Source organism: Urtica dioica, chromosome 4, assembly GCF_054948205.1.
Source record: "Urtica dioica subsp. dioica isolate 48M chromosome 4, U.dioica_male_clone48M_v1_H2, whole genome shotgun sequence".
Classification (NCBI taxonomy): Eukaryota; Viridiplantae; Streptophyta; class Magnoliopsida; order Rosales; family Urticaceae; genus Urtica; species Urtica dioica.
The window spans coordinates 25,509,362-25,576,310 of record NC_142759.1 but is presented as its reverse complement, the minus strand read 5'-3'; the positions used below and the strand labels follow the sequence as shown (position 1 = coordinate 25,576,310).

The 66,949-nt window shown below is 40.7% G+C and overlaps 5 protein-coding genes across 5 annotated transcripts; 3 read left to right on the top strand and 2 right to left on the bottom strand.

The window, feature by feature from the left end:
- The first annotated feature begins 9,757 nt into the window (after positions 1 to 9,757).
- Positions 9,758 to 12,137, top strand: LOC149401370 (uncharacterized). The gene is made up of 5 exons (XM_089610691.1): positions 9,758 to 10,367; positions 10,463 to 10,990; positions 11,131 to 11,510; positions 11,748 to 11,837; positions 11,943 to 12,137. Exons 1-5 carry the CDS (start codon positions 9,758 to 9,760, stop codon positions 12,135 to 12,137), a joined length of 1,803 nt encoding a protein of 600 aa, XP_089466817.1.
- A 7,929-nt stretch (positions 12,138 to 20,066) lies between these two features.
- Positions 20,067 to 23,557, top strand: LOC149401369 (trifunctional UDP-glucose 4,6-dehydratase/UDP-4-keto-6-deoxy-D-glucose 3,5-epimerase/UDP-4-keto-L-rhamnose-reductase RHM1). The gene is made up of 3 exons (XM_089611787.1): positions 20,067 to 20,225; positions 21,102 to 22,686; positions 22,777 to 23,557. Exons 2-3 carry the CDS (start codon positions 21,112 to 21,114, stop codon positions 23,224 to 23,226), a joined length of 2,025 nt encoding a protein of 674 aa, XP_089467913.1. The 5' UTR covers positions 20,067 to 20,225; positions 21,102 to 21,111; the 3' UTR covers positions 23,227 to 23,557.
- Positions 23,558 to 23,771: 214 nt separating this feature from the next.
- On the bottom strand, positions 23,772 to 36,075 carry LOC149401368 (alpha,alpha-trehalose-phosphate synthase [UDP-forming] 1-like). Its single transcript, XM_089611786.1, has 19 exons — positions 35,942 to 36,075; positions 29,185 to 29,383; positions 28,199 to 28,698; positions 28,025 to 28,122; positions 27,570 to 27,958; positions 27,380 to 27,494; positions 27,197 to 27,298; positions 26,968 to 27,118; positions 26,779 to 26,867; positions 26,645 to 26,693; positions 26,452 to 26,552; positions 26,153 to 26,340; positions 25,933 to 26,050; positions 25,614 to 25,790; positions 25,414 to 25,536; positions 25,238 to 25,325; positions 25,010 to 25,140; positions 24,832 to 24,930; positions 23,772 to 24,746 (listed from the first exon to the last, which is right to left on the bottom strand). Exons 3-19 carry the CDS (start codon positions 28,662 to 28,664, stop codon positions 24,363 to 24,365), a joined length of 2,868 nt encoding a protein of 955 aa, XP_089467912.1. The 5' UTR covers positions 28,665 to 28,698; positions 29,185 to 29,383; positions 35,942 to 36,075; the 3' UTR covers positions 23,772 to 24,362.
- Positions 36,076 to 42,715: 6,640 nt separating this feature from the next.
- On the top strand, positions 42,716 to 43,645 carry LOC149401367 (uncharacterized). Its single transcript, XM_089610690.1, has 3 exons — positions 42,716 to 42,920; positions 43,017 to 43,175; positions 43,335 to 43,645. Exons 1-3 carry the CDS (start codon positions 42,716 to 42,718, stop codon positions 43,643 to 43,645), a joined length of 675 nt encoding a protein of 224 aa, XP_089466816.1.
- A 3,592-nt stretch (positions 43,646 to 47,237) lies between these two features.
- LOC149401366 (uncharacterized) lies at positions 47,238 to 49,599 on the bottom strand. Its single transcript, XM_089610688.1, has 5 exons — positions 49,234 to 49,599; positions 48,656 to 48,828; positions 48,123 to 48,436; positions 47,358 to 47,932; positions 47,238 to 47,309 (listed from the first exon to the last, which is right to left on the bottom strand). The coding sequence occupies exons 1-5, from the start codon at positions 49,597 to 49,599 to the stop codon at positions 47,238 to 47,240; spliced, it is 1,500 nt and encodes a 499-aa protein (XP_089466814.1).
- Between the last annotated feature and the right edge of the window lie 17,350 nt (positions 49,600 to 66,949).

Sequence of the window (66,949 nt, the reverse complement as noted above, 5' to 3'; positions counted from 1 at the left end):
TGCAATATAAAACAGGGGTTAACGAGTTTATCCGCGTTGCAAGCAGACTCCCGAACGAAAACGGTCATTATCGTTGTCCTTGTAAGTCTTGCAATAACGTGAGATGTCTGGACATCGGGGTCGTAAAGAATCACCTTTTGAACAAGGGGTTTACTCCGGGATACACCGAATGGTATCATCACGGCGAACGTCAAATGGTAGAAGTTGCCAGCGAGACTAACCAAAGAGGAGTCGGTGGATTGCACGATGCTCTCCATGATATAATGGATCACGAGGACTTCGACGATTTTACGGATCCGACTCCGAGTGAAGTGCGTGCAGATGAGCAAGTGGAAGATTTGTTCGCTGAGTTGGAAGCAGAATTGTACCCTGGGTGCAAAGAGTTTTCGTCTTTGTCGTTCTTGGTTTCGTTGATGCACATCAAAGTCACGAACCATTGGACGAACAAGTCGTTTACAGAATTGTTGCAGCTCTTGAGGAAGTCTCACCCAATTGGTAATCGAATTCCGGAAAAACACTACGAGGCAAAGGCGAAGCTGAAGCGTTTCGGCATGGGATACGATATGATCGACGCGTGCATCAACAATTGTGTGTTATTTCGAAAAGATCTCGAGAAAGCTGAAGTGTGCCCAATTTGCAATGAGAGCAGATGGAAGCCAACCGGGAAGAATGTATCACAAAAGATATTACGATACTTTCCCTTGAAAGATCGATTGAAGCGATTGTACGCTTCTCGACACACGTCGCTTGAGATGCAGTGGCATGAACGAGATCGCGTCAAAGAAGAAGGCGTTTTGCGACATCCTGCAGATGGTTCGACGTGGAAGAATCTAGATGAGAGACACCCAAATTTCGCTGCAGAGCCTCGTAACGTACGTCTGGGACTAGCTTCTGATGGGTTCAACCCGTTTGGGGAAATGAGTCTAGCGTATAGTATGTGGCCCGTGGTACTAACTGCGTACAACTTGCCAACTTGGTTGTGCATGAATAAAGAGTACTTGATGCTAACGCTTTTGATACCTTGACCGAGCTCACCTGGAAAAGACATGGACGTGTTTTTAGAACCACTAGTTGAAGAGCTGAAAGAATTGTGGGATAATGGATTCCAAGTGCGAGACGGGGCGAACGATGAAGTGTTTCGGTTGCGTGCCGCGCTTCTATGGACGATAAATGACTTTCCGGCTCGATCGTATTTGTCGGGATGGAGTGGCCAAGGGTATCTTGCTTGCCCCACGTGCAACATTGAGACGCCATCTATGAAAATTAGAAACAGGATTGTCTACTATGACCATCGTCAATTCTTGCATACGCCTCACCGATTGAGGAAAAGCAGTGATCACTACGTAAATCGTCACGAGAAGCGCCTGAAACCTGTCAAGTTGACTGCGCAAGACATACTCGATCAGTTGACTAGTGTGTCTTCCACGACAACCGGCAAGCATATCGGTAAACGAAAACGTGCTGAGTGCGAATTGAATTGGACCAAAAAGAGCATCTTTTATAAGTTGTCTTACTGGTCAGAATTGGAGTTGAAGCACAACATGGACGTCATGCATATAGAGAAGAACGTGTGCGAGAATCTTCTCGGGACGATGCTCAGCTTGGAAAAGAAGAACTACGATACGGAGAAGTCGAGATTTGACTTGATGGACTTGAAAATCAAGTCTTCTCTGCACTTGAGACAACAAAGGAATGGGTGGTACAAACCGCCAGCAGCGTACACGTTAACGCTTGAGCAGAGACATCGGTTTACCGAGTTCCTCCAATCTGTTAAATTCCCAGACGGGCTTGCTAGAAATTTGAAGAAAAATGTAACTGCTGACGGGAAGCTCACAGGTTTGAAGTCACACGATTGTCAGGTGATCATGCAGAGGCTGTTGGCTGATGGTATTCGCCCTTTTGTGCCAAAACCGATACAAGAGACGATCTCAGAGCTCTGCAACTTTTTCAAGTTGATCAGTTCTAGAACCCTGAGAGTGGACGATCTCGAAAAAGCGCAAGATTCAATCATTGAGATATTGTGTAAGCTTGAGATGATATTTCTGCCAGCTTTTTTCACGATCATGGTTCACATGACAATTCATCTACCAGATGAAGCGTTGTGTGGCGGTCTGGTGCATATGCGATGGATGTACCCAATTGAGAGATACCTTGGAACATTAAAACAATTTGTCAGAAATAGAGCTAGACCCGAAGGCTCCATTGCGGAAGCGTACGTTGTAGAAGAGGCATTAACATTTGTTGCAAGGTATCTCGAAGATAAGAAAACTGTCGATGAAGTTCAAGTGCGGGAACTTAGTGTTTTTCTATCTAAAAACTGTGTGCCTTACGGGATGATGAAGCCGATAGTTTTAGACGACGACCAAAAAGAGAAGGCGGAGTGGTACATTTTTACCAATTGTCCAGAAATCGATCCGTATTTGATGTAAGGGAATCTTTCATTTAAATATGTACATAATCTAGCTCATTGATTTACATCTAATTACGTAATGTTAACAGTGAGCATTTGGAACTTATACAAAATAACTCTGAAGCGGGAACTGCAGATTCTGATCTCGAAGCAATGCACAGAAAAGAATTCAAAATTTGGTTTGCGAAAAAGGTAAACCGAAAGGATTCATTTGCTGAAAGCATACTAAAATTGCTACTAAAATTGCTAATGACATCATCTTAATTTGTATATTCCAGATTTATGACATGAAAGTTAGTGGTTCCGACGTGTCTGAAGAACTTTACGCATTGTCTACGAGATCTATTCAAATTGCTCATCAGTATCCGAGTTGCTTTGTGAATGGCGTGAAGTTCATCACTCGTCATCGTGATAACCAACGAATCACCCAGAATAGCGGTGTTTGTGTGCCCCTGAACGACTTCAACTTTTACGGTCGAATGGAAGACGTAATCGTGCTGAACTATACACATAACTGTCGTGTCGTACTGTTCAAATGCATATGGTATGGTGACAAGTACAATGCAGGACGTATAGTGCACGTTGATAAGACCACCGGAGCAACGAGTTCGTATACCGCCAAAGAGTGGTTTACAGAAGAGCCGTTTATACTCGCGACTCAAGCGAAACAAGTGTTTTACATCCAAGATCTCGTTAAGGGTCGCGAATGCGAAATCGTTCAGGAATGCAATCAACGTGGGATATGGGACATTCCTGAAGTTGATCCGACCACTTCAGCATCGATTCCATTGACAATAGAATTGTCAAATATCGACCGTCTTAATCATCGACACGAAACTGCTACGGCCGAGCTTGTTAATGTCGTTGAAGATGATGAAGAAGTGGATGAAGAAGATGAGGCGCTTGCCGTTTTTTAGGGAGACGATGTTGATGTCGATACTAACATTACATCGAGTGACAACGATGAATGACTAACACCATGTAATAATCGTAGTCGTCGAATAGTAATTACATAGTAATTAAAAATACTAACTACAATTCATTTTGCAGGATGTCTACTTCAGGTCAGGACCCATCAGGAGGAGAGCGTGACCCCCCGCAGATGCCGAGGAAGAAGCGGGGACCAACGACTGGCATCGTTTCTGCGAGAGCTCGTGTTGGGACCCCTGGAGCGAACACAGTTCGCTACGATCAGAATGCGCAGGCGTTCTACCCAAAATCCGTTGATCGGGACGTTCCAAAACCGATTAAGAAACATGATCAAGAGTACCATTCCAGTCGACCTCCCAGACTGGAACCATGTGCCTGCGCAGAGTGTGGCGGCTCTTATGAACTCGATTCATAACGAGTATCACTTCGTTTATGAACATCCCGAGAGTGGCGAGCTTGTGCCTGCAGATCCTATTCGCAACGAGATTGATATGGCTATCATTCGCGATGCGAAGAGGATGCGCCGTGGCCAGAAGTCGAGGTTGTCGCAGCTCTTCTTCAAGACATTTTGCGGGAGTAAGGATCTCGCTAAAAACGAAACTCCCGAAGGCTATAACCATGAAGCCTGGTTGAAAGCAATAGAGACGTTCGACTCGCCGGAGCATAAGGTATGAGTTGAACTTCCGATGATTATTCAAATTTCTTAAAATTAAACTTCACGTATTTATGTCTTGCAGGCGAAATCTCTCCACAACCGGGAAAATTCGAAGATGAAGAAGACAAAGGCGAGGCAAGGCTCGCTTAGTTTTTTTGGTCATCGCTCGAGGAACGTAAGTCTCTTAAAATTAATATGCAATATATATGTGATTCATATTTTAATGTTGAAAAATTACAGCGAAGAGAAGATGGGAGTATAGGCTCGGCTTTAGCGATATGGTTAGAAAAACACCAGGACGCTAAGGGATCGTGGACGACGGACTTCGCGAAGACGCAATACGTAAGTTAATTTTTTTTATTTACTATATTTAATTACTTTATTTCTTCTTATCTGATAAGTTTTTTGTGGTTTTATTTTGAAGGATCAAGTCACCGCTCAGACGATAGATATTTTGCGGCAAGCGGAGGAGCAAAACATCGTGATCTCCCAAGAAGATGCGGAGATGTACGCGATGCGCGATGTTTCGGGAGTGCGCAGAGACTGGGAAGTCGGTTTAGGGCCTTCGATCCCAAGGTCATCGTTGGGTGTTGCCCAAACGCTAGATGGAGGCTTGTCAAGTTCGTCATCTCAGACCGATCCATTGGTTTCCGAGATGCGAGCTCAGATGGATGCCCAACAAGCCGAGCTGCAAGTGATGCGGCAACAGATCGCCTTCCTCAGCCAGCAGCACAACCAGCCTCCCACGACTCCTCAACCTCCGCCTGCATCGCAACCAGGTGGGACGGATCAGCAGACGCCAGGTTCCACGCCGGGTTCTACGCCTGGTTCTATGGATTACTTGCGAGACCGTCCTTACGGAAGCGGCGGAACGAGCGGCAGCGCGTCAGGCAGCGGTGGACGAGGACGCGGAAGCGGTTCTCGAAGTTCTGGCAACTTATTCGGTAGAGGAAATTCTACTATCGATAAGTTTTATAAGAAAAAAAAATAGGAATTCATTTTTTTCGCTTTTTTTGGAAAGAATTTGTATTTTTAATTAAGAATTCTATTTTCAGAATATTATTTCTAATTCATTTAGAATTTTGTTAATTAATTTTTATTTAATTAATATTATTTGAATTTTTATTTCTAATTCATTTAGAATTTTGTAATTCATTTTTATTTTGTTAATTTACTATTTTAATTTTGTATTTTTTTTTTAATTTAACAAACATATTCGGTGCGACATTGTCGCACCGAATACCATGGTGCGAACATATTCGGTGCGACCATGTCGCACCCGATATGTATTTACCCGCCAATTCTATAAAATTTGGTAGGAAAATAACTTGGGCATTAGGTGCGACATGTCGCACCTGAAAGTGTCGCACCTAAAGGGGGACTTATTAGGTGCGACATGTCGCACCCAATACCTTCTGCGACGGGTTATCCGGTGCGACGTTGTCGCACCTAATGTTGCACCTAATAAACTTTTAGGTGCGACATTTGAAGCATTGGGTGCGACATTCGTTGCACCGGATAACGTATTTTGTCCTAGTGTCATGAATGGTGATCAAATAGAAGAATAAAAACAACCACACAGAATAGAAAATCAATCACCGTCTACGCCAATTTCGTTATTTCATGTCACGGGTTTGAAATCACCCTCAACCGTTTAAAATTTACCTAGGCATAATTAAATCAAATCAATAAAAAAATAGAGACAAAGAAAACAAATCAAACAAATTTTGGAGACGGAACAATTGCTGTGCGGCAATGTTAGGAATATTGCCCACTAGAAGATGATGATTACTAAATAAGATAAGAAGTTACTTTATTAGTATAATATAGGGTTGAGGTCTGATAAAATTCAGAATCAATAACAACTATCATCCGTAGTCTCCGTATCAAAATGAGTCGCACGCTGGGCATCCGAGTTCGGACGATAAACTAAAACAAGGTCGATGACTGATATGCGCCTGGAAAGCCTTATCTAAAGTCATATATGTAGAACATGAGTGAATTTTGATCACTCAGTGGGAGAATTCTACATTTTTGGTAAGTGTACGACCCAGACAGACTTTGATTTAGTTAGATGTGTCGTTTAAGGACCGTTACGACGCACTAGCCGAGGTCGCTTATGAAGGTCACAATGACGTTTGATCTAAATCCTGAAGTAATCATGGACTTCTAGGTCATATTACCGGGTCCTTTGATTCACCAAGTTAAAGGCTAATGAAACGCTGACTAAATAGGTGTTTTGGGAAGTCGGGACATGATCATAGAAAAAGTGATTTACAAATACGGAATCCAGCCTTCTCGAAAGAAGGTAAATGTTCTCTCACCTAAGGATTGATTCCAGAACCGATAGATTGCTAGAACTTCCAAAGTTGGCTTACATTATGAAGAATCTTTCGCTGGGGAAACAACTGTGCTTAGGGTATATATGGAACGAGAAATGTATAACGGAACAAATTGACCTATCTCGATACGGGTTGAACCTGGAGGATCATGATCACATACTGACTAAATTAGTGGACACTCGCCACGATGAGTAAATATAATTCTAGTATTATGGGAGAGTTCAGTCTTGGCTTACACGGTGGAGTACTGACCAAGATTAGACAAAACGATACGTAAAAGAGAAATGACTGTTTCGTCTTTTGATCGAGTTTGTTAAGCTTCAAATACTAGGTCCATAGTCCCCGATTCGGCTTCGATAAAGGTGGATAAGAACGTTCATATAATAATGGTTTCATTGTTATAGTCTCACTTGCTATAATTGTGATTGACAACATTGATTCTGAAAAACGGGTATTTGCAAAGTTAAATAACTATTTATAGTAGAATTGTTTACTTATTGTTGGATAAAGTAAATAATCAATTAATAAGTTATTTATTTATTGTTGGATCAAGTAAATAAATAATTTTGGATTTTTTGGGCCGAGCCTTGCGCTGAAGAAAAAATTCGCCACCTCCCTACCAGGAGGTGGGCGATTTTTAAAACTGGTTTTATACCAGTTTATTCTCTTTATTTGTTCATAAAATAAAAGAGAGAAAATATAGGAAATTAATTATCGTCCTATATTCTCTCCTTATATTTAGGAGAATATTTAGGAGAAATATTTTCCTATATTCTCTCAACAAATAAAATATTTTATATTTTGATATAAAATAAAATCCTAGATACTGATCTGATGGATGAGAGAAAAAGTAGTATTCATGAGATGAGATTCAATGGCTGAGATTAAATCCACTAGTGTGAACACAATAAAAGAGAATAATATATTCTAAAATATTCTATAATATCTCTCCTTTAACTGCTATAAATAGGGGGTTCATGAGAAGCAAAAAATAAAGAGAATGACATGAGTTTTCTGACCTAATTTTGCTACAGAAAGAATCAGCCAACCCTCCCCTCTTTGTGCAGCCGATCCTCTTCCTTCATCTTCCCTTTGGAATTGCTTCAATTTCATTCTTAGAAATAAGAGAGAAAGATCTGAAACACCTCGTTTCAAATCTAAGTGAGATCAAGAATCGTTTCCCACTCATTAGTCTTATCTTCCTCGAAGATTACGTTTCAAAAGACTACGGTGTCATCAACACGACGAGAAGGAATCCGAGAGTTTCAGAGTCATCCCAAAGGTCTGATTATGAGGAGTCTTTTATAGATTGAAGACGGATTGTGAAACCTTGAAGGTTCGGTTCGTGAGCCTAAATTTGTAAGTTTTCCGAACTTGTCATTAAATTTATCGGTTGCTTGACATATTGCGTTTGCTCTCATTAATTAAAGTAAATCTAAATCTTATTTAATTAATAACCATGTATTAATTAACTTATGATAGCGTAATTAATATTTTCCGCATTTAAATGGTTGTTTGAAGTGCAATAATCATAACAGGCAGTTGCTCTCACTCCAATCATCTCCAGATTATCTTTTCTCTCATGTTCGTCCAAGTCTCTGATATCGTATGTCTGTTGCGGCGTATGATGATATGCTCTCTTGAAGTTAAAAGCTTTTAATTCTACATATCAAGCTCTGATTCGCCATAAACACTCTAAACTATGTGACACAAATAAAATATGAAAATATTACTACACACACAAATTAAGTGATTAAGATGCAAATAAATAGTGAAAACTATAATAAAATAATAATAAATAAAGCTCTTATTGAATTCCCCCCGCACTATCTTTTTGTGCGTTCTCGAACAAACTTATTTCTAAAAATCCTACAAACTAACAAAAAGCAAAATAAAAGCAATAAAGAAAAATAAAAAGAAGTTAATTATAAATCAAATCCGAAATACTAAAATCTCAACCTCAATCTCAACAAATGAATGCAATGAAAGAATGTACCAAACACGATCCAACGCCTCCCAAATCTGAAATGCCTAAAGTGTTTGACATGTAAATCGAAGTTGCTCGGATGAAAAAAATAAATAAAACATTTACATGGTAATTATCTATTTGTGAAATGCACAAGTCAACTCACTTAACCTCCAAATTCCGATTCCGATATTGTATTTTGGGTAGGGTCAACTGAGATAGTAACTGTGCAAAGTCTTTGCTCGAAGTTATGAGGTAAATTTTTTGTTGTTTTACGTTGCATGTGACTTATACACAAATGACTTTTCTTGTTCAATTCATGTGGTAGTCCTCCCCACAAATTTAAATACCATGTGAATAGTATAATTACCTAATTCATCCCCCGAACTAAGTATGATCGCATGTTACTCTCGAATGACCCTAAATTTCAAAAAATTGAACCGAAAGTAGAAGCACTCGTGTCTCTTTGTTCATAACATGGATTGAAATCCCGGGGGAACCGGACCGGTTCCCCCTTTTTTGAACTCCCCAGCACCGGAACCTTCAAAACCGGAGTTTTCCGGTGATTCCGGGAGAACCGGACCGGGAACCAGTGAGGAACCCGGTTCCCACTTCCCGGTCCGGTTCAGTTAAAAAAAACAAAAAAAACCGGGGATAAATACCCGGTTTCCCACAAAAATAAATCTTTTGCGTCGGTTTAGGGTGTCCAAAATTCCGCCGCGACCAAGCTCATTTCTTCCGGGATCCCGCCCGGATCCCGCCGTGCCTCCAGCTTCCCGACGCGACGAAGGTGATTTCTTCCCAGATCCCGCCGATTTCAGCCTTTGCCGGTGAGCTTCCTGACATTTATATGTTTTTTTTTTTTTTTTTTATGATTTTGAGTTTAATTTTTGAAATTTCTTGATAATTCTTGAAGATTAAGTATAAATTGATAGTTGTGAACATGAATATAGTGTTTATTTAGAGTTTGTGTTCATGTTTCTAATTTTTTTGTAATTAATCCTAATTATGTTGTAATTTTTTTTATTAGTTAGTGATGATTAAAGTTATGTTGAACTTGTTTATTGATTTATGACGAAATTGTTATGACTTGTTTTTAATTTTAGTGTTTGTGTTCATGTTTCTAATTTTATTGTAATTAATCTGAATTATTTTGTAATTTTTTGATTACTTAGTAATGATTAAGGTTATGTTGAACTTGTTTATTGATTTATGACGAAATTGTTATCAATTGTTTTTAATTTTAGAGTTTGTGTTCATGTCTATAATTTTTTTGTAATTAATCCGAATCATTTTGTAATTTTTTATTAGTTAGTGATGATTATGGTTATGTTGAACTTTGTTATGAATTATTTTAAATTTTCATTTAGATCTTGTGAATATGATTCATGATTGTAAGTTTAATTTAATTTACTAAAGATGATTTGTTAATTTGTAGGTTACAACTTACAAGAATGTCGGCCCCCGATCTAGCTAGGAGGTATTGTACACCCGTTCCCGGAAAAAGTAGCGCCTACCAGTGTATATTTTGCGATCACATTATGGGAGGCAGCGGCATCACGAGAGTGAAAAACCACCTAGCCCATGTAGACCCAACCAAGAGTGTCAAATTTTGTGAAAAAGTCCCTCCTGAAGTGAAAGCAGAGATGCAATGTTTACTTCAAGGCAATGTCGTAAAAAAGAAGAAGAAACAGTCGTTGGATTCTACGCTTTGCAAGACTTTGAATAAAAATGTTGGCGTGGAAGAATCAGACGAAGAAAACTACGAAGCTCAATTACGAGCAGTGATGAAGAGGTTAAGACAAGAGGCGGCTCAGACAGAATGGGAGGCTCGGATGATGTCGGGGCCCGGGAGTGGTTCTACGGAAAAATCTCCACCAGATGCTCCGTCATTATATAAGTCATCGAGTGCTAAGCAAAAAAAAATTGATGAGATGGTGGAGCCGAAGAAGAGAACGTGGCTCGGAAGATCTATAACAAAATTCTTTGCTCACCATCATGTGCCGACGAGTAAGGCGGACTCGCATGATTTAAAAAACATGATAGCGACCGCTCAAGATCTAGGTAATCCTCAATTCATGATCACTAATTGTATTTCCATATTGTCGCATCGCATGTGTTCTTGAAACGTTAACATGATGTGTATTGGCATATTGCAGGTCCTAATGTTCCTATACCATCTCCGCATGAAATTCATAACAAGTACCTCGATATGGAGGTTGCAGACGCGGAGAACTACATTGAAGAACAAAAGAAGCGATGGGTAAAATACGGATGCACCATACTCACTGATGGTTGGACGGGGCCGACCAGACTGAGTATCATCAACATTATGGTTTATTGTGCTGGTGCAACGGTGTTCGTAAAGTCCGTTGATGCATCCAAGCATACGAATACAGGGGAGTACATCTACGGAATATTGAGATCAGTGGTCAAAGAAATCGGAAAACACAATGTCGTCCAAGTTGTGACCGACAACGGTTCGAACTACAGGAGTGCCAGGTTGAAATTACAACGCAAGTACCATGTGTACTGGACACCTTGCGCCGCACATTGTCTAGATCTGATGTTTGAAGATATTGGGAAGAGAGGTAGTGTTAAGCAGACTATCAAAGCAGCGAGGGATGCAACTAAGTTCATTTACAACCACAGCACTGTGCTGTCCAAGCTACAGGACACATCCCCAGGTGAAATCATCTGTCCCGGCGAACAAGATTTGCCACGAACTATCTAGCTCCCAGAAGTCTCCGAGAGAAGAGAGCTACGTTGAGGACGATGTTCAGTAATCAATGGTGGGATGATTCCAAATTGAGTGCAACACCTACAGGTAGATCCATATCCGAGACTTGTTTAAACCCCAGGTTTTGGCATTCGGTGGACGAAGTGTGTGCCATATTCGACCCGATGTACACCACTCTTCGATTAGTGGACACTGAGGTGCATCCCACGATGGGATTACTATACTACGTCTTCCACGAGATGAAAAAGAATTTGGAAGCGATGAGTGGGAAGAAATGGGTCGTCGACATCGTGAACCACATATGGATTACTCAAATGGAACATCCACTACACATTGCAACTTTCTTCCTAAATCCAAAGTTGCTGTTTAACCCGGATATAACCATGAACAATACTCACATGGCCGCTGTTACAAAGGTGTTCGACTTCTTGCATTCGGATCTTGATGGGTCAACTCTTGGGAGAGAGGTATAAAACTATAAATTGTTACAAGCTATATCACATTATGAATATATGAGTCTTATTTGATTTTTTAACTACAGTTAATCGCATTTCGAGACGCTCGAGGGGACTTCTCACAAAGAAGTGCAATTTCGGCACGAGGCACCCTTTGTGCCAGTAAGCTTGTGAGATGAATTGTATGCATTAACTATGTCATGGAATGGTATGAAATGACATGATATGATTTATGTCACATGATTGCAGGTGAATGGTGGGAGCTTTACGAAAATTGGACCCCGACTTTACAGACGTTGGCCATTCAAATTTTATGACAAACTTCATCCGCCTCCGCTAGTGAGAGGAATTGGAGTATATTTGCCCTCGTCCACACAAAACAAAGGTATCGTCTAGCGTACAGCAGACTCGAGAAGCTTGTTTTTCTGCTCATATAACATGAAGTTGCAGCTTCGAGAAGTAACTCGGATTCACGACAACAACCTCACCCCGATGGATCCTTTGGATATCATCGAACGAGCTTTTGAATGCTCGATGAATGACAATGAGGGAGACGATGAAATGCTCCGCTGGATTGACGAAGTTCACATGGACGACGTCAACCAGAACCCGAATCCGACAGTAGCTGATGCGACTTGAGAACATGGAGTTGATCCGGAGCGAGTGCTGAACGAGGACGTCTAACCTCAACGCGGATCCGGAGACAGTTCGGATTCCGATGGCGGAGGTTCAAGTCGTACATCAAGCGGAGGAGGTGAAGGTGAAGGTGGATCAGGGGGAGGTGGTGGAGGTTCATATTGGGCTGGAGGTTCCTTTAGTGCTGGAGGTTCATATGGTGATGTCGGCAGTGCTCAAGTTGGATACACACCATCGGAAGAAGATTATGATCGTCTTCATCACCCTGCCTTTTTTTTATTTATGTTACGGGCGCAGAGGTCAGGGCGGAGGTATGAATGACGCCATGTCATTTAAGTCTAGCAATGACGTTGATGACTTGTCCTACAACTTCGGATTGGTATCAATTGGTCATCAAGGCACAGAGTCCTCTTATGATGACGGATCTTCCAGTTACAACCAGGACTACTATGCACCAAGTCAAGCTCCCGAAACGATGCGATCAGTTCCAGGTTATCCCCTCCACTCCATGTCTGTTACTTCATCTCAGTATGAGTACAGCTATCACTTGGACAGGTACTTTTGTGCATGTGCTCATTACATGAGTTGGTATGATTACTGTATGACTGCTGCATACGGTCGCTATGAGTAGTCATTTATATTCCTTCTATGTTGAATTTGTTGAACTATAGTATTTGGTGGATTGTGTTGAACTTTATCATTTTGATTTGTACTATTGAACTTACTTTTTGTTGTGTTTGTAATTTGGTATTGTGTTGAAACATTGTACACTATTCTTAATTTTATGAATTTTATCATACGTACTTTGTATGTTTTCTGTATATTTCTTTTCTGAATTCCCCTCGGTAAATACGGTATTTGACGGTATTCATCTACGGTAACGATAAGTTCAATGGTACCAGTTTCCTTTTTTTTCCTACTTTCCCTGGTATTCTTTTACGGTACTAGGGGTTACCAGTAAATTCTGAAGCTCGGAACGGTAACGGTAACAGTATTTCGATCCTTGGTTCATAGTAAACTCTAAACGCGGATGGATTTGTGAGCAAAAATAAGTTATGTGTCAAACAAGTTTGGCAAGGTAGGTTCAAGTTGTGTGCGGTTTGATTCGGAAAAAAAGATTTATTTATTTTGAAAACTATTGAGATGAGCTCGCACTACCAGAAAAAAAGGGTTAGCAACTACGGCATAAAGCTCTAGTCATTCTACTTTGACTACGATTTAGTGACTGACATCTATCGCATTTGAGTATCTTCACTTTGTCTACGACTCCATTTTTTTTCGTAGTGTGAAATTTTATGAAACAGTAGTAAAGAATATGTTACTACAATTTATATACATAGTGTTTACTAATCTCATCAGTAAAAACTACATCGCTAAAAAGTAGTTTTAATTTATTCAAAAAAAATTTATATTAGACTAACGAGTTTTATGTAGTCATACCGAGTTTTACTGAAGTATTCTATACGATTACTTTGATTTTCTCTAGTGTTTATGTATCTGATTATTTAAGACTACTGCTATAAGTAGTATTTTATGGATTTCTTTTCTATAGTACATTTTATTTATATATTCAGTTTTTTCTATAAAAATATATGTTTAAATAAATTCAAAACAAAGCAAAACAAAATATAATATATAACATCATATTGAATGAAATCATCATAAATATCAGTTACAATTTACGACAAGAGTCCATGTTTAATTAATTGCATACTAAGCCAAACAATGAGCTATAGCATTACATGAGAAAAGTATGATAGAGAGATTCATTTGTTTCAATCATGCACCTTTGAATTTTTTTTTAATAGCTCGTCTCGTCTTTCTCTTGACCTTTGTAAGGCATGTTTCATTTTTTATATCACTTTTTTCTAGCAAACACTTCTTGTGAAGCCAACATCGCTGCATCGGAGACAAGCATCAGAGCAATACAAAAAGTTGTAATCTCTGCAAACCCAACTCTTTACTCACAATAGTAATCTCTTCTTGGGTCCTTAAACATTCTTAGCAAACAGAAAAAATAAAATAAAATCAGATTCAAAATTAAAAGATATTCAACGAGGCTCTGCTTTCTCACTTGGTTCTATGGAAACTAGCTTGAGTCCTCACCACCGCCTTCAACAATGAGCTATAGCATTACATGAGAAAAGTACGATAGAGAGATTCATTTGTTTCAATCATGCACCTTTGAATTTTTTTTAATAGCTCGTCTCATCTTTCTCTTGGCCTTTGTAAGTTATGTTTCATCTTTGATAACACTTTTTTCCAGCAAACACTTCTTGTGAAGCCAACATCGTTGCATCAGAGACAAGCATCGGAGCAATACAAAAGGTTGTAATCTCTGCAAACACAACTCTTTACTTACAGTTGTAATCTCTGCTTGGGTCCTTAAACATTCTTAGCAAGCAGAAAAAAAATCAGATTCAAAATAAAAAAATATTCAACGAGGCTCTGCTTTCTTACTTGGCTTTCTGGAAACTAGCTTGAGTCCTCACCACCGCCTTCAAAACTCGCTTGAATTCTCACCACCACCTTCAAATCCCTTAATGCTCGTCGATTTGTGATTCAAAACCCTAAATCATATAAATTCACTCACATGAAAGAACACCGAAATCCTAGAGACTAAAAAGGCCCAATAAATCAATAAGAATTCGTACCAACAGAGAACACGAGGATGAAAATAAGAAATTCAAGTAATTGGAAAAAAGTTTGAATCTTCATCGAATATCCAACACAACCAAATTTCAATTCGAGTTTCAAAATAAAGGCCTACTTTTTCCTTTCTAAAATTCATGTCATCCCGATCGTATTTCTATGTCCCTTAGTTTGTCAAAGCAAAAACCTTGTTCCTTTTCCATCTTTAGTAAAAAATTTGATAATTGTTTTTAAAGGTTTACACTACGGTTTTATTTTGACCGTAGTGGAGTTGAAGCTAATCACTATAGTTTTATATTCGAATGAAGTCTAATATACCTCCTAAAAAGGCTGACCGTAGTTTATTCTAACAGACTCAATTTTAATACCAAAATTTAGTTTAAAAAATGGGTTATATAGGTATATAGCCACACGACTATAGGGGAATTTGATTTTAGCCAACCTTCTGTTAATTTCCTGTTAATAGCCACATCAATCTATTTACAACATGTTAAAAGACTTGAATGACCTCAAATAATTCCCGCACATTAATTAGAATCCAGTCAAATCCTGTCCAAAATTTTTAACCCATTAATTAAAAAGGAAAAAAAATTAATCGGCCATAACTACATCATGCCAATTGAGGGATACAATTAACACATGATATTAAACCATCTGACCAAAACCAAATCTTCACGCAGCCAAAAAAAAAAAGATAGGAAGCCGAGAGAAAAAAAGAGAGGAAGATGAGGAAAAAATTGGAATCATCGGACGAACGACGAACGACTAACGAAATCAACGAGGAAAGGTATGTTTGTAGCCGATTTACTTCACAATTAACACGATTTTCTCATATGGGTGTGTTTGTACATGCTTTTTTTTTGTTTATGGGTTGTTCTTCTTCGGTATGAGATGGTTTTTTCCGTTGAAATTAGGTTCACAATCCGGGAAAAAGAGATGACCTGCATTTCAAAATCGGAGGGGAAAAAATGGTGTTCACGCTCGCGCTCTCTTCCCGTGGCTCCACAGCCCCAACGCCTACATGTGGAACACCATGATACGAGGTTGTTACATGACCGGGATTGCAAAAGCCTGCGAGAAGGCTCCGACGCCCAAGGAAGATGGGTCGGTGATTTGCGTGACGAGGAAGATGAGTTTTCAATTGTTATTTGGTTGTACAGAATATGATGATTCGTTTTTGTTCGGATGGTGTATATTCGTGTAAATACAAAACATATTTTATTCGTGTAAATACAAAGCATATTTACAGTTTATTGTACAGTATATTCGTGTAAATACAAAGCATATTTACAGTATATTCATTGTAAATACAAAACATATTTACAGTATATTCGTGTAAATAAACTGAAAAAAATTCTGGAAATATTTTGGACGTTCTAAAATTATGAATATATGGAAGACAAAATAATACCAATAAATGAATAATGAATTGCCACGAAAATAGAAAGTAATTAACTAAAGTCAACCCTGAAAACTTCCAAATACACGATAACAATAAACATGCGTGGGAAACTTTCAAAATCTGTTGGAAAATTCAAATTTCAAATTTGAAAACTTCCCTATTCGGTTTAAATATTTGATTCAAAATTAAAATAAAACTGCCTAATTAAAATAGCGGCCGAATTAAATAAGGGCAAATGTGTAATACTAATTTAATTAATAAGATGCCACGTAAGCAAGATGACTATTTACGGGAAATTAACGAAAGGTTGGCTAAAACCAAATTGCTTGTGTTTAAGATGGTTACGTAGCCAATTATTTGTAAAAAAATTAAAACATGTAGTTGTTAAACAATTTTTTTGGTAGTGTTGAGCCAATATTTGGGATTACAAAAAACATACAAAACACTAAATACCTTAAAAGACTAAACAACAATAGAAAAAAGAAGTTATACTAGAAAGCAAAATAAAATCTTTAAGATCATACACCAAACTCTTATATTTTTAAAATAATAAGCAAAGCAGTTTTGATGTACATCACTTTTGGTGCCATAAGTATTTGGTTATTTATAGCTCGTTCTTATTAGTCATGTTCATATTCAATATACAAACGACTATGGTTTACTATATTTCAATAACCTAGTATCTCACTATTTCCATAAATGTTAGTGTTCAACACTTATTATTTCTCGGAAATTTACTCTCGTCTAAGGTTTGATTATCAATCCTATTAATGACAAAGTCTAGCCTCGTCAATCGAGCTTCTACCTTATATCAATAATTATAGTTGAGACAAAATAGAACGGGCTTGTCGTTTCTAAACTTTAAGTTGTAGAAACTTTTAGCCAAGTCAATTTACTTGTGTCATAATTTAGTCAACCATTATTAAATGGTAACGACTTTATTCATGGCACATATTTAGGAGTTATACAAATCGTTCATTTCCAAAATGTTGATTCTTGATTAACTTTTTTTATAATTATATTTGCTTTATACGACACTTGGATAACAAAATAAGAAAGAAAACTATATTGACCCATGCCATAAGTTTAGTAGAATAACTACATTGATCCATGTTATTGATTCTAACTAGAAAATAACCCACTAATCAATAATGTTAATAAAGTAAACTTTCTATTATATTCAGTAATCATTCCTCTTCATTTTATTGTTTTTAAAACAAAGACAGACTCACAAGGCAACATAAGACAAGACTAATAGCCAAAAGGTTTACTCAACCAAAAGGAATCGACTACACGGAGACCTTTCTCCTATATCAAAGAAAGATTCTCTTTGCACGATCATGACATTAGTAGCTCACTTTGATTATGAACTACGTCAGCTGGATATGAAAACGGCCTTCTTAAATGGGGATATAGATGAAGAGGTTTACATGAAATAACCTAAGGATTCACCTCTAGTGATGGTGATCATTATGCAAGCTTAATTGATCAATTTATGGTTTGTAACAAGCCTCCTGCCAATGATATTTAAAGTTCCATGTATGTCATCTCTTCATTCGGTTTTTAAGAGAACGACATGAATCAATGTATATATCAAAATGTTAGTGGGAGTAAGATATGCTGCAAGGGTTATTAAGTTGAGAGACTTAATATGTTGTAATAAAGGGAAGATAATACTCGCTCATAAAGAACTTACACCATTAATCATATATTTTGTTTCTTTGTAAGTAGGGATTGCAATTTGACCCGTTACCCGCGTTCCGGCCCGTTACCCGATTTATTCGGGTCGGGTAATACCCGTTCTTTTTGGGTAAACGGGTAATACCCGTTACGGTTTTAACGGGTCCGGGTACGGGTAATGGAATAGTCATCCCGTACCCGGTTACCCGGGACCCGACCCGTTAACTTTTAAATATTTAAAAAGATAATAAATTTTTATATGTTGCAATGAAGATGACCACATTTACAATGAAGATGATCAATTTGCAATGAACACTTCTTTTGTATTTTTTATTTATTTATTTTGAATTTTAATGTTTTTTATATTGTAGTAGCACTTTGATATTTTTCACCTAAATTTTATTATTTTTAAACTTTATATTGTTGATGGATTTTTATTTTATAAACGGGTAAGCGGGTCTACCCGACCCGCTACCCTTTTTTTAAACCGGGTAAACGGGTAACGGGTCTAATATTTTTAACCCGCTTACCCGGCGGGTATCCCCGTTACCCGGGCCGTCTCAAAATCCGTTTAAACGGGTCCGGGTAACGGGTAAAAAATTATAGCGGGCACGGGTAACGGAATAGGTGTACCCGGCTTTACCCGTACCCGTTGCCATCCCTATTTGTAAGTGTTGAGCTATATGGACCAAGTGGAAGAATGTAAAAATATTATACTTTATTATGGTATTAATGAGAAATATTCTCTCCATTATAATGGTCCATATATATCAAAATTGATGCACTGATTCGTGGGCAAAATTGCGCTCAAATTAATGGCCGAAATCAATGAAAATTACTTGCAATCATGACATTGAGATAATGCTAATTGATGATTATGGGACTATAAATACAAATGTTTTGGGGTTCCAAAGCTCACTCATACACTCAGAAACAAACACCATATAAAAGTGAGGGTGAAATCTTAGAAGAACAACGAAATAACTCGTCGGAGCCAAAGTCTGAAGCTCGCTGAAAAACACAACAATAGCGAAAAATAATTCCATCTTTTTCACTTCCGCATTTACGTGTTCTTATATTAAGACCACATTTAGTTCGTGTAATAAGTTCTTACAGACTCTTCTAAGTATATGGTCTTTTTCTACATAATTATAAAGATTTCATTAAAAGTGTTATGATATTTAAGATTTTTAAGCAAAAAATTCAAAAACATTATATTAGGAGATAAATTGGATACATGCATGATTTTCAAATAAGATATCAACATGTGATAAATATTAACTGAAGAGATAAATCTGATAATTATGTAAACTTCCGATGTATCATGACTTGCATCTTAAAATCAATTCACAATAAAAAACAGTAACCCATAGTTTATATTCTTGTTAGTTTTTATTCGCTTTTAATGTGGATTTCCCAACATTTGAAAATTAGATGCATACAATATTCTCCTAAAAAATAACCATACCATGAAGGATTGGTGAACTCTTAATATTCACAGCTATTGTTATATAATAAATGAAATAATAATGCTTTTTTTTTAATGATATATGGAATATCCATTTTTGTGCTTCTAAAAGACATCAACGTGAAAACTCATGCTCACTTCACACAATTGAAACATCAAACCTGTAAACGATGAATCATGATCATGTCAAATATGTGCTTACATTATGATTTTATTTATTTTTCATTAAAGCAATATGTATGTTATGACTTCCATAATAAGTTTGATTATGTGTCTACCTTTTAGTCGCTTATTCGTAAAACAGTTTGTGGACTATTTTATTTTAGTACAGCGAATGTGCGATCTTAACGTTAAACAAATTGTTTACTCTGACCACGTGTCGTAAAGTAGTTTGTCCCGTAAGCAATGCAATTATTATCACGATATATATGCTAAGAGAAAGAAACTATTATTATTACACATTATTTATATAAAAAAAAAAAAAAATTCTATTACATGAAAACGTTGGGTAAAAAGCACGTGATCGCACGTGCTAACACCCGGCGCGAACGGACGGAGAAGCATGAACGCGTTAACAAGCAAAGCATTGTGTTGAAATTTCCTCTTTCGGGCCCAAAAACCGTGTGTGATGTTTTAGACAAATACGACGCTTTTGGTCAAGGGCTTTTCCGTCATTTCTGCGCGTTCCACGGCTCTCCTTAACTGTCTCACTCATTGTGTATATACTAATATAAATACACCGTTGATCTCTTGTTTCCCTCTCGCTCTCTTGTAATCAAAAGTATTTCTTTCTCTCTTTCTCTCTCTAAAGATTGTTGTATCTTGGGATTTCGTTGCAGAGGAAATCCCAATCTGGGTGGTCCGATCGGCTCTGATCTCCGTCATTTCTGTGAGTAATCCTCTGATTTGTTGTTTTTACATAGCAAATGAGTTGTATTTTTTTTTCTTCCTTTTTTTCCTTGTCGTTGCGTTTCGTGATTTGAATCGTGCCTTTGATGATATGTGCGATCTGGTTCTCGCTAAATTCCGTTAGATCTGTGCTCACTTCGTGAGATGTTCGATTAGCTTGATTGGCTTAGGATTCGTTCGTTGGTGCCGATCTAGATCCCTCTGTGCTACCGACTTCTGAATTGTTTGAATCAGATCTGGCTTGTTTGTTAGAAATGGGATGGTTTTTAGAATTTTGATTTCGGATTTGTGAATTTGCATGGATCCGTTTGTTTTGTTTATTTGTTACATCGATGTTTAAGGGTGTTTTTCTCATAATAATAACAGTAATTTCTTTTCTTTGTGAGTGTTTAAGCTTTAACGTATGAACCAGATAGGAAGAGGATAACGTTCTGTGTTTTGTTCTTACTAGTCTTTATTTGAACGATCATTGTGCAATATGTTTTTTTTTATTAGACATTTGATGGTTCAAGAGTTTTTCTTTTTTGTCATTAAATTATGAAATCTCATGTCCATAACAACGAAGATCGTGTATTTAAGTTCCTAATTTGTTTTTAACTCCATTTATTTGTGTACACGAACAATCATGCAATATTTGGCGTATGTAACTTTTACCAGTTATTTATTGGCCTTTAATCTCTCTTTTTTTTTTTTTTTTTTTTTTTTTTTTTTTTTCTTTTCTTTCTTGGTATGGGTTTATAAGTGAGTCTTTTATTTATCATTAGATCTGCATCTTTGATAGGTGATGTCATCATTCTTGGAACGTCTTTATTCATTTCATAATTATAACATAGTATTTTTTATTTGTGTTTTATAGGACCGCCGACATGGCTACTACTTATACACCAAAAAACATTCTCATCACCGGGGCCGCCGGATTCATTGCGTCCCATGTTGCGAATCGGCTCATCCGAAACTACCCCGACTACAAGATTGTTGTTCTCGACAAGCTGGATTACTGCTCGAACTTGAAAAACCTCCTTCCATCGAAACCGTCCCCGAATTTCAAGTTCGTCAAGGGCGACATCGGTAGTGCTGACCTCGTCAACTTCCTTCTCATCACCGAGAAGATTGATACGATCATGCACTTTGCCGCCCAGACCCATGTCGACAATTCCTTTGGAAATAGCTTCGAGTTCACCAAGAACAACATCTATGGAACCCACGTCCTCCTCGAGGCCTGCAAAGTCACTGGCCAGATCACGAGGTTCATCCATGTCAGCACCGACGAGGTCTATGGCGAGACCGACGAGGACGCCGTGGTTGGAAACCACGAGGCTTCCCAGCTCCTTCCGACCAACCCTTACTCTGCCACTAAAGCCGGCGCTGAAATGCTCGTCATGGCTTACGGGAGATCGTACGGTCTACCTGTGATCACGACCCGAGGGAACAATGTTTACGGGCCGAACCAGTTTCCCGAGAAGCTGATTCCGAAGTTCATCCTTTTGGCTATGAGGGGCAAGCCTCTCCCGATTCACGGGGACGGTTCCAACGTCCGAAGCTATCTGTACTGCGAGGATGTCGCAGAGGCTTTCGAGGTCATTCTTCACAAGGGAGAGGTGGGACACGTGTACAACATCGGGACGAAGAGGGAGAGGAGGGTCATCGACGTGGCTACGGACATCTGCAGGCTTTTCAACAAGGACCCGGAAGCGAGCATCAAGTTTGTGGAGAACAGGCCGTTCAACGACCAGAGGTACTTTTTGGACGACGAGAAGCTGAAGATCTTGGGTTGGTCGGAGCGTACCGCTTGGGAGGACGGGCTGAACAAGACCATCGAGTGGTACACCAAGAATCCCGACTGGTGGGGCGATGTTTCGGGGGCTCTGCTTCCTCACCCCCGGATGCTGATGATGCCAGGTGGTGGGCTCGAGAGGCATTTTGACGGCTCCTCTGAAGGGGAAAATTCTGAATCGTATGTGTCGAGCAACAATACCAAGATGTTGGTTCCTCCGTCCAAGGGCACAAACTCTCCTCGCAAACCCGCGCTGAAGTTCTTGATCTACGGCCGGACGGGCTGGATCGGTGGGCTGCTCGGAAAGCTCTGTGAGAAGCAGGGAATTGCGTACGAGTATGGAAAAGGCCGTCTCGAGGACCGTTCTTCGCTCATTGCCGATGTTCAGAACGTGAAGCCGACCCACGTGTTCAACGCAGCTGGCGTGACTGGAAGACCCAACGTCGACTGGTGCGAGTCTCACAAGACCGAGACGATCCGGGCAAATGTCGCTGGGACTTTGAGCCTGGCCGATGTCTGCAGAGAGAATGGGCTTCTCATGGTGAACTTCGCAACCGGGTGTATATTCGAATACGACGAAGCACACCCAGAAGGCTCCGGCATCGGATACAAAGAAGAGGACAAGCCGAATTTCATCGGCTCTTTCTACTCGAAAACCAAGGCTATGGTAATTACAATACATGGATGACCTGGTCGTTGTTATTATTCTCATATGTACAGTTGTTTGACTGTTTTTTTTTTTGTTTATTGTGATCAGGTTGAAGAGCTTCTCAGGGAGTACGACAACGTGTGCACGTTGAGGGTGCGAATGCCAATTTCGTCGGACCTGAATAACCCTCGCAACTTCATCACGAAGATCTCTCGCTACGACAAGGTGGTCAACATCCCAAACAGCATGACCATTCTGGATGAGCTCTTGCCGATCTCCATCGAGATGGCCAAGCGGAACTTAAAGGGAATTTGGAACTTCACGAACCCAGGGGTTGTGAGCCACAACGAGATTCTCGAGATGTACAAAGAGTACATCAAGCCCGACTTTGAGTGGAAGAACTTCACGCTTGAAGAGCAAGCCAAGGTCATCGTGGCTCCTCGCAGCAACAACGAAATGGATGCCTCCAAGCTGAAAGCCGAGTTCCCTGAGCTCCTTTCGATCAAGGAATCGCTGATTAAGTACGTCTTTGAGCCCAACAAGACAACAAGCTCTTGATTTTTTTTTTTTGCAAGTTTAGATGATATGATTCAGAGGACCTCTTTCTATTTTTTCTCTCGTGACTTTAGCTTTTCTTTTTTTACTCATCATTATTCATTACTTACCGTTAGCTTATTTATCTCATTTTATTTATGGTGTTTAGAGGGCAAATGGGGTGATTTTATTTCATTAGGGTTATGCCAAATTCCTTATTTCTTTTATAAGAGTTTTTCGTAGGCTGTCTACACATTGAGGGTATAATTTCGCAGGTCTGCGAGAGAGATTTGTAATGTTGGATTTGTGTTACCGATAGCTTCGAGAGTAATAATATATGAGATTGTATTGCTAATTGCTCTGCTTCGTTTGTCTGTTCGAGTCATTTACTTTGATATTCATAAAATACAAAAATGCAAAACGCTTCAAGAGTGATAGACGTTAAGCCAGAAAATTCTCGTTCTTGTTAGTATATTTGAGATAGCAAGGTCAAACTAAAACGTATGTTGTACTTTGACTTAAAAATAAAATGATGTGCGGTGGTTTAATAGAAAAAAAAATGATCACTATAGTGTAGAACTGGATCAACATATATCTGTCTTCAGTTTCAAATCATTAAATATAAATGTTTTACAAACATACTAAAGTAATGATATAATAATAAAGTAATTAGTGCATGAAGTTTGATATAATTCTTCTTTGTGTGTGTGTTTCTGAAGGTTATGTAAATTTATCATTTCATTACACAAACTGCAAATATGTTTTTATGGATATTGCAAGAGACACCATGACGTTTCCTGAACAATAAAACTTGAGAAGGAAACATTTTGATAGCACCAGATTGGGACTCGTAATAAGTCCTTCAACAAAAAAGAAAGACTGAGACCAGTCTATATGTTTCCCAAAATCTTTTTATTTCTATCAATCCATGAATCGGAATGAAGCAAAATGGATTAACAGCAAAAGATAGAAAGGCTAACTTATTCTAAATCATAAATAAATTACTGTGGTTCACAATGTAGAGCTTCTAAGGACAGCGATATAATAAAATACTATAGACCCCTAATTTAGTTGTTCACAATAATTAGAATGGCAGGCCTAGCCAATCTAAAGCGGGCCCGAATATGAATCTGAACTATCGAAAGGTGAAGAGAGGCAATTCAGGAAGACGAATCGGAGAGTTCCTTGAGAAACAAGACAACATCGTCGGGCGTGCCGAGAAGATATCGAGCGTTTGTCTGGGTCCGACCAACGGCACAAGAGTAGTAATTCTCGTCCTTTAGATCGAGCACGTTCAGCGGACTGTTCTCAGGCGACGGCGCGGATCGACGAGAGCCATTGCTGTTGGTGTGATTTGACGCTTTTGTCTTTCCGTGAGACGACTTTGTTCCGTCCTGAGACGGCTTTATCACGTTCTTATTCGCAGAAGGCTTGTAAGACGCTCTTCTCTCGCTGGATGACTTGTGACTGTCGATGGCCTTGCTTCTTGCGCTGAATGAATCTGCAGGAAGAACCGGCTCGAAGAAAGTGAACACGTCTTCGTCCTGAAGAAACCAGAGGATTAAGAATGAGTAACTGAGAGGTTTGATCGTATCAATCGCTCTAATTTGGAAAAAGGGGAACTTTTACCTTTCCGAGAAAATGGCCAATGGAAAGCACATAATCTATTGGTGTGGTCATTGACACGTTATGGACTATCTCTCCCAGAATACGATCAATCGCAGCGCCCTGAATTAAGAATATTAATAATAATTAAAATATGGATTAAATGCGAAAAATGGATTTTTAACAAAGAAAAAAAAGTCACCTTTGTAACACCAGCTGCTCGAACCTCGACGGAGCGGCTTCCTTGCACAACATCAACGGAAGCATTTGAAATCGGCCCAGTCCACAGATGCTGCAACATATCCTTTGCTTGAAGTCTACCAAACTCAACATCTACAACAACACCAACGACACCGGTCGAAAATCAAAAAGATGAAAGTAAATACGGACAAATAAATAAAAGGGCAAGTTACAAAGATACCGATGATACCTGCATATTTGTAGTTCCACACAAGAGAAGTCTCGCGAAGCTCGAAATGCGAACGGGGGGTTCTTTCAGTAAAATATTCGAAAACGTGCTGGCAGTAAGAAGTTCCAATTAATAAATTTCAAAACTAAAAAACGAGATCAAAATTTTATTGGACATGGACATATGTATTCGAGTACCTTGACGCTGTCGACCCAGTCCAAATTCAAATGCTCGGGCATTGTTGTCAGCCATTCGCCTTTAGTGTGACGCAGGAACATTCCGTTCTCCGCCGCCAACCACATGTCAAACTCCCCGAAGTTCTGTGAATAAAAAAAAAAAACCGATTAAGACAAGGATATTGAATGGTTATTGAATTATAGAAATAATCTTGACGCACATCGTCCAAGAGACTTCTGTCACTTCCACTGAGGACAACGACAGTTGTCTTTGGGTCGTTGCAGAGTCTTGAAAGAGGCTCTTTCAGATCAGGATGCAATTTAAGGTCCATTTCTTTTATTTGATCGCCTCTTCTCCCCGGTGTGTCTACTTGTTCAGTCAATGTTGCGTTGAATCCCTGAGTTTGAAACCAGAAAAAAATACAAATTAAGGTAAATGTATAAACCAAAAGTCTTGAACTTATGTTTAAAAGAGACCGAATTGAATTTAATAAAAGAAAAAGAAAAGGAAGCTTCATCAAGAGCGATGCAAGGCATTACCAATATAACCAATCGATTACGAGATCGCAAATAGCCTCCAATTGCTTGCAGTCCGGGAAACGGGGGTTTGGCTTCTCTAGTTCTTATTTCCGCTTCAACTACAGTGTCGTTCAGTTCACTACACAAGACAACAAGTTTCGTCATTTAACTATACTACGAGAATTCACTCCATTTTCTTTCTTCTGAAAATGTGGTCAAAAGTAACAGAAGTCAAGCGTACCTAACAAAAGTCTCGGCCCATTCTTGAGCAGTGTGAGTAGTGACATGCGAAAAGTTATGCCTGTGTCGCTTCTCTCTTTCTTCGGGATCCATTTCCAAAGCTTGCTTGATCGCATTGGCAACTTCTGATATATTCCACGGGTTGATAAGAATCGCTCCAGCGCCTAGAGATTGTGCAGCGCCAGCAAACTAATATATATATAAAAAAAAATTAGAAGCAAGAACAGACGAGAAAGTTATCACACAATGAGAGAAACAGGAAGAATAAAAGAAAGAAGGTAAAGTTGCAGTAATTGTTACCTCGCTTAGGATAAGGACGCCTTTCTTCGACTCTTGACACGCCACAAACTCGTAACTGACGAGATTCATACCGTCCCTCAAGGATGTCACGAGGGCTACGTCTAAACAAGAGAGAAAATAGGAAACCAAATGAATATTCCATCAGCCAAATTACCATAGTGAAAACACTGACCATAGAGAAGCAGAACATTACCAGTAACGGCATAGAGAGCGCACAATCCATTAAAATCGAGAGAACGATCCTGTAAAAACAGGTTTACTTGGTTATGTCACACATACACATAAACATTGTGTATTTGATATTTAGATCGTACACCATAAACTAACCAAGTGATGTATTGGAACCGTGGTCAAGCTTCCAAAACGACCATTAATTCGTCCAACGATTTCGTGAACCTGACTAGTCAGCTTTTGATCTGAAAAAGAATAGATACGAAGCCGATGATGAATATGTTCTAAGCGATTGATTAAAACCAAAACACAGAATATAAGCAGGTGTTTTAATCACAAGCTTACATTCAGGGACATCTGTTCTCGTTGGCACAGCAATTTGCAGCAAAACAACCTTGTCACGAAAGTCTGGGTTTTCCTCGAGAAATTTTTCAAACGCCAATATCTTTTGAGGGATTCCCTTTATCGTGTCGAGACGATCCACACCTAACATCACCTGCCACGATCGAACCGAATCCGAGTAAGCAAATCGCACGACAGACATTAACACACAAAAAGTCAAGGCATAACGTACTTTACGCCCAGCAAACTTCTCTCTAAGCTCTCTGATGTGGTTCTTGACTTCTGTTTGGGAAATTGCGCGTCTGAACCGCTCCGAGTCAATACCGATCGGAAACTGAAAAGAACACAAAACGAACCAATAATATAAGCACACCTTCGAACAAAACAAAACCAAAAGGAGATCAAACAAACGTACCGCAGAAACCCGAGTAAGCCTTCCTTGATCCTCGACCCCTTCGGGAGTGCCCTCTAGGCCGAGAATGCGAGTGCAGGCGCTCACGAAATGGCGCGCGTAGTCATACGTATGGAATCTGGAGATCGGATGATCGGATAGAATCAACGGTGAGTTTATTGTTTCCGACGGGAAGAAAAAGAAAGAAACTGACCCGACAAGGTCTGCGGCGAGAACGGATCGGAGGAGGTCGGAGCGGGAGGGAAGAGTGCGGTGGATCTCGGAGGAAGGGAAAGGGGTGTGGAGGAACCAGCCGACCTTCATGTTGGAGTTGTAGTCCTTGAGGCACTTGGGAAGGTACATGAGGTGGTAGTCGTGGCACCACACCACGTCACCCTCCTGGTAGTGCTGGTTCACCACGTCAGCAAACATCTGGTTGGCCCGCTTGTAGGCCGCAAACTGCGACTCGAAGCTCCTAGTCGTCGCCAGCCTGTCCTCCTGCGGCAGCCCCAGGTAGTGGAACAGCGGCCACAGAATGTTGTTGCAGTAGCCGTTGTAGTACTGGTGCACTATCTCCTCGTCCAGAAACACAGGAATACACCTCTGCACAATAACTCCACATTCACATCCACATTCACATTCACATTCCTACTCTCATTCTCGGATTACCTTCTCAGCTAGAGCTTTCGTCAGAGCTTTCTGCCCCACTTCATCGGGAACGTTCACGCCCGCCCACCCGATCCACCGGGCTTCGAATTCCTTCACGCCTGTTTTTATTTATTTACGATAATGCCATCAACAGAGGCAACGCAATCGAATCGAACTGTGTGTGCACGCACGTACCGAGAAGAGCGCTGACCAGACCGCCGGCGCTGATTTCCAGAGACCAGGCGTCCTCGCCTCGCCGAATCGCGGAGACCGGAAGCCGATTCGCGACCACCAGGAGCCGCTGAACCGCCGGTTTTTTTCCCGGCGACCCGTTACGATCGCTGTTCGCCGCCGGACCGGCGGAGATTCCGTCGAAGAAGTTTCCGACTCCGTTGAATTCGGCGGCGGAGGGGGGAATCGAGTTTCTGAGCGGTCCGTTCAGATCGTTCTCGGAGGTCTGGTGATTGTTGATAGCGCTAGGGGTTTTGAGAGTGCCGTTTTCGACGGCGTCCGAGTGAGAAGAGGACTTGATGATTTTTCTTATCTCTCTCTCCTTCAAAAGCCGGCCGACTCTCGTCTCCGTTGGTCTCGGAGCATCGCCGTTCTCGAAGCCGTTCGCCGGATTGTGATCGCCGTTGCTGTGTGACTGACCCGCTTTCATGGCGATACGAGACTAAGAACTCTTCTGGTTTCTCCTGCAACATTTTTTGAAGGCATTGAATAAGCGAAGACAAAAGAAAGCTCCGAGTCTCTGAACCAGCAAGCACTGGCTTCGAAATAGCGTCACAATCTATGTATAATGAGTGTGTATGTATATAATATATACATATATATTCCGAATATTGAGAACAACAAGTCCCCATGGGAATATAGAACTGCTGGGACTGGGACTTTGAAACCAGAATCCGAAATAAATTAATAAATAAAATAAAATAAAATAATAGGCTTATCACGTCACTAAGGCTAAACAACAAACACATTGCATTCCTAAAAAAAAATAATAATGAATAAAAAAAACACACACAATGCATGGTTTGTAGAGATATATATTATAAGAGCCGCTATATCATCTTCGTCATCATCGATAAATTAAATAAAAACAACGAGTCAAACATTGATAAGAAAAAAGAAAAAAGAAAAAGGAAAAGGAAAAATCAAGGGAACTTGGAGGATTGTTGTACGTGTCTCACACTCAGGCGAAGATTTCACGCTATGTGGAGATGATATTGAACTCTGGGGAACCAAACCACTTGTCTGAGAGGAGAATATTCTGAGTGGCGGAGAGTGGAGCGAGTGATAGAAAGAGAATCGTCGTGTAAGCTTTATAGGGAATAGAAGACAGCCTTAAAGCCATGCAGGTAACACCAAATAGGCAAATACCTGTTCTTCGGAATGAGAGAGAAAAATAAACTGGGTAATTAACTTGTTGTAAAACAGAAAGAAGAAAAAAAATTAAGATTCTTTTTTTTTTTTTTTGAAACCAAATGGGAAATTCGAAAGGGAGAACTGTAAGAAGGTTTTGATATGGTTACCCGATGAAAATAAATTCAATCTTATCTAGACGACATTAAACTTTATGTCGCGACTTCTATAGCCTAATAAAGGAAAGGTTGAGAGAGAGAGAGAGAGAGAGAGAGAGAGAGAGAGAGAGAGAGAGAGAGAGATTGCATAAGCAACAAACATCCTAGGATACTATTTCAGTTGGCCAAATCGCAGAGTGAGAGAGAAGCTCCAAAACTCCACTGTCTATGAAGTGTATCTAATAATATTAATAATAGTGACAAAAACGATATTTGGCATTGAATTAAAAAAATATTACATTATTTCTGGATAGTATTGGGCTTTTGCTTAGACAGTAGAAGCGAAAAGAATTTACCAGCAAAAAAAGAAGCGAGAAGATAAAAAAAACCTAAAATTGTAACCATTGATTTTTTTTTATTGGTCTAATTTAAAGACGGTTTTTTTAGTTTAACATAAAACTGGTTTTTTTTTTTAAACCGGTCTCCAACGATTCGGTTCCAAAATTAAACCACAGTACGTTTAGACTGACGTGAACCATTTTAAAATATTTACGTGTAATTTTTTATTTTATAATTGAGTGTATTTTTTAGATTGAATAGTTTAAGTTGCATATGTTAAATTTGTCCTAAGATGTTAATTTTTAGAATGTTTATTTATTTTATTTTTTGAGTCAAATTTTTAGATTGTTTACAATTGCCGAATATCAGAATAATATCAGAATGTTTATATATTAAAAATGTTTAAACCGAATAAATCAAACTGAATTGGTCTAAAACAGGTTTGATCTGCTAATTTCATACATTTTCTTATTTGGTCCGGTCTCGTATCAACTTCTTTATTATTAGCCTTTTAAATACTAGAGCTAAATATGGGCAAAAAAAATCCGGACTTAATTAGTCTTGAGTTCTGTGTTTATGAGGATGAAGACGACGACAATATAATCTCTCACGAAATTAAAGCAATATGGTGAAAGTAATAAACTCTCTAGATTTGAATTCTGACATCAAATTTTTATATTTTCAAATCCAAGAGTATCTACAAACCCAGAAGAAGAAAGTAGGAAATTAACTTTACAACTTTCCTTATATATTGACACTTAGATAGTTCCACATCCACGGAACAAAGACAGTACTTGTTTTTTTTGGTTTTTGTTTTTTTGTTTTTTTTTTGCTGACTTCCCTAAATTAATTTATAGCGATGACTTGCAGAATATATCTATAATAATAATAATAATAATAATAATAATAATAATAATAATAATAAAAAACAAGTATATAGCTAGAAATTTAACTCAATCTTTTTTTCTTTTTTATGGGTTAACTCAATCTTTCGTGACCTGATTTTTTCAGTATCACTCTAAAATGGTATAACCAAAGAGCGGAATGCCTGCTGGAAATAGAAGAGAGAGAGAGAGAGAGAGAGAGAGAGAGAGAGAGAGAGAGAGAGAGAGAGAGAATAAGATTTACATATAAGGTTTTATTATTAATATTATTCTTATTTCATTTGCTACAATTAGTACGTTGTATGAAATCAATGCATGGCTTAAAGAAAATTAAATGACATATATATCCAACAATTTAAAACGTTCCCCACACACAAGCATGCACACGAGACTAGTCACTATGACATAAGGATCACTACTAGTTCATGGTTAAAAATGTCTAAGGAATTTCACAGCAAAGATTTCCCTGCCTCGTCACACACATTGTTAGGAGAATCCTAATTTGTGAATTTAAACAATTTTATACATTTCGATAGAATCACTTTTTTAAACAATTATAAAGTAGTGTAAGCCATTTTAGATATCTCAACAAATCAAGGCAAAACACAGAATAACAAAAAAATAGAAAGCAAGATCAATGCAATGGGATAAGGTTTGACGTGTTAAAACATCACCAAGATTCAAGCACCAATAAAACCCTGCAGTTAATTATGACCAAGACCAACAAAATAGGACATTTCATTCTATTAAAAAAAAAATCATAATCATGCTGCTTGAGACCTAGCTTGACTATTTAGAATACACTGAAGTTTGAAATTTATTTTGAACGTATGTGTTTCACATAAAGTAAGCACATAAAAAAAAAAAAAAAGAAGCTGGTCTTCTTAGGCTAGCAGGCAATAAACAAAACTAACTCATGTCTAATTTCCCACAAAAAGGAAAAGAGAATGGCTTTCTTTTCTGCCGAAAGTCAATATTTTTTGTATTTATCAATAGACTATATGATGGCTTGCAAAAGTTGATTTTTTTTTTTTTTTTTTTTTAATTACAGTCTCCTACAAAGAAGAAAATAAAATATCTTACTAAAAAGTTTCGCACCTAACTACAACACGTCAAGAATGAAACGCCATGCATAGTGTGAGAACAAAAAGACACATATGCCATAATAAAAAAGGAGGGAAATAAACTCACAAGAACATCAATAAAAATCAATTAAATTAAATAACTTAATCTTTAGGAATTGAAATTCACTGTATCTTACATGACGGAATCTCTGTACTCCCAATTCCCCAGCAAATATATGCTAAACTAGTAGTAAACAGCATATATTCGATCTCAGCTAAAGGGAATAAAGTTAGGTTGCCTAATTTCACGATGTAAATTAATTTCAACTTATTTAGATATGTTCCATCAATAGTCGGATCCAGCAAAATGACATAACTACTTCGGATATTCCAAAAATCAAAATAACTAATAATTACTAGGCTTATTATGGATTGAAATTCCGCGGAAATCGGACGGGAACAAGAGTTTTGAAGAGTCCCGACAATGATTCGTACAAAATCGTTCCTTTCTCTAAAATCCGTGATAAACCGGACGAAAAGCAGTCCGGATTTCGGTTCGTGCACCCGGCTTGGTTCAAAAAATCATGGTATTTAAAATAAATAAAAATCATGGTATTCAAAATAAAAATAAAGGTCGGAAAATTTTAGGATTTTTTTCGACGCGGTTGAGAGGATTTGTCACTGTTTTTCATCAAATTTCAGGGATTTCTTCCGTTTTTCGATAGTCTGAAAGCGAAACTTCCATGCGTCCCGACAAGAAGCGAGTGTAGCCACGGGTAAGGGTTGAAATCCTAACTGAGTTCAAACGTAAATGAAATATAGTGTTTTTTATAAAATTTCTTGTGAGTTTTTGATGATTAAGTTCAATTTTTTTTTTTTTCATTTCTAACTTGATTATTGGTATTAATATGAGTTTATATAAATTTTTTTTAATTTTTTTGTTAGATCCGAAAATAAGGTTTTGAACTAGTTTTTTGTGTTGGGTTTGTGTTGAACTATTTCATATGGTTTATGTTGAATTATTGTTTGTAATATAATAAAGATATTGTAGATTTATTCATTTTTCCCCTATATTATGTATGAATTTTTATAAATATTTGTTCACTTGATATCTTTTGATAAATACGATATTTGATAGTATACCATGACGGTAACGATAACATCAATAATACAGTTATTCTTTTTTTTTTTTTTTTTTTTTTTTTTTTTTTTTTTTTTTATACATCCCGGTAAACTATTAGTATACCACGAGTTCCGAGTTAGGATATTTCGATCTTTAATAACTACTATTAGCATGTTGACTTCCGGGAAAGCATGAGTCTTGCTATATCGTAGTAAATAATCAATCTTGTATTGTGACATCACGTAATAGATGTCACAGTCTTTACTTTTGAGATCAATTTATAGAGATAAGTGTTGATAAAAAAACATTATATATATATATATATATATATATATATATCTTTTTGTTTTGTAGGGACATTTTAATTTTATATATCGTTGCAATAACATCAACAACATCTATACCTAACACTTCTATAAATAATTCTAAAAAAGTAACCACATTCCTATTAAGCAATAAAATTATTTTGGCATGAGCACATACCTAACATATATATAATCAATTCGTAACGTTTAAGAGCTCCAAGAAATACTAAATTCGATTTTACTATGTAATATTGTCGTTTCTCGATTACACAAAAACAATGAGCCTTGCAAAATATTAAAGCCACGTTCCTTGCAAGTGAGAGTACACTAGGACCCCTCGTAAACAAACTTTTTATTTATTTATTTATTTTTTTTTATTTTCACGAAAGTGTCCAATTATTGGACCATGACATAAGAAAATATCCCATGACTAGACTACTTCCCACAAAACAGATGCTATCCGAAATTGTCTGATCCGACAAGGTATAATATGACCATAAAAAAAAAAAAAAAACTTATTTGTAGCGAATAAAATGAAAAATTAAAGTAAAAATCTAAAGTAGATGAAATTGCTGTCAAGAAGGATTCTTTACCTCCTAAAAAGCTGCTATTGGATTCTGAAAACTAAATGACCAAAATTCCATTTTAACTTTTTGTACACTACCTTTACTTACCCATGGTTATCCAACTTGCAAATTTTTTTGGAAAGAAAAAAAATAACGCTTCTCCATTTTCTTTAAAAAATAACTTTTATGTGCATACTTTTTTTTTCACAGTACTTTATGTACATACTACATACTTTGAATTTTGAAATAGCCGATTTTCATTTTATTACTTTTATAATTAGACTTTAAATTTCAAGGCACAACATAGAGAGTAAACACGCGCGGTGACCCACGTCATCCCTTTTGTGACGACGATTTTTTTTTTTTTTTTTTTTTTGAAGAAGAATGGCACGACCCATTTTTCTAGTTCTTGAACTTCAAGCGTTTTAGCATATTGGTCCCTATATTTACCTTTTTTTTTTTGCTTATAGTTCTTGTATTTGAAAATTTGACACACGTGATCATATTGTCAAACTTCCATCAAAATTTGACGAAAACTCCAGCACTGTGCAAACTACATTAGCTTATTTTGATGGTAGTTAGTTCGTGTAATAAAATGAACACCAAATAAACTATCTTTATGTTTCAAGACAAAATTTGTAGAGTAGAGCGCACATTTAAAAAATATATATTTTGTGATGTTGTTTACAAATGAATTGATGACTACATAATATATATAAGGTTTTACAAATTACACACTTCATAAAATTACGAAAATTTGAAAACATAATCACCATGCGTCGAATTTTTAAAGATCGTATTAAATGTTAAAAAAAAAAAAACTAATCAACATACAAAATGAGAGACGAAGCTAGTACATATATTTCAAAGGTGCTAGATAATATTTCATTTTTTTTACTTAATCTTAAAATTTAATGTAAAATAAAAAAATTTAAATAAGAAAATTAAAAAAAAATTGATTTTTGAGGGGGCATAAAGCTATCTGTCCATAGTATAACTACAAACAATCTTTATGATTTTCAAACAATATTTGGTTTTTTTTTCTTCCGGAAAATACATAGTCACGTTGTTAGTATTTTTTTTTTTTTTTTTTTTTTTTATCAAATTTATTATTATTTCAAACTGTTATTTCTTGTGTTGACTTATGCGGCGATAATTACCACAAATCTAAAAGGCAAAACTGAAAAAAAAGCTGTAAATAAGAACTAAAGGCACGTTACGATATGATGATGCTCAGGAGCAGAGTGAATATAGACCAGATTTTCTTTTTCTTCTTTCTCTGTGCTGAAGACAAGTGGAGTTGATATAGTTGCTATTGGCAGAAATACGAGATTCTTCTTTAACAAGCGAGCGAGCGAGAGAGAGAGAGAGAGAGAGAGAGAGAGAGAGAGAGTTGTATAAACATTTTATAATTATTTGTCACACATGCAAGGAGGAGATAGTGGGACCCACCCACAGTCGCTAATGTCCCAATTTCCAAAGATATTCTGACTATATTTTAAGATGCTATTTAGTTTATCCCTCTTCGTCAATAAGAATACTACAGATCGGATCTATTTTTTAATCGAGTCCAAGGTAACTATGTTATTTTCACGTTAGTCGTGAAATAACGAACACAAGTTTTTATTTCAATTTATAATGTTTACTTTGTTTGTCCATTAAAATAACAAATAAAAAAAGTGAAAAAAGTTAGAGTTGAAAATACTAAATAGTGATTGATTTCATTTTTGTGCCGAAGGAAAATTACAGTAATTCCCTGGTAATAGTGTATTATTAGTACCGACACGACACTCAGATATAATCACCAAAACCACCGTGTTATCGAGTTCTAAAACAATTAAGAAATCAATCATGAATAATTATAAACATAAGTTCAAGGCTAAATAGCTTTTTATTTCAAGAGAGGGAAAAAAGAACGAACCACTAATATTCAACTTCAATGGCCATAAAACTAAGATTCAAAGAAATCAAATAACGGCAATAAAATCTTCGATCTATCTATGGATACGAATCAATGATAACACAGCTACTTTTCATTTCAGGGCTCAAAAGAAAACCAGAAGAGCTATTTTACAAAGCATTTTCATAAACGACATGAAATTTCATACTACGAAAGAGAGAGAGAGAGAACACTGACCGACAATATTGGTGTTTTCGTCTATATCATCAAGAGAGTGTAGATCCGACGGAGCAGCAGATCGATGAGAGACTGAGAGAAGTTGGAGAGAGAGAGTTATATGGAATATTTATATATGCGTGTAGTGTATTTGTGCGTATACATAGTGCAGAGTACAGACTATATAAGAGAGAGAGAGAGAGAGAGAGAGAGAGAGAGAGAGACTTTTGGCGGGTTGAGGAGTATTTGCTTTGCTCTGGATGATGATGACCAATCATTTGGAGGGAATTTGTTCCTCTTTTCTTCTTTTTAATTTTTTTAACGGTTTCAATTCTTTCACTAATAAATTACTTCTATTTTTGCTAAATTATTAAAATACTATTTAATAAACAAAAGATGACGCCCGACGTTAAAGCTTTTTTGGTCATAAATTTATGTTACCTGCGTAACGCTGGATTATATTGTATTATAATATATTGTCATATAGCAATATACATGTGAATGACAAAAGATTCAAGGTATATTTTTTTAATAGGACGGACCCTGGTAAAACAAATTGACCATATCATTCATTACATAACATGTCGAACAAAGAAAGTTTCAAAATGCTAATTACTTTTCAGATAAGTTTAATTTTTATACAACTGAACCAGGTAAAATTGTTTTGACTATATCTTTCATTAATTTACATGTTGAAATTACACTGAAACGAAAAAAAACAACAAAATGTGTTTCGCTCTCGATTTTTTAATTTTTTCAAACGAAAAATGAAAGGTAGAAGTGGAATGACCGGGCTCTGGGGAGCCCCAAGACATTCCTCAAGCTCCGTTCCCTTATGCGGAGCTCTTCCTCTGGTCTTGTGTTTCTCTACGAGACTCGACTTTATAGGTGCCGTGCAAAGGATTTTGGTGTTCGGTTGGGCTTTGCGAATAATCCTTGGGGCTTATATTGATATGGAGTGATGAGAGGAAGGCCAAGGTTAAAAGTTACCCGATGTGGCATATTGATGTGGTGGTCGAGGACCCAATGAATCGCCAATGTGTTTCATTGGTTTCTACATAAATCCTGTGAGTAGCCGAGAAAAATATACGTGGGAGTTGTTGCACCGACTTAAGACTCTTTTTATTCTCCCGTGGTGTTGTGCGGGTGAGAGACAAATGTGGAGGGATTTGTCGAGAGATCGGATATATGAGCTCGAGACTTATCTCAGTGATTGTGGTCTCTCGGGACCTTGCATATTCTAGAGATAGATGACCCGAGGTGAGAAATATATGAGCGTGGTTAGACTATATGACAGTCAAATGACGAATTGATTTACCTCATTTCTAACTTAAGGTTATACAATTGGATTTTTTTTTGGCTCCGATCATCATGCGATACATATTATGTTAGACCCGAAGCGGGTGTCGCTAGCTCACTGACAGAGCCCTTTTAGACTAGAGCCTTTGTGGCTCAAGGATGAAGATGGTTGAGAGCTTATTTGGCAGAAATAGGGAGACTCGTGTTGGGGCTCTATTATGTTCTCAAAATTCATTAAAAATCTCATAAAAATATATATTACGTGTTTAAGTGCCGAAAAGTGAATTCCTAACAATTTATAATTTTAAACGCGTTTAGTTGTTCCTTGCAGATATTTTGAATCTTCTATTTTATGATGAACAAGGTGCGACTTAACAAAACAACCATAATAGAAATGCGAGATTCAGATTGACTTACATTAGATCACACTATTTGAAATTTCCAAGTCATTTGACAGTCTTCGTGATCTTCGCGTTCTTCCGGATATGGATCAAAGCCAAATTTTCCAAGCCGTTTTTTTCAAATGAATTAGAACCAAAACGTTGACCATCTCTTTTGCCCCCAATTATTTCAATACAATTATTTATTTCTTTGGGAAGTGGGATGGTCGAATTTTCTCTAGACTGGATAGAGGAAACCACCCAAGCATATTAAGGAAGGTTGAGCGTGATTCCAAAACCCTAGCATCCTATTTATAGCTTTTCAGGCGTGCCATAATTAAGTTAAATAAAATATTCACTTATTGATATTGTTTGAGCTTATTCTAATATCGAGATTAAATATGAAAGATTTAGTCTAAGCCTAAAACTAATAAAATATCTTAATAAATAATATATTTATTCTCATAATATAATAACATAAAATATCTTCAAGATATACCCATCAATACTACAATTCATCAATATATTGTTTATTTCTCACAATAAATTTTTTCTTTCTATAAATAGAATAATAAAGAATATCTCCATGATACTGTAACAAATAATAACATATCAAATATTCGCTGAATCAGATCATATTGAATATAAATTATTTATTTCTTATTTGAGAAACTCCAATCGTATTAGGCTTTGATCAAACAAATTTAAGGCACATGTGCATTAGTGTAATGCCTACCACAAGCCTCATAAGGCCTTGTGGGCTGATTTAAAGTCCATTAAAAAATTCATTCAAAACTAGTGTTTCTTAACAATTAATAATTTTTTCGTAAATCTCTTTATACGAATATGAAAGATGTTTCAGTCCAACTACGATTGTGAGCTTGTAGTCAAATTCACATATTTATTACACGAGTGAGAGTGTAGACACTATTACCGCTCTTACTTTCGTTTCATTAAATCTAGGTGATATTTTAGTCTAACCAACCCCTATAGTGAACCTCTAGAAGTATCCAAATTATATTCACTTGATCCTTAAGATAAATCGTCTATTGATATAGCTAGTTGCAAGTACCTACTCTCTAGCTACATATAAGCCATAAGTTCTATTGATTCTCTAGCGAAAGATTCATTTACCACTCATAGAGTAAAGGCGTTGTCAAATGAATCGATTATAGATTCAACTATCAGGTGAACGAACATTGATTCTCTTTATTGAAAGTTGGATTCCACTTTTTGCATTTCTCTTTCTTCACTAATTATACTCGGTCTCCTAATATATAATTATATAAGCATCTCTCCAGTTGTGAACAAATGAATCAAAGAGCCGAGTATAAAATCTTGAATTCCAGGAGCACCTTGGGATTAAGGTTGATCCCTCTTGCTACCATCATTTGTGATTACAATATGTCTCTTCATAATGGTTTGTTAATCAACACACTTAATCTTAATCTGTCCAGGTTACGTACGGTATCACCGTACAAAAAGCTCCCATTGTCATAATCATTCTACAATGAGACATATATGTGATTTCCTGACTAGTTAGACTAATCACTTAGCAAGTTAAGTGCTCCAGCTGTGATTTATACTCCTCACATCAAATGTAGATGTATAATCCCAATTAAGGCTATGGATATGCTGAATGTTGTTGCTTATAAAAATTGCAGCTAATTTTGTATCATTGATTATGTCTTTATGTTTCATTTAAAGTAATTTTTGAATAATCATATTAATACCCCTAAATGATAATTACTATAATACCATTTTTGTGGGAAACTTTTCTTAAATGCCATACGCTTGAGCTGCATGCTTATATCATCCAGAAGCTATCCGCTTGCGGAGAGTCCCCGTGATAGTAAATTTAAGCCAAATTTGGTAATATTCCTCGCAAGATCAAAGCAACTCGAGAGAAGCTTAACTCTCTTCAAAAGGAAGACACATCCGTATCTTCAATTCTTAAAATACATGAAGCAAACAAGAAGCCTTCAAGGCTCTTATTACCGAAGAAGATCTATGGTGGCAGTACTCTCACGTTGAGTGGCTTAGAATAGGCGATGCAAATACCCAACTTTTCACTCAAACCAACGAGTAGAAGAAGGAAATTCTGATTCGTTGAGTGGAAGATAATAGTGGCGTCATACACTGACCATAAAGCTATTGAGGTAGTTGAAGGTTATTTTCATATCTTCAAACCCCCATGCTTCTACTTTGTTGTCGGTGTCGGAGTCTATTGATGCTCGATTTTACAAGGGTGCTCGGTCGGAGATGAAAAATATGTTTTATGCGAATGAGGTCCAAAAGGCTGTGTTTGCAATGGGTGCAGATAAGTCGTCGGGCCATGATGGATTTCACTATTCTTTTTTTATAGAAAATGTGGGAAGTCATGTGGACGAACATGTGACCACAACTTGTCTACATACATTCATTGAAATAGCATTTGTCAATGGCCTTAACTACACTTGGTTCTAATTCTGAAGAAAAAAAAATCAAGTCAAAATGGAAGATTATCAAAGAATATGCATTTGTAACGCCATATACAAGTTTGTGACTAAGGCGATTCCCAACCGGCTTAAGACCTTCCTAGACTCAATGGTCTTGCAGGTCCAAAGTACCTTTTTGGCGAATCGCCTAATAACAAATAATGTCATTATCGCGTATGAGATAACGAAAACTGTCTTAACAACATAAGAAGGGTAATAAGGGTAAGCCTTAAACTCGATATGAGTAAGGCTTATCACAAGGTGAAATTAAGTTTTGAGAGATGGTTATGGAAACTATAGGATTCGTGATTTGTTGGCGTCACGCAATCATGAATTGTATCACGTCCTCGGCGTAATCCTTTTCATATTTGTTTCTTTTGAGTGCTGAGGGGTTCTCGTCGCTTCTTCGTAAAGCTAAGAAGGCAGGCAGACTCACTTTTCACCTACAATCCTAGGGCTCCGCCGGTGAGCCTTCTCATTTTTGCCGACGACTCAATGCTATTATGCCGGACTACATAGCACGAGGTATTAAAAATCTCCAAAGATATTGAGACCTATTTGATATTATCACGGTAGACCATCAATTTCCAAAAGACCTCGTTTAGCTTCAATCTCAACATAGATGGCGATTTAGGAATTTATTTGGCATGATATTTAGGCATCAATAGTATTTCAGCCCCGAAAACGTATCTTTGCCTTCCTTAATTTTTGGGTAGGAATAAAAAGCAAGTGTTTCATTTGGTATGGGACAAAGTTTGGCTCTTGATGTGGAAGGACGGCCATTAATCAGGCAACGAACGAGACGCTCAACTTAGGTTGTTGCCCTTGCTCTTCCAACTTACTCACTTTTGGTGGGGAGATGATTCATCAAAAAGGAAATCTCATTGGTGCACGTGGAAATTTTTTTCCTTCCAAAGCCAAAGGGGCTCAGACTCAAGAGCATTTCCTGTTTCGACCATTCTATTTTGGTGAAGCAGGGTTAGCGAACCAAGTCCTCTCCGAATTCATCAGTGGCATGTCTCCTCAAGGAAAAGTGCTCGCCCTCCGAAACTTTTTTCAACACCGTCGCCAAGTCCCTTTATTTCATATGGTGTTCTTTTTTGGGGTCGAGAAGTTATGGAGGCAGGTTCTAAGTGGAAGGTGGATGATTGTCATTCAATCCGAGTCTTAAAAAATGGCTTCCCTCTCCATCAATGCTCAAACTTATCACCATCTTACGAGAAGAATTAGAAGAGATCAAAGACGATTACCCAATTGAAACTTGGACACAAACATGGTATTTAGAGATAATTCGTTAAGTGCTTTTCCCCACTGGTATTCCCACATGGATGAGCATTTCTCTGAGTATCATTAGGTAGGTTGATTACATCGTTTGGCACTACGAGAAGACATGAGAATTCAGCGTGCGATCAAGCTATTGAGTAGTTTCTCCAAACAAGCAGCAATCTACTTCCTCAACAATGAAGATTGGACTTTGGAAGTCCTTATGGGCTCTCTCTAACCCCTCTAAGGTTAGGGTCTTTATGTGGCATCTTATAAATAATTGTATCCCTTGTCGAATCGAGGAATTAAATGTTGTAGGAAGTACCATTTCTAGAATTTATTTGAAACATCTTATCATGCATTCTAAGTGTGTCGGCGTGCTAAAAAAGTGTAGCAAATATCTAATTTCCATTAGCGGCTTCAAGACGATGTGAATGAACGTATGTATAAATTCATTTTGCGAACTAGGATAATATTTCTAGCGATGAAAGGCCTCTCTTTTCAGCAACGTGCTTGACCACATGGCAGGATAAGAATGAGGCCTCCCATGGAAAATTTTTCTTAGAGCCGTCTAAAATTCGCGTCGTTGAGGGGAAAGGATTGTGGTATACAAGGTTGCAAGATTTAGATGGAATTCTCGGGGATAAGGTGCAGCAACTAGCGGGACATGTTAGGTGGAAACCGTCGGAAGATGGAAAGATCAAATTGCCCTTTAATCTTTACCCTTTTTCCCATTCTTTCTTTTCTCTATTCTCTATCATGAATTCTATTTGTCTTTGTGCGTCTTTTGTTATGAGTAGCTAAATTCTCAAACGATTAAGGGGAAAGATCAAATTGCCCTTTAATCTATCATGAATTCTCATTCGATGGATTCTCCTCCTCCAAGAATTCGATGTGGAGATCAAAGACAAGAAAGGGACGGAGAATCTCGTCGCCGACCACCTTTCACGCCTAGAAGACCTCACCCACATCCACGACCAAAAGATGCCTATCGACGAGCGGTGGAGAGGTTGTCAACACCATGGTACGCCGACATCATCAACTTCTTGGTGAGAAACAAGATGCCTCCGGACTACAACCATTACCAGAAGAAGAGATTCCTCTTGGACGTTCGACGTTACTATTGGGAAGAGCCGATCCTTTATCGGCAATGCGCGGATTCAATAGTCCGCCGGTGCATGCCCGACAACGAGATGCTCTCCATACTCAAACATTGTCATTCTCTAGAGTGTGGACGACATTTCGAGAACAATCGCACGGCGGCTAAGATGCTTCAAACTGGCTTCTTTTGGCCGAACCTTTTATGAGATTGCCGTAATTTCGTCATGTCATGCGACCGATGCCAAAGGACAGGAAACATCTCGAACCGGAATGAGATGCCATTGAAGAACATAATGGAGATAGAGCCGTTCAATGTTTGGGGGATAGACTTCATGGGACCATTCCCATCCTCTTACGGAAACATGTACATCATTCTCGCGGTCGACTATGTGTCAAAATGGGTGGAAGCAAATGCTACTCCAACAAGCGACGGGAAAGAAGTGCTCCGCTTCTACAAGCACAATATCTTAACATGCCATGGCACACCACGAGCAATTGTAAGTGACGGAGGCTCTCACTTTTGCAATCGTCAATTCGCTGCATTTCTTGCAAAATATAGTGTCACTCACTAAAAAGCCTTGGCGTATTACCCTCAATCCAATGGTCAAGCCGAAGTCTCTAACCGTGAGATAAAGAAGATCTTAGAGAAGACGGTGGGAAGCTCGTGCAATGACTGGGCTCACAAGCTCGACGATGCTCTATGGGCATACTGGACATCCTTCAAGACCCCTATCGGTATGTCTCAATACAAACTAGTCTATGGCAAGGCGTTCCATCTTCCGGTAGAGCTCGAGCATAGAGTGTTGTGGGTGATGAAGTTCCTCAACTTTGACTACGAGGCAGCCGGGAAAAAAAGAGTCCTCAAACTCAATGAACTCGACGAGTTCTGACAAGAAGCATTCGAGAATGCGAGGATCTACAAGGAGAAGACGAAGGCATGGCATGACAAACTTATCGTGTCAAAAGAGATCAACCCGGGACAACAAGTCCTCCTCTATAACTCCCGGTTGAGGCTCTTTCCTGGAAAGCTCAAGTCAAGGTGGTTCGAGCCGTTCACAATCACGCAAATATTCTCATCGGGCATGTACGAGCTTGAGAGCACTAGTGGCGAGAAATTCATGGTGAATGGGCAGAGAGTGAAGCCATACTATGGCGGCGTGTTTGAAAACGAGAAAGCGGTGGCGTACCTCGACATCATCGAATAAGAAATTGGTAACCCGTCAAGCTATTGATGTTAACTAAAGCGTTTCACGAGAGGCAACCCGCGTTTTCTTTCATTGTATTAATTAAAACTATTTTCGTTAACAGATTTTCAATTTGTTAAAAAAAAATCGAAAACTTTTAGTCCCAATTTTTTTCCAGAGTCTTACGTGCGTTCCGCGCACTTAAAATTTTTGGACCGCGCGGTGCAAGGCCCATTTTGCGTGCCACGAGGTCCAAAAATTTTGGCGCGTCAAGTTCCAGAGTCATACGCACGGAGCGCGCAAAACCAAAATTTTGGACGGCGCGGCGCGCGGAGCCAAAAAAACTGGTTTAAAAACTTGCAATTTCTCTCTCTCTCTCTCTCCTCATTTCTTCTCCGAATTTCTTCCAAATCTTAACTCATTTTCTCTCCAAATCGCATTTTTTCTCGAAATCAAACACACTTTTAGAGACCTAATCACTTGTAAATCACATCTTACTCCACGTTTTGGTGATTCTCTCTTTGATTTCACTCTCATCCATCCATTCATCTCCAAGATCTACAAGGTAACATTTCTAAATTCGAATTTTATGGAGATTTTATGATGAGTTGACTATATTAGTGTGTTTGTGATGCATGTTTGGTTGTGGAAACTCCATTTTGTTGTTCATGATACAAGAATTATGTTGAAATTGGCATGCACACTAGGTGTTCGATGAAATACTCGAGTGAAAATCCTTGCAGAAAATCAAGAACTAATGGCCATGATGCAAAAACTTTGGGAACACCTACGCGACTGGGAATTTATCGATGTCCCGGAGCGATATCAAGTGGGCCCCAACGCCTCTATCTTTGACGAACCCGTGGTTGAGCAACCACCGCCACCAGCCAAAGCCGAAGGACCACCAGCGGGAAACCACTATCAAGAACTAATGGGCATGATGAAAAACTTTGGGCAACAATTGGGCCGCATCCATGACAATGTGCTCACCCTTGGTCATAGGACCAACGTGCTTGGGAGTTTCCTCAACGATTTCGGGGAGCGCGAGCGGGAGAGAGATAAAATCCACCGAAGTGTATACAATCAATGGACGTCTTGCCAACACCAATTTTATGCGCCACCTCCCGATGCGAGTACCGGTGCCTACCCCGACGTCCCTGTCTACCCGGCTTAACCACAACGCCTCTTGGAGCCTTAAATCGGATGTTTTAGTTTCAATTTTTGTGTGGTTTCTAGTAGAATTTATGCTAATTTGCCAATGATCCATTGGTGATAGCCAATGATATTAAAATCTTAAGCCATAGATAGTTAAAATAGACCCACGTGCTACCTTCTGTGAAAGAAGTTTAGTGAGCTAGGTTGTTGCCAAAGCTCTCTTTCTCGCACCAGCTCTCTAAAACCCGAGGACCCAAACACCACGAGACCCAAACGCCGACGAGATCCAAACGCCAAACTCAAAACTCCAAATTTAGTCCAAGATCAGGTCGCGCACAAGGTTCGTTTCTCTTTTTCCCTAAATTTTGTGGTTAAAATTTTAGGATATTGTTTGGGTATGTTAAGAATCTTCAAAGTTCATCAGTTGTTGACATTAGATGTCAACAATGGACGTCAACTGTTGACATCTAATGTCAACAACTGATGAGAGAAATTGACTTCTAAACTCTACAGAGTTCATCAGTTGTTGACGTTAGATGTCAACAATGAACGTCAACTGTTGACATCTAATGTCAACAACTGATGAGAGAAATTGACGTCTAAACTCTACAGAGTTCATCAGTTGTTGACATTAGATGTCAACAATTGACGTCCATTGTTGACATCTAATGTCAACAACTGATGAACTTTTTAGAGTTTAGATGTCAATTGATCTCATCAGTTGTTGACATTAGATGTCAACAATGTACGTCCATTGTTGACATCTAATGTCAACAACTGATGAGCTCTTTAGAGTTTAGATGTCATTTATCTCATCAGTTGTTGACATTAGATGTCAACAATGTACGTCAACTGTTGACATCTAGTGTCAACAACTAATGAACGTTGTTGACTCTAATATTGTAAAAAAAATACAGAAATGTTAGAAAAACACTCCATTGAATCTCCGGTGACAAGCTATGACGACTTCGAGCCCCGAAAGAGAAAATGTTCTAAAAATGAGGTACATTTTGATGCCAAGCAAAGCTGATTTTTGGTTATTATTTTTTATGATTGTAGACATTCATACCTATAATTGTAGACAATTACTAAAATTGTAGTCAATTGATTTTAATAAGGCAAGCGGATCGGAAATCGGTGATGCACAACTCACGGAGTTTCAAATGAGCCAGGCTGAGTACATATGGTACTTGGATACTTTTTGTAGTGAAACTAAATCGGGTATGATCATGTGTCTCGAATGTATTATGAAAGCAATCATCAGAGACGACTGGGAGACTCAGTTGAAGAAAAAAGGAGATTTTATGGAAGTCGTGCCCAAGGGGTCACGACTGTTTATGCTGAAAACCCAGAGAGAGGAACTTCTCTATTATAGAAGGATGAGGATCAACAAGAAATGACTCTGACGATGAATTCCCCACATCATTGGTCTAAACTTCGTAATATTTATATTTGTGCATGGGTTTTTGTATGACTTGAATGATTGAAACTGCTTAATATGTCTATTTACACTATGTTTTATATATGTGTAATGTTGTGAATTGCATGCCTAAGTGAAGAACTAAATTTAAATTCATCCACTAGATGTCAACAGTTGACATCAATTATTGACATCTAATGTCAACAATTGACATCAATTGTTTAGTTCCCTCACAACTAATGGAGAACAATAATAAATCACAAACAATTGTTGACATCAGATGTCAACAATAGACGTCAATTGTTGACATCTAGATGTCAACAGTTGACGTCTATTGTTGACATCTGATGTCAACAGTTACCGTCAATTGTTGACTTTAGATGTCTACAATCTGCATACAAGTCGGAGATCACAAATAAATTTCTCAATAAACTAAGAAATCAACAAGAGTCACTACTGAAATGTTGGAAATCACAAAGAAGTCTAAAATTATTGCATGGACAAAGGAGTAGCACTATTGCATGTTTGACGATTGTGGCCAATTTGCCCGCAACGCGTACACTTGCGCCTAATAATGTCCTTACCTTGAGAGGGTATTCTTCTCTTTTTGGGCCTACCGGCGGCACGTGCTTTGTGTTAAGGCGGAAGAACTTTGATATTCTCCACCTCGGGGGGAATATTCCAACTCGAAATGTCGCCATGAGGATGATGTACACCTGCGTAGGTTGCTCGCAAATACTCCGTAGAGTAGAACTCAGAAATGTAGTTCTCAACTTGACGGTTACGTACTCGACATGCTGCGATTGCGTGTGGACTCATAAAATTATGAGCCTGCCATCGCCGACATGAGCATGTCCTCTCTTCTAAATTAACAGCATATACAATCCCCTCTCTGTCTACGACCTCAAACTCGTCGACTGAATATGGCATCACCTAGTAGAAAACATAACTTCATCAAAATCTTGTACAAAACACGAAACATACAACAATTGTAGACTTTACATGTCAACAATAGATGTCAATTGTTGACATCTGAAGTCAAGAAAACCCGTCAACTATTGATATTTGTTGTTGACCATACGCTGTGCAACAATACATGTCAATACAAGTCTGTAATCACAATTAGCGTATGAAATAAACAAGTCGGAAACCATTTACCTCCATTCGAACAACGTATGCAATGTACTTGTCTGCTTTGGCTTGGTATACTTTTGTCAGGAGCGTGTTTGTTTTTGCCGTAGCGTCTCGACATTCATAAAACCATTTCATACTTCTCTCTCTCAGCCAATCCATCAACTTCGAAACTGGAAATTGTCTGACTTTTACATTTAATGCATTCAATGCTTCCGCGTTGTTGTTCATCGTGATACCGTACCTCTTTTTCCTGAACATGCATCGTGCCCACCTTTGATACCCGACATCATTAGCTAAGTATCGTCGTATTTCGAGATTTTCAGCGTCCAACATGACCATGAAACTTTCAAATTCCCGATGAGTGTATGCCTTCGAGGCACCGTCAAATTTCCACTTCACCTCCTTCGTAATCCCCTTGAAAGTAGTCTTCAAATTACCGTGAAGATGGTACATGCAAAAACCATGATCATAGTTCGGAAATACCGTCTTGATGCCATTGATTATGCTAGTGTGCCTATCATATACAAATACTTGCTCTTCGCGTTCCCCAATTGCATCATTCAATTTGGCGAAAAAGTAAATCCAAGTTTCGTTAGACTCTGAAGGACCAATACAGTAGGCTAGTGGAAAAATTTGTTTGTTTCCGTCCATCCCACACGCCGTATACAACGTTCCTTTGTAATAGTTCTTCAAATGAGTACCATCGACGATAATCACGGGTCTTACATACTTCCACCCCGTTCTCCATGGGCCGAGTGACATGAAAAATAATAAATACGCCGCCCTCACCAGTGATGAGGTCAAATAAAGAACGTGGATTCTTAGTCTCGATCATGTACCTTAGCTTAGGTAAGAATACGTACGACTCTATGGAATTTCCGTAGAGGGACTTTAGAGCCTGCTCTCTGGAACGCCAAGCTTTTTTGTAAGACATAGACACCCCGTAATCCATTTGCATGTAGTTCATTATCTCTTTCGGTTTGCACATACCCACGCTTGGATCAATACACTTATGCTTCACAACCTCTCCTATTAAAGTACTCGTTGCTTGCTGGTGACGTCCTTGTCTTACGTTCAGGGCATAACTGTGGTCGTTGTCGAACCTAAAACATGAAAATTACAACAAACTTAGTTTCAACATTAATGTCAATTGTTGACATCAGATGTCAACAATTGACATCAGATGTCAACAACTGACATATGTGAGTAATTAGTCCTCTGTTTGTTGACATAAAATGTCAACAATTGACAGCAGATATCAAAAAACAGAGATCTAATTACACTATCTCAATTTCATACATAATTCAACAAAGAGAGTTTACCTTCTAATTTGGAAAATGGGCGTGTTAGCCTTTCTCACGGCCCGGACAGCCCAATTACAATGCTCTCCCAGACAAACAACATGCAATGTGTTTTTGTCCGAGTTCTTTGTCTTATACGTGAAGTTGTTGTTTATGGCGAACAACATCAAGTGTTTCTGTAAAGTCTTTTTATCCTTGTACAATGCATGTCGCTCAATAAATACGGGAGAATGACCATCTAAAATAATAGCCTAATCCATGTTTGCGCCTTTCCTAGTAGATGAACTTGGGACGCTCTATGAATTCGGCGTAGACGGTGATGAAGGACGGGAGTTTTGTGAGGGTGTATGAGGGGATCGTGGTGGAGGAGGGGAGTTGCGTGGTGGAGGAGGGGATCGTGGTGATGGAGGGGAGTTGTGTGGTGGAGGAGGGGAGTTGCGTGGTGGAGGAGGAGAGTTTCATGGTGGAGGAGGGGATCGGGAATTTATAGGTGGAGGCGGGTTTCGTGGTGGAGAGCATTGTCGTATTCGTTGTTGTTATCGTTGTGTCTCATAGTCTGACAACCTAATGTCATCCAATCCGAACGTACCACGAATTACCGAATCATGAGTTGGAACCGAACCAAACCCCTCCTCGGGTATGGATGGCATGTCGGAAACTCTTCTAGGCGGGTTTCCAACGCAACCACTATCACGGCTGTTGCGAGTGGATCCAACCCCTGGAGAATCGAGCCCGGATGGAATTTCATTTATTTCCAATATCAATTGTAATTTCTCCGTGTCATCTTCTCTCCTCTTCCTCAAATATAAATAACCTTCTAACGTAGCGTCGTTGGTTATCTCAACAGGTTTCATGGCACCAGCCATCGCGTATGCGACACCAATGGTATGAGTGGATGGTGATTTGCCCAAATTCGCGTAAATGATTAGCATCAAACTAGCGAAGTTAACTTCATACGGCACCATGATTCCGAAAGATCCATTCTCATGATAACAACCAGGTTCAACCCAAGTTCCACTGTGCTTGAATAATAAATAAATAGCCACCATCATTGCGTAAAAAAAGTGTAGGCAGAGTTGTTAATTATTTGTTGACTTCAGATGTCAACAGTTGACGTCCACTGTTGACATCTGAAGTCAACAATTGATGAACTCTGTTGACGATTTCATACTAACTGGTGAACATACCCAGACCAAACAGAACATTTGAATCTCTTTAAAATATCAAAATGATATAGAACTTGAACTTTTTGAACCATGAAATTTATGGGAAATGAAGAAATGCGAGACAAACCTTGTGTGCAAACTGGTCTTGGACGACGATCTTCTGCGCGGGCTGTCTTGGACGACGAACTCGTGGGCGTTTGGGTCTCGTAGGCGTTTGGCTCTGCGTGACGTTTGGGTGTCGTGGGGGTAGAGACGCCGAGGGTTTTAGAGAGAGAGAGAGAGAGAGAGAGAGAGAGAGAGAGAGAGAGAGAGAGAGAGAGAGAGTCATGGATTAATGTGAGATATGAGCGGGATAGGGAGAGTTGGTGTGGGTTGTAAGAAAACTTTAAGTGGAGGGTAAAAGCGTAGTTGCACATTTGAGTTAGTGGCATTTTTGTCCAAATTATGGTTTTGGTGGGAAATTGGAAAAAGTTATTGGGATATTTTATTTTTGAATTTTTTTTTATTAATTGCCTACCATTAAGGAAAGGACAAAATCAAATTTTTAAACCACTTAAAATATTTCTACATTAGTAAAATATTTATTTGGCTAAATTTTATGAAACTTTGACTAAATTAAAATTTTAAGGGAAATTGTCTCATCTACTACCAAAATAATAACTTTTTTCAATTTTCCACCAAAACCATAATTTGGCCAAAAATGCCACTAACTTATTTGTACAACTACCATTTTACCCTCAACTACATTTTTTCTTACAATCTCAAACCATCCCACACCAACTCGTTTTAATGAGCAAATATTTAAGTTTGAAACATTTTCTCTTCCCCTCTCTCTCTCTCTCTCTCTCTCTCTCTCTCTCTCTCTCTCTCTCTCTCTCTCCTGTAAATCTCATCCAAGGACGGTCACCCATGAAACCCCCACTCAAGCATTGAAACCCTCTGCTTCTAAAAACCCACACCCAAGCGTTGAAACCCTCACCCAAGCTATGAAATTGTGGCTCTGAAATCCTCGTCCAAGTTCATCCCCCGCACAACGTCCTCGCCCAAGTTCCGACCCCAGATCCTCGCTGAAACTAAATGTTGTCGCACGAAAATGAACAACGATTAAATACCTCGGGTGGTTCGATCCAAGGCCGGACCAAGTGACCGCGCCCGGGCCAAAAATGGGAGCTCGTAGACTGAGCTGCACCCTCCAGACCCTGAGGTGTGTTTTGGGGGGTGTGACCGTGCCAAAGGTTGGCTGCCTACGTACCATTTAGTCGGGATCAGGTTAGAACGTAGTTCGATTTGCATATTGGGGGCTATCTTGGGCTCGGAGGCTTGAGAATCCAAGGCTTTAGAGTAGGACCCGGCTCGTAGCTTCTAGTGAAGACTTTAGAGGGGTCGCGTGCCTCGTAGCTCAGAGTTCTAGCTCAAGGGCCAAGAAGCAGGAGAGCAGTGTGTACTGCAGAAGCTCGGGTCGCAGAAAAGGAGCGCGCTCTCTCTCGTGGAGGGGGGGTCCTTGTATTTCTGAGCCGAGGGAGGAGGAGCGCGCGCTCTTGGAATGTCACAAGAGCGCGGGAGATGAGAGAATTCTCGAGTGGGAGAGAGGAGTCGTGTGAATTTCCCAATGAGAAAAGGTGTGTCTTTCCCTCCCCCTAGGGGGGGGGGGGTATTTATAGTGTTTGGAGGAGGCCTTGGGCCGGCCCCTTGAGGCCCACCGGGTGGCCGGGAACAGGGCGCGCGAGGCATGACGCCCAGGAGGGCGCAGGGCACGTCGCCTGGATGGGCGCGGGGCGCGCCGGGCGTGAGACTTGGCCGGGCGCGGCGTGCCCGGCAGCAGGAGTGCTCGGCCGGGGCAGCAGGGACGCCCGGCCGAGGCAGCAGAGGCGCTCGGCCGGGGATGCAGGGGCACCCGGCCGAGGCGACATGAGCACCCAGCCGAGGCAGCAGGGCGCTCGGCCGGGGCAGCAGGGGCATACGGCCGAGGCAGCAGAGGCGCTCGGCCGGGGCACCCGGCCGAGGCGGCATGAGCACCCGGCTGAGGCAGCAGGGGCGCTCGGCCGGGGCAGCAGGGGCATACGGCCGAGGCGGCAGGAGCACCCGGCCGAGGCAGCAGGGGCGCTCGGCCGGGGCAGCAGGGGCGTGCGCGGGCCGGGACGCCCGGGAGCGGGGGAGCGCGCGCGGGCCGGGACGCCTGGGGCGCGGGAGCGCACGTGGACCGGGACGCCCGGGGCGCGGGCACGCGCGGGCTAGGCGCGCTAGGGCGCGCTAAGGCCCACTGGGCCGGGGGCGCGGGTGCGCGTGGCCTCTGGGCCGGGGGCGCAGGTGCGCGTGCGCCGGCCCTGTTAGACCGTGGGTGCGTCAGGGCGCTCGGGCCTGGTGGGCCGGGGCCCGTTGGGCTTCCGGCCGGCGAAGCCCGGCCGGTCTTGAATTGTTTTTTAATTTTCGGTGTCCCGAAAATGACCGGTAACATTAGCCCCCCAAGTTTACGGCTCGCGGGACGCAAGTCGTGAACTTTTAGAAAAGAGAGGGCGTTGAGGTCATTTACCTTTGGTTGTGTGTAAACGCAACACACAATTTTTTTTTTTGGTTGGCCGGACGGTAGGGGGTCGGACCGGGCCGGCTGGGCAGCAAGGCCCGCGCACGGCCTGGCGTCGGCGGAGTAGCGCGCGCGAGGCCGGCCTGCGGGCCGGGCCTTGTGTCGCGCTCGCAGGGGGGGGGGGAAGGAGCAGGGTTTGCTCCTTCCTCTCCTATAAATAGGAGAGGTCCCTCCTTTTCTATTCACACTGGCAGCCTTTGGGTATTTGGAAAATTCCTTTGAGTTTGAAATTTCCCTCTGGGTAGCCGACTTTTTTACCCTTTTTTAATAGGGAGTGATCTTTTTTCCCAGGTTGATGATCCCAAGGTTGACTCCTCCTTCCCTCTCCCAGATTTTGGGGGGGCGGCCAAGGGTCCCTTTGAGGAACTCGATGGGATTCCCATTTTTGTCGAGGAAGACTCTGGCGCGGCCGACAAATGGCTCGCGGAGTTGGAGACTGACGCCGCGGCGATAGCCGAGCTGGCGGGGCCCGAGAGCGGCCTTCCTACCAGGTGTGGCCCCGAAGGGGAGGACGAAGGGTCCAAGGACTCGCGTTCGTCGCGGCTGGTGATCAACCTGGTTTCCCGCGAGGCGTCCGTTGACGCCCCCTCGCTCAAGCAGCGAGGTGAAGCGATGGTGAGTGCTGGGCTTCCTCGGGCGTCTAATTTAGATACCTCGGGTGCTGAGCTTGCGATCGTACCGTCCGAATCTTTTCTAGATGAGATTTATTCCGACGACCCCCTAGGGTCGGGCTCAGAAGGCCCTGAAGAGGATTTGGAGGCTCCTCCCACGAGGGGGAAGGAGAAACGTAACGGAAAGGTGCTGGAGACGGCCTGGTCGGCTTTTGAGTCCGCGGAGGCCTCGGGGTATACCTATGCCAGGTCTCTGGAGAGGACCCGCATGTACGGAGTAGGCGACTCTGTTGCCCCCATCGGCCTAGACTGTAGGGGAATCGATGCCGCGAGCACGCTCACTTCCCGAGTCTTTAGCACGCTCTGGGAGACGTATAACATCCCTCCCTCGGTGGGGCTGCTTAGACCTGCCCCCGAGGATAGGCCCTCTCGTGAAAAGGACGGGTACGCGGTCGTGATGGTCGGGAGTCTTGTCTGCGGGTTGCGCCTCCCGTTCCCGACGATCGTCCAGCGGATCCTGACCCGATTAGGGGTCCACGCATGTTAAATGAGCCCGGCGTTCTATCGCCTGTTGGCTACATGCTTCATGGAGTGGCATTGCCAAACGCAACGTGCCATGACCGCAGACGACTTTCGCAATCTGGTTGATGTCTTCCTGGTGCCAGGGCAGCCAGGGTTTCACATGGCCCGCGCCCGGGGCAATGTACGGTTGGTCGAGGATAGTGACTCGCCTAGTCGCCGGGCGTGGGTGTGGGTCTCGACGGACGCCTTTGGCGAGGCGCCCCTTCGCTTCGGTCGCTTGGCCGACTTCCCAGCGGATGAGGGGGCGGTGGACCTCCCCTTTGTGAGAGAGATATCAGGGATGTCGGAAGCCCGCAAGGCTGGCGAGCGGTTCCGTTCCCCCGAGCTGATGGCGCTTACCGGGTGGTTCCCGCCCTTTGCTCCGGGCACCGAGGAGGCGCGCCGGGTGAGCAGGCCCCTGAGTCCCGAGGCTCAGCCAGTCGCTCCTGCTTCTCGAGGTAACTTTACGGTTTTGTAAATTTGTTGTTTGACAAGAACATGACCTTTGTTGCTATGTGTCGCGTAGTCGCGAAGAGGTGAGCTAGGAGGCTGGCTTCCGCTTCTCAGGACCCTGCGTCGATGGCGGAAATTCGCTTTAGGGTCGCTGACCGCAAGGTGAGGGGAGAGCGTGTCGAGACTGCTGATGTAGCTGAACCAGAGCCCCGCGCTTCTTTGAAGAGGGCTTCGACATCAGCGCCTCCTGAAGAGCGTTCCGAACCCAAGAGGGTGAACTCGGCGGTTGAGCTGGAGGCGATAGAGGCTCGAGGGGATTGCTTCCGCCATCTCGAGGGATCCCCACTGTCCTGGTGGAAGGGCGCGGTGTCGAAGAACGACATTGCCTTCTTCCAGGCGGGGGTTACTGACGCTCAGAGGGTCAGTATTTTTGTTTATTCTGTCGTGAGCGTAGGTTTAGTTTTAACCCTTGCTTCTTTGTCGTCACAGGCGTACGCGAGGGCCGAGCGGAGCGACAGGATTTTGTACGACTTCATCCGGCGCTTGGGGGCATCCCAGGAGGAGCTTGCTCGGACGAAGGCTAGGCTGGCTCAGGTCGATCGAGGTTTGCACCCGGGGGCGGAGACCGAGACGCTTCGAGACCAGCTTCGTGAGGCTAAGGTGGAGCTTCAAATCGCACGGGATCAGCGCGACGGAGCCCAAATGTCTGTGGCCAAGATGGCGGGGGAGCTTACCGAAGAGCAGAGAGCTTGTGAGGTGGCGACCTGATCAGCAGAGATTTTTCGCACTGAGGTTACCGACCTTCGGAGGCAGCTGGATGCTCGATCCGATGCTTTGGAGACGTCGCACCGCCAGCTTACTTCGAGCGAAGCGGCGCGTGTTCGGGCGGAGCGCGAGCGCGACTCTCTGGCGGAGGAGAATGCTCGCCTCTCATCCCAGCTTGCTGAAGCGGAGTGAAGAGCGTCCGACTTGCAGGATGACTACGACATAGGGACCGAGGAGGCCCGTCGTGCCGGAGCGGTGGAATGTCGAGATGCGACTGTGACCGGGAATGAGGCCCGGGGGGTCACCTTTGACTTCTTGGACACTCTGTTTCCCCTACTAGATGAGGGTGCTATGTGAGCCGTGTGGCTCCTTTTTAGCGCACATGTTTGGCGCTTTACTTTCTTTTCCTTCTTCCAAGATTTTATTTATTTCCCACGCACTTTTCTATTCAGCACGTGTTCATTGGATTTAGAGCTACGGCTCTTTTTTATTTATGAGATACTTTTGTTGCTTTCATGTTGAATGCTTATCTCAATTTTTGAGCAGTTTTGCTCGCACATGCCTTCTTTGTGAGATAACGTGGCCCGAAGGTCTTGTATCCTTACCAATAGTTTTGGCAAGTTTTACGTCCTTAACTGGGGTTCGTCCTCCGCTCATTTCATCGTTACGACTCGTCGTCGTTTAAACGTTCGAGATGAGGGGGCGTTTGTGTCCAGTTAGGCGATGGGTCGACCCGTGTCGAATGGTGATATCGGCCTGTCGGGTTAGGCCGACAATTCAGTGTGCCTAATGTGGTTGTGGCCCAGCGACTTCGCTTCGTGCCTTTTGGCGATTGAAGAGGTCGCACCGGGTAGTTCCCGGGGGCTCTGCGTCCGTGCCTTCGGCGACTGGACGTGCATGTTGCGCCGGGTTAGGCCAGCGTCTTAGGAGCTCGTGCTTTTGAGCGACCGAGCGTAGGTTGTGCTGGGGTCTTTTGGGCTCGTGCTGTCGAACGACCGAGCGTTGGTTGTGCCGGGTTAGGCCGACGTCTTTATGGGCTCGCTTACCCTGGAGCAAGCGAACGCGGGTGCGTCGGGTTAGGCATACGTCTTTTTAGGTTCGCTCACCCTGTAGTAAACGAACGCGGGTACGTCGGGTTAGGCCGACGTCTTTTTTTTTTTTTTTTTTGGTTTGCTCACCCTGGAGCAAGCGAACGCGGGTGCGTCGGGTTAGGCCGACGTCTTTTTGGGTTTGCTCACCCTGGAGCAAGCGAACGCGGGTGCGTCGGGTTAGGTCGACGTCTTTTTGGTTTCGCTCACCCTGGAGCAAGCGAACGCGGGTGCGTCGGGTTAGACCGACGTCTTTTTGGGTTCGCTCACCCTGGAGCAAGCGAACGCGGGTGCGTCGGGTTAGGTCGACGTCTTTTTGGGTCCGCTCACCCTGGAGCAAGCGAACGCGGGTGCGTCCGGTTAGGCCAACGTCTTTTTGGGTTCGCTCACCCTGGAGCAAGCGAACGCGGGTGCGTCGGGTTAGGCCGACGTCTTTTGGGCTCGCTTACCCTGGTGCAAGCAAACGCGATTGGGTCGGGTTAGGCCGACGTCTTTTACTCAAACCCTATTGCGCCGGGTTAGGCCGGCGTCTTTGGTGTTCATGCCCTGAGGCTAGCGAACATTTGTTTGGCTCAAATTTGGCCTTTTTAGGGTTTGAGGCAGCGCCTTTATGTGACTTAGATGCGTCCCGGGAGACGTCTTTCACCTGCGCCTTTACGCGTCTTACGGCACGCCGGGAAGGCCGACGTTTTACTAGAACCCGTATGCACGAAGGGCCGTCGGGGTCCGAGCTTCCTAAGTCTGTATCCCCGTGGGGGACTTCGGCCTGGGTAAAAGTGTTCGTGCTGTTGAGCGACCGAACTTATGTGTTGCGCCGGGTTAGGCCGGCGTCTTTTCTCAAACCCCTATGCTTGGCGAGCCATCGGGGTTCGAGCTTCTTAAGCCTCTATATCCCATGAGTGGGGGGGCTTAAGGGTTTTTTTTTTATGTCGTAATTTTTCGAGTGTACGTCTCAGGACCCATAGCCCCCCAAGTTTTTAGTTTACAGGTCGTGCCATGATGACTAAATTTTTTGATAAAGTGGGTAAAAAGACCGCAAACTTTATTTTTTATTAATTTTTTTGCTAACAGGGAACAGCCTCAAACAGTGGCATGTAGGCCTTATTGAATAAGGGAAATCAGAGCAATGGGGGGGCCCAGTCACTGGTGGTACTGCCTCAAGTGTTCGGCGTTCCACGGGTGCCGGATTGGAGTTCCGTCGTGTATGACTTGTTGAACTCTATACGGTCCTTCCCAATTCGGGCCCAGGACCCCGGCGCCTTGTACTTGGGTGTTTTGGAACACGCGTCTGAGTACAAGGCTGCCGACGGCGAAGATCCGCCTTTTGACTTTGGCGTTGTAGTATCTCTCAACCTTTCGCTTTTGTGCAGCGAGTCTGGTGAGGGCCTCGGATCTTTTTTCGTAGATTAGATCCAATTCGAGGCGTATGGCTTCGTCATTCTCTTTTTCGTCGAAAGCATCGACCCGTTAAGTGGGGACCTCCGTTTTCACGGGGACCACCGCTTCAATCCCAAAAGCTAGGGAGAAGGGGGTCTCTCCGGTGGCGTTTCGAAGGGTTGTTCTGTTGGAATCGATCTAATAATTAACGCTTCGGAAAGCGGCAGAATTTTAAAAATTTTCTTTTACAAGTAAAAACGGTTTTTACTAACCTAGACAAGTGCAAGTACATGTAATTAAAAACTAATATGAGCTAAGAAGTTTACTAACCTTTCTTGAAGCTTGATCTTGGAGAAGCTCTTAGAAAGTTGCAACGCTCATCTCCCCTCGCAGCACGTCCCTCTTCCTTTCCTCGGCACCTCGAGCAACCACGAAAGTTTCTATCACTAAATCACTCGAAATAAAGGAATTAGTGAGTGGGCACTTTTAAACACTACGAATTAAGAATAAGTCTTGAAGTCGCAGAGCTAAACACTAGGTCGAGTGAGGACCTAGGTGCCAAAACAAGAAAAATCGAAAATAAACTAGAAAGAGAGAGAGAGAGAGAGGAGTTCGGCCAAGTTCTAGAGAGAGAGTCTCTCAAATCTCTTAAACTTGGATTTATCAATTGTGAGGAAATGAGGCTCCTATTTATAGGAGAGGTCTCACCTTCAATAAGGTAGTTTCCTCTTCTATAGAATATCACATAGTCATGAGCCAATTTCCTCTTTTCCCTCTTGAGACACTCGGCCAAACAAGGGCTTCTAGAAGCCTTGATTTGTTTCCTATTTTGTTCATGGCTTGCCTTTTTCTAAACTTGGCCGATTCCCTTATGCATCCCATATGCAAATTTGTTTCCTCTTTTTCTTTTGGCAAGTATCTTGATACATTTATGCACAAAATAATCTCTCCTATTTCTCTATAGGGTAGGCGCCCATATTTTCTAGAAAAGGCTTCTAGAATTTTCTTCACTTGTTCATGACAACATAAGAAAAGGTCCATTTAGAATTTTCAATAAAATTCTTATGAAATGAAATTAATTCACCAGGCCCAATGATCAAGTCATGGCCGAGTGACATTAAGTCATCAAATGAACTTGTCAAAAAATTTATTGACATTCATTTCACCCTTTGTCTCAAAAGACAAAAATACCCTTTTGACAATTTTCGTTCTTGTTTTGACTTAGCTTCCAGTTTAACTATTCCTATTGATGTGATTCGTGACAGTGACCTCATGGACCCAGATTAACAAAGCTTGAGCTAAACACTTGGATTCAAAAGTTCACAAACCTTTTCCAAGTTTAGCTTAATGCCAACTGACTCCACTAAAGAGTTGACACTGAAAATCTCTCGGTTCAAATGAATTTATTTTCTACTCAAGAATTCGACCTAATTATGTTGAGCGGATCCACTGAATATTATCTATGTTTACCCTTCATGAATGTCATCAGCTAGTCGGGATTTACTAAATTACCATTTTACCCTTCTAGCTGTTATTTCTTCAACTCCTATGTCGCTTGTGAATAAGTTAGAAACAATGTATTGACGAGGAGCTAACAAGTCACATTGTTTCATCCAAAAGAGTCAGGACTCAATTTGGACACTGGCCAGTTCATTTATTCACACTCCAAGGAACAAAGCATGAGGTGACATGCATTGCATTTCAGCAATCTTGTACATGAATTCCATATGTATGAGAACTTCACAAAGTTACTCATGACAGACTCACAACTTAGTACTTCACCAATAGGCCTTGTTCGGAATCACATAGTGAGTCCGAACTTTGACTTTCTCAAATGAGAATACTAAGGTGTGAAATGGCATGTCTCATTTCAGGATTAAGGTAAGCATGATGCAATTCATACATAGTGACTTCGAGACATAAGAGGTTAAATGGTTTGTTCTTATATTGTCTCTAGAAGTGCACTGGTCAATTCAGTACCTACGGAAGATACCTAGAAGAACTATAGAGTCCCCAACTCTCAATGCCTCATAACCAGACATCATAGATTCTTCTAACAATCACACTGAGGTCAATAGTCCTTTGACCCTAAGATTGCGAATATATCGTTTTAAGCAAACTACGAAGAGTTTGTTCATGCAAATCTACATTTGTCTCTTCGTAAGTTGTTAAGTTTGTTTATGGACTAAAAGACTAAGGTTTTATCATAAAGCTTCAAACAAAGAAAGAATGAATGAACGTTTCAACTTTATTAATGAATAGATAGGCAATTACAAGCAAGAGTCTTCATGAGACTTTATTACATCAAATGTACAAAATAAAGATTACAACTCTTCTTGTGGGCACCATTGACAACAAACTCCCACTTGACTCAAAGAAGATGTGTGTAGTCTTTCATGCCTAATCCCTCTCGATGTTGGTCGAAGACCTTGTTCGCTAGGGCCTTGGTTAATGGATCTGCCAGAGATCTACTTCACCTCCACGTCTCCGCGCTGCGCGATCTCTCGAATCAAATGGTATTTCCTCTCAATATGCTTAGAGCGCTTATGGCTTCGAGGTTCCTTTGAGTTAGCGACTGCCCCACTATTATCACAATAAAGGGTCATGGGCTCGTCGACGTTTGGAACAAGTTCCAAATACTTAAGGAATTTTCTAAGCCATACCGCCTCTTTGGATGCTTCACAAGCAGCCACATATTCTGCTTCCATTGTGGAGTCAGCAATGCAAGATTGCTTAATACTCCTCCACACAACGGCTCCACCATTAAGGATGAACACAGATCCCGAAGTGGATTTCCTGGAATCCTTATCCGCTTGAAAATCGGAGTCAGTATATCCCGTCATAGTCAGGTCGGTACCTGAGTATGTAAGCATCAAGTTCCTAGTTCTTCGAAGATACTTAAGAACATGCTTAACAGCAATCCAGTGCTCGGGTCCAGGGTTGTATTGGAAACGGCTAACTACGCCAACGGCGAAACAGATGTCAGGTCTAGTGCAAAGCATATCATACACGAGGCTTCCTATGGAAGAGGCGTAAGGAATTTTCCTCATGTTTTCAATCTCTTGTGCAGTCTTGGGAGACTGGTCCTTAGAGAGTGAAACTCCATGCCTAAAGGGTGTTTGGTCCTTCTTGGAGTCTTGCATCGAGAAGCGATCCATTACCTTATCAATATAAGATGCTTGAGATAGCGACAGGGTCCGGTTTTTCCTATCTCGAAAGATTTGGATCCCCAGTATGTACGCGGCTTCTCCTAGATCCTTCATATCGAATTGCTTTGCCAGCCAGACCTTAACCTCAGATAACTTACCCACGTCATTACCAATGAGTAGTATGTCATCGACATATAGTACCAGAAACACAACTTTGCCTTCGTGTATTAACTTGTAAACACAAGGCTCATCTATTGACTGTTCAAAGCCGAAGCTTTTCACAGTTTCATCGAATCTAATATTCCATGACCTAGATGCTTGCTTCAGTCCATAAATGGACTTAAGTAACTTACAAACGTTGGTCTCTTGACCTTCTTCCAGGAAACCGTCTGGTTGAGCCATGTAAATGCGCTCGTCAAGATTGCCATTCAGGAAGGCTGTCTTGACATCCATTTGCCAGATCTCATAGTCGAGAGCTGCAGCTATGGATAGGAGTATGCGGATGGATTTAAGCATCGCGACTGGCAAGAAGGTTTCTTCATAGTCAATCCCTTCTTGTTGGGTATAACCCTTCGCCACAAGTCGTGCTTTGAACGTCTCCACGTTCCCATCAGGACCCCTTTTCTTCTTGTATATCCACTTACACCCTACGGGTTTAATCCCTTCAGGAAGGTCTACAAGTTCAATACTATGTTCCTTTGCTTTGAGATAGGCAGGACAGTTCTTTTTATCGGCCTTGTAAGGTCCCTTCACAGTTCCAGAGGCGGAGGCTTTTTGCTCAGTAGCATGTGCCTCTCCTTGATTCCTCTTTCTCTTAGTGAGACCTACAGTAGTGTGAAGTTCCTCCATAAGCTTGGTAACAGTGTACTCTAGCTTGTTAATAGAGTAGTTCATCTTGGAGGTATCAAGAGATGCGGGGAGAGTTTCTAAGATCACATCTATGACATTCTTCCCATCAATCTCAGATCCTAGAATTTCCATTTTACTCAGATGACTAATGATCAATATCATAAAGTCTCCAACAGGAGTCCTAGCCTTCATGCGACAGTTCATAAACTGTCGCACTGCTTTTTGCCTTGCTTGACGCCTTTGCCTTCCAAACATCTCATGGAGATTGGTGAGCATGTCGGCGGCAGTCTCGATGTCACGATGTTGTTGTTGCAACACATTGTTCATTGATGCTAAGATATAGCACCTCACAATCTCATCGGAGCAGAGCCAGGCCGCCAAGGCGTCTTTGTCCTCTTGAGTTAAATCATTATTCATCAGAGGAGGACACGGGGTGGTGAGTACCCATTTGTGCTTGGTAAGGATTATGTCGAGGTTATGTTTCGAATCTACGCAGTTTTTGTTTTCGAGTTTGTTCGAGGAAAGGATGAACGAGAGAAGGTTGAGAGACATATTGCCTATATAAGTTGAAACAAGTTTATGACTAGTCTTTGGTTTAGGATTTAAGTTTTATTAAGACTTTTATAAAATCCAAAGGTGTTATAAACCAAACGATAATTTACTCCCTCAAGAGAAGGCCGCAAAAAATCTCCATTTATAAGTAAATGACACATCATTAATGCTTAGCCAAGATGTCAATACATCTATTTTGACTAGCCACCTTTTAAATTGGTTTGATTACTCACATCCTTTCGCAGAGCCTCAAGGGAGGATTACGAGGGATTGAGCCTAAGTGTGCAACCAACCACTTAGTCCAAAAGGTCAACTTTGAAAAACAATCCCCCAAGGGGAGGCCTTGCCATCATCGTCTCACTCTCGGACGTAGCTCATTGAGCAATGATCGAAGCAATAACGCCTTGGAGTACTCCCATTTAAGTGAGGATCGCAAGAGCGGCTCTTAGTCCCACGTTAATTGCTTCTTTCATTAGTGTTGGGGATCGTGGGTTACAAACAACAAGTATAACCCTCCCACTTAGTTTTTGGAGTTGGTTCATCGACTCTTATAAGTTCGGAAACAGATTTCCTAGTTAAAGAGCGACAGAGCGAACAACTAGAAGAGAATCCTAGATCGACATGTTCAGAGCAGTATTAGTGCATAAAGGCACAAGGTACATACTCGATCTTTTCCTATTTTCTATTTCGGGAAAGTGCATGAGGGAAGTGTGAACTTCAACTCACTCAAACACTTGAAAGTTTGAGATTACACATCTTTCTATTTTTCGGCTTGTCTACAAAGAGACCTCCCACTCAAATTTTCAAGAGCATATAGATTTTGAACATATGTGATATAGATATAGTTTTGAAAACATTTTGAAAATTTATTTGATTTGGATGACAAAATATTTTTCAAGTTTGAAAGTGAAAACGGTTTTTCAAAATTCAAACTAGTTTTGTAAAAACTCAATTTCAATTAAACTTTCAAAAATCAAAACATTTTAATCTTACACATCATGTTTATAATCATATGAAAAACATTTTTGCTCAAGAAAATTTTCTCATTAGAGTTCTATAACTCAAGGTAGTGGGGTTTGAAAATCCGGATTTCTAAAAAAAACTGGAGTTTCAGCACAGCCGCGCACCGCGGAGTAAAATCGCCATATCTGGCGGCTCCGATGTCCTTTTGAGCCGAAACAGAGGACAGACAGAGCTTTAATTTGATTCAAGAATCATTAAATTTCGATTTCTGAGTAGAGAGTTATGCCACTTTTAATGCGGGTTTACTCCAGCTCGAAGAAAAAGAAATAATTAAAGCTTGGTCCTTTTTAGGTGCGAAAAAGAATCGAGTGTAACGGAAAATTTTATGAAGGTTGTTAAAGCTTTTATTTGTGTTTTATTAGCAAGGTAATAACAAGGCATAAAAAAAATAACAACAAGCATAAAACGATTCAAGTAAAAACTAAGAAACTAGTAAGACAAGAAAACTAATCACAAAATTTTACTCGAAATTTCTCAAACATTTAAAACACGTTTTTCAATATAAAAAATTAAAAACTTTTAGAACTGATTCTAATGTGTTTTAATATCATCCCAAACTCATAGAAAATCAACATGAATTTTAATTTAAAGACAAGAGCAATAAATTAAAAAAAAAATCTAAGATAACAATTCTAACTTGTCACAAAATTAGTAAACTTTCGAAAACGATTTTCAAGCTCATATTTTTAAATACATGTACATGCTAATCTTTGACCATAGCTCTGATACCATTTGTTGGAATCGATCTAGGGTTTAAGAAAATAATTAACGCTTCGGGAAGCGGCGGAATTTTAAAAATTTTCTTTTACAAGTAAAAACGGTTTTTACTAACCTAGACAAGTGCAAGTACATGTAATTAAAAACTAATATGAGCTAAGAAGTTTACTAACCTTAGAAAGTTGCAACGCTCGTCTCCCCTCGCAGTACGTCCCTCTTCCTTTCCTCGGCACCTCGAGCAACCACGAAAGTTTCTATCACCAAATCACTCGAAATAAAGGAATTAGTGAGTGGACACTTTTAAACACTACGACTTAAGAACGAGTCTTGAAGTCGCAGAGCTAAACACTAGGTCGAGTGAGAACCTAGGTGCCAAAACAAGAAAAATCGAAAATAAACTAGAAAGAGAGAGAGAGAGGAGTTCGGCCAAGTTCTAGAGAGAGAGTCTCTCAAATCTCTTAAACTTGGATTTATCAATTGTGAGGAAATGAGGCTCCTATTTATAGGAGAGGTCTCACCTTCAATAAAGTAGTTTCCTCTTCTATAGAATATCACATATTCATTAGCCAATTTCCTCTTTTCCCTCTTGAGACACTCGGCCAAACAAGGGCTTCTAGAAGCCTTGATTTGTTTCCTATTTTGTTCATGGCTTGCCTTTTTCTCAACTTGGCCGATTCCCTTATGCATCCCATATGCAAATTTGTTTCCTCTTTTTCTTTTGGCAAGTATCTTGATACATTTATGCACAAAATAATCTCTCCTATTTCTCTATAGGGTAGGCGCCCATATTTTCTAGAAAAGGCTTCTAGAATTTTCTTCACTTGTTCATGACAACATAAGAAAAGGCCCATTTAGAATTTTCAATAAAATTCTTATGAAATGAAATTAATTCACCAGGCCCAATGATCAAGTCATGGCCGAGTGACATTAAGTCATCAAATGAACTTGTCAAAAAATTTATTGACATTCATTTCACCCTTTGTCTCAAAAGACAAAAATACCCTTTTGACTATTTTCGTTCTTGTTTTGACTTATGTTCCAGTTTAACTATTCCTATCGATGTGATTCGTGACAGTGACCTCATGGACCCAGATGAACAAAGCTTGAGCTAAACACTTAGACTCAAAAGTTCACAAACCTTTTCCAAGTTTAGCTTAATGCCAACTGACTCCACTAAAGAGTGGACACTGAAAATCTCTCGGTTCAAATGAATTTATTTTCTACTCAAGAATTCGACCTAATTATGATGAGCGGATCCACTGAATATTATCTATGTTTACCCTTCATGAATGTCATCAGCTAGTCGGGATTTACTAAATTACCATTTTACCCTTCTAGCTGTTATTTCCTCAACTCATTTGTCGCTTGTGAATAAGTTAGAAACAATGTATTGACGAGGAGCTAACAAGTCACATTGTTTCATCCAAAAGAGTCAGGACTCAATTTGGCACTGGCCAGTTCATTTATTCACACTCCAAGGAACAAAGCATGAGGTGACATACATTGCATTTCAGCAATCTTGTAAATGAATTCCATATCTATGAGAACTTCACAAAGTTACTCATGACATTCTCACAACTTAGTACTTCACCAATAGGCCCTGTTCGGAATCACATAGTGAGTTCGAACTCTGACTTTCTCAAATGAGAATACTAAGCTGTGAAATGGCATGTCTCATTTCAGGATTAAGGTAAGCATGATGCGATTCATACGTAGTGACTTCGAGACATAAGAGGTTAAATGGTTTGTTCTTATGTTGTCTCTAGAAGTGCAATGGTCAGTTCAGTACCTTCGGAAGATACCTAGAAGAACTATAGAGTCTCCAACTCTCAATGCCTCATAACCAGACATCATAGATTCTTCTAACAATCGTACTGAGGTCAATAGTCCTTTGACCCTAAGATTGCGAATATATCGTTTTAAGCAAACTACAAAGAGTTTGTTCATGCAAATCTACATTTGTCTCTTTGTAAGTTGTTAAGTTTGTTTATGGACTAAAAGACTAAGGTTTTAACATAAAGCTTCAGACAAGGAAGATTTAATGAACGTTTCAACTTTATTATTAAATGAATAGGCAATTACAAGCAAGAGTCTTCATGAGACTTTATTACATCAAATGTACGATATAAAGATTACAACTCTTCTTGTGGGCACCATTGACAACATGTTCGGTAGGCCCACAGGATGGAAGGCAGCTCCTCAGCCCAGGCGCCTTTTTTGGCTTCGAACTTTTTCTTAAGGTTGCTTTTAATCGTCTTGTTGAGGGCTTCCACCTGGCCATTGGCCTGTGGGTGTCGCGGGGATGAGAATGTCTTGCTTATCCCTAGTTGGGTCCAGATTTCTCTAACCCTAGCGTTGTCGAATTGTGCTCCGTTGTCGGTCACAATTGACGCGGGGATGCCGTGGCGGCATATTATGGACTTCCAGATGAAGTTTGTAGTGTTGGCCTCGGTGATTCTGGCCAGAGGTTCGGCTTTGACCCACTTAGTGAAGTAGTCGATAGCGACGATGGCGTATTCGTATTGCCTCGGAGCTTTAGGAAGCTTGCCAAAAATATCCACGCCCCATTTCGCAAAGGGACGTGGGACGACGATGCTACCCAGGGGAGATGGCGGCTGTCGTGGAACGTCAGAGAAACGCTGACACTTGTCGCACTTTCTCGCCCAGTCATAGGCGTCTCTTTTCATCGTCGACCAGAAATAGCCTTGTCGAAGCGCTTTCAGCGCAAGGGACCTCCCAGCGGAGTGGTTTCCGCAGAGGCCTTCGTGAATTTCGCGGAGGACCTTAGTCAACTCGACGCTGTTGAGGCATCGGAGCAGCGGGGTTGAGTACCCGCGCTTGTATAGGGCTTCGCCTCTCAACACGTACTTAGATGCGAGGGCTTTCAGCCTTTCGGCTTCTTTGCGGTCTTCAGGAAGTGCCCCTCTTCGCAAGAAGTCCGTAAGCGGGGTCATCCAAGTTGGATGAACGGTGCTCTCAATCGTTCCAACCTCGTCACGTGAGACGGATAGTCGCGAGAGAGACTCGATCGGGATAGTTCCCAACCCGTCTTCGGTGATACCGGATCCGAGGTGAGCTAGGGCGTCAGCCTCAGAGTTCTCTTCTCGTGGGATCTGGATGGTCTCGAACCAGGAGAAGGCATCTAGCTTGGCATTTGTCTTTGCCAAGTAGGCGATCATGTTGGGTTCTTTGGCAACGTAGTCGCCTTTAACCTGATTTACGATCAACTGCGAGTCACAGTGTATTCGTAAATTTCTGTACGTTGAGCTTTTGAGCGAGCTCTAGCCCTACGATGAGGGCTTCATACTCGGCCTCATTGTTGGAGGCCTGGAATCCGTAGTGGAGGGCGTAGCGTAACTTTTCCCGGTCGGGATTTGTTAGAATCACGCCGACGCGTGCTCCCTGGGCATTAGATGCTCCGTC

What these genes read in the sequence shown, in the direction of transcription:
- LOC149401366 (XM_089610688.1), bottom strand. Translation starts at nt 49,599, where the DNA reads ATGGTGCCGTATGAAGTTAACTTCGCTAGTTTGATGCTAATCATTTAC. An exon ending in TTTATTTGACCTCATCACTG is followed by an intron (nt 47,933 to 48,122) that starts GTGAGGGCGGCG and finishes TTGGTCCTTCAG; the next exon opens with AGTCTAACGAAACTTGGATT. An exon ending in CATACGTTGTTCGAATGGAG is followed by an intron (nt 47,310 to 47,357) that starts GTAAATGGTTTC and finishes TTGTGATTACAG; the next exon opens with ACTTGTATTGACATGTATTG.
- LOC149401370 (XM_089610691.1), top strand. Translation starts at nt 9,758, where the DNA reads ATGTCGGCCCCCGATCTAGCTAGGAGGTATTGTACACCCGTTCCCGGA. An exon ending in AGCGACCGCTCAAGATCTAG is followed by an intron (nt 10,368 to 10,462) that starts GTAATCCTCAAT and finishes GGCATATTGCAG; the next exon opens with GTCCTAATGTTCCTATACCA. An exon ending in GCTACAGGACACATCCCCAG is followed by an intron (nt 10,991 to 11,130) that starts GTGAAATCATCT and finishes CAACACCTACAG; the next exon opens with GTAGATCCATATCCGAGACT.
- LOC149401369 (XM_089611787.1), top strand. Translation starts at nt 21,112, where the DNA reads ATGGCTACTACTTATACACCAAAAAACATTCTCATCACCGGGGCCGCC. An exon ending in ACTCGAAAACCAAGGCTATG is followed by an intron (nt 22,687 to 22,776) that starts GTAATTACAATA and finishes TATTGTGATCAG; the next exon opens with GTTGAAGAGCTTCTCAGGGA.
- LOC149401367 (XM_089610690.1), top strand. Translation starts at nt 42,716, where the DNA reads ATGCCATTGAAGAACATAATGGAGATAGAGCCGTTCAATGTTTGGGGG. An exon ending in CAATATCTTAACATGCCATG is followed by an intron (nt 42,921 to 43,016) that starts GCACACCACGAG and finishes CTCACTAAAAAG; the next exon opens with CCTTGGCGTATTACCCTCAA. An exon ending in ATCCTTCAAGACCCCTATCG is followed by an intron (nt 43,176 to 43,334) that starts GTATGTCTCAAT and finishes AGTTCTGACAAG; the next exon opens with AAGCATTCGAGAATGCGAGG.
- LOC149401368 (XM_089611786.1), bottom strand. Translation starts at nt 28,664, where the DNA reads ATGAAAGCGGGTCAGTCACACAGCAACGGCGATCACAATCCGGCGAAC. An exon ending in CGAAAGCTCTAGCTGAGAAG is followed by an intron (nt 27,959 to 28,024) that starts GTAATCCGAGAA and finishes GTTATTGTGCAG; the next exon opens with AGGTGTATTCCTGTGTTTCT. An exon ending in ACAGAAGTCTCTTGGACGAT is followed by an intron (nt 25,537 to 25,613) that starts GTGCGTCAAGAT and finishes TTTTATTCACAG; the next exon opens with AACTTCGGGGAGTTTGACAT.